We start from the raw sequence: 72,089 nt of genomic DNA on the forward strand, positions 1-72,089 counted from the left end.
ACAACTAATTATGAAAGGGCACATTTGTGTGAAGCAACCTTTCATCATTTGAGCTACTTCCCATGTGTTTGAGCTGAAGATGAGCTGGCCATAGATGCAATACATGACAATGAGTCTTAGGACAACTCCTTGTGAAAGGGCACTTCTCGGATTGGTAACTCTTCGCGAAAAGGTACGAATTCACAAAATTCGACCTAGACCATATTTGTAGTGCTCTGTGTGGTGAAGATGATGGTGCAACTCTCCAGCTGAAAAGAGATCTCTAGCTAGCACAAAAGTCCAGCTCAAGTGAGCTATGAGCTCGGGGGTCATCTGGCAACTTTGTCCCAAAATGTTCTTGAGTTGTCCCAGAGTTGTCCTAGTTAAGTTTCCATAGCTCTTGGACTCCAATGCTAGCTTTAAGTCAACCCCCATCATGTGGTCGAACATGCACCTACAAAAGAAAGCATAATATAAACTAAGTATATGAATTATTATAAAGTAATAAGAATGTGCATATTATAAAGATGTGAACTATAGGTTATAATAATAAAAGCATGCATCATATGATAATGAATGAATATTATTATTACAACTATAGATTATATGCATGAATATCAATCAATGATGCAAACCATAGGACATAATGAATGAATGCACATGTTATGATAATTCAAGCATAGTCTAATATGAAAATGTATGTTCATAATAATATATAGTGCATAAATGAGTAAATATAATATAAAAATAAGGTAAAACTCCCTTATATTGAGCTTGATGGATTTTCAATGATGTGAGTATGTCATGCAAAAACTTGGTGCTAGATAGGATCTCATCACATAACGTTCATGAGCTAGTGTGAGCTGGTAGCTAACCAAGCTACCATAATATGCCTTGTTTTGAATTTCACCTATAGGAATCAACAAACAAATAAAGTAAGCAATGTGTGAGCTCATTTAAGGTAAAATGCATGCTGCCGCAAAGTGTTTGAGTGATATGAGCTATGAATGATCATCTAGAAGCTAAGATAACATGTATAAAAGCTAGATAGAAGGCATTGGACGTTCATGAGCTTTAAGAAAACATGTATCAGCTAGAAAAGAGATGCATTCATGCAAATGAGCTAAAGAAACATGGATTTAAAGCTAGTGAGCTAATGTAAACATAACATGACATGAGTTAATGAATGAATGAATGAATAAATGTTGCCATGATATGTAAATGATATGAAAACATAATAAATGAATCTAAAATATATGTAAACATATTACAAAGTTAAGTAAAGATGTGGAAACATATGTTATGCATGAAAATCATATAGTATGCAATTGAATGATAACATATGATTATTCAAGCATAGTTTAAAGGGAAGAAGCATGCTTATAACATTAAGTGATGCATAAAGAAGATAATAAAGTAAGGAAGAACTCCCTTAGAACCAGCTTTGAATAACATCTATGGAGTGATCAAGTCATGGAGAAAATTGAGCTAGGTTGGATCGTATCATGGTGTTGATGATGAAATGGAGATGGTGGTGATGTTGTACCTCAAGCACGCCAAAGAGGAAACAATGCTAGAAAGCACAATCCCGACTTTACAAACTTGTCGGAGGGGTGGTGATAGTGTCTTTAACCCACTATATATAAATGTAGGAATTTAGGAATCAAGATGGAAGGTATGACGCCACAAGTATGTGAATTATACTTGCTTAATCGATAAAGTTCACAAAGAACTTTGAAGAGAAATTAACTCATAAGAGTTTGTTTAATATTTGAGATGAGATGAGTACAAATGAAAGAATAAAGAAATGAAATAGTAAGAAAATGAAGATACTTACAACTCAAGTTGCAATACTTACTATCTTCCTTCACAAGAAACAACAAGGTTACCTCCTTCTAGTTTGTTGTTGGGCAGATTGTAATGTGCTTCTCTTTGAGTGTACTTTGCAACTTGCTTCACTTTTCTTTGCTTTTGATTTCACCTTTTTTTCTTTTCTTTCTTTTGCACTCCCATTTTGATGTATTAGTATTTTTTTCTTTTTTGTTTTGTTTTTCTTTTTGTTGCAGTACTTTGAATGTCAATCCAACAAAGATCTGATTACCGCTTGATGTAAGGCTATTCAAACTTCTTCAATAATGGAGAAGTTGGCAACCTTGTTGTTTCCAATCTAAGAGAGACACCAAATGCTACACTTTGAATTGAAAGTAATTTGCACAAAATAAGAAGAATTGATTAAGTAACTTGATAATTAAGAAATGAAAAGGAAATGGAAATGGAAAGAATTGAGATGGATAGAAATGTTATCAATGAAATGTTGCGAAAGTGTTGTAGAAAGTATCCTTCAATGGAATTTGAAATTGGCCTCCAATGTTGTTGTTGGACGTTGCCTCAATGATGAAGGAAGGATGCTTAAATGGTGATGAATATGGTAATGGAATGATAGTATCTTATAAGACTAAGAAGGAACCAGTGCTATAAAGGAGCAAAGACCCATTTCTTATAAGTTGTTATAAAGGATGGTAGTAAGGACTTTGACCCACTATCTATAAAGAGATAGGAACCAGAAGTATCAAGGGAAAGAATGACTCCACAAACTTAAGAATTAAGCTTGCTTAATCGATATAGTTCAAAAAAGAACTTGAAGAGAGAATAATCTCACAAGGATTTGATTTATCAAAGGGTTGTGTTACAATGGAAATAGCCTAGCCTATTTGTTGTAATCCAATTCAGCATCACAAATGGACTTGCATCTCCAACCTTTCTCAATAATCTAAGGGGGGTTTTCTTTAACTTAATTTTTCTTTATACCATAGTTATGATAATAGCTTACGTACATTATATTTGTAGTTATGATGATGATATTATGAATGTACGAAGTTATTATTATGAACCACATATTTACATAATTATATCTTTAAATACTTAGCTTATATTATGCTTTCTTTTGTAGGTACATATTGAGCCACATCATTGGAGCAAGTTAAAGCTAGAATTGGAGTCATTGAGCTAAGGAAACTTGACTAGGACAACTCCGAGACAGCTCAAGGACATTTTGAGACAAAGTTGTCAGCTGATCTTCGAGCTCATAGCTCACTTGAGCTGGACTTTTGAGCTAGCTAGAGACCTCATTTCAGCTGGAGAGTTGCACCATCATCTTCACCACACAGAGCACTACAAATATGGTTTAGGTCAAATTTTGTGAATTCGTACCTTTTCACGAAGAGTTACCAATCCGAGAAGTGCCCTTTCACAAGGAGCTGTCCTAAGGCTCATCTTCATGTATTTCATCTATGGCTAGCTCATCTTCAGCTCAATCACATGGGAAGTAGCTCAAATGATGAAAGGATGCTTCACACAAATGTGCCCTTTCATAATTAGTTGCTGCCCCATTGATGCCATGTCACCAAGATACAAGATGGAAGCCAAGTCACACCTAGTTGCTGCTCAATTTCACACCAAGTAGAAGCCACACCATAAGCACCTATGCCGCCTATGTGAGTGTCTCATGACCAGCCCACACATGTGCTATGCATGTGGATGAAATGAGTGACAAAATAAAAAGGGTTCTCTCCATTCGGCCAAACCATCATCTTGCTTTAAGTTGGTGCCAAGATGAAGAGACAAGGGAACCATTCATCCAAAGACATCTCCCCTCATCCAAAAAAAATCTATTTTCATTTTAAGACATGTATCTAGCCGAGTAGACACCTAATTATTCGGCCAAACCTATGCAAGCCTATAAATAGGCTTTGGCATTTCATTTGTAACTTAACCTTTTTGATAAATTAAAAACTCTTGTGAGATTAATCTCTCTTCAAGTTCTTTTTAGAGCTATATCGATTAAGCAAGCTTTCATAGTTTGTGGCATCAAACCTCTTCCATTGATACTTCTGGTTCCTAGTTTATATAAGTCCTTTCATACCATCCCTTATAAGACATATAAGAAACGGGTCTTTGCTCCTTTATAGCATTGGTTCCTTCTTAGTTTTATAAGATACTACCTAAACATCACCATCTTCCATCACCATTTTCACGCCTATAACATCACCATCTTCCATTACCATTGCACGCCTATATCATTACCTTCTTCTATCACCATTTCATGCCTATATAACCACCAATCCCTTACCATATATTCATCATTCAATCATCCTTCAACATCATCAAGGCATTTGTCCATCAACATTTTTTGGAGGCCAAATTCATCAATTCTTGTAGGATTCTTCTACAATACTTCCACAAGCATCTTTGATAACATTTCTATCCATTTCCTTACTTATTATTTCCTTTCTTCTTCCATATTCCATTTTAATCATTTCTTTCTTTGAGTTTTTGTAGATTACTTATTAATTCAAAGTGTAGCATTGGTGTCTCTCCTAGATTGGGAAACAACAAGGTTGCCAACTTCTCCATTATTGAAGAAGCCTGGTTAGCCTTACATCAAGCGGTAATTAGAGCTTTGGTGGATTGACAATCAAGTGCTGCAACAAAAGCAACAAAAAGAGAAAAAGAAAGAAGAAAAACAAAAAGAAAATAAAAAGACTCCTACATCAAATTTGGAGTACAAAAGAAAGAAAAGAAAAGAAGAAAATTCAAAGCAAAAGAAAAAGTGAAGCAAGTTGCAAATTACATTCAAAGAGAAGCATATTATAATCTACCCAACATCAAACTTGAAGGAGGTACCCTTGTTGTTTCTTGTAAAGGAAGATTGTAAGTGTTGCAACTTGAGTTGCAACTTATCTTCATTTTCTTACTATTTCATTTATTTTTCTTTCATATTTTCTTATTTCATTTCCTTATCCATTTCTTAACCTTTTCTATCCTAACCCTATCATAACCATTTCTATCCTACCCCTATCATAACCATTTGTAGACCCTAACCATTTCTTTTTAAGCCGACGCACAAACTAAAGAAACTTGCTCAATCTTGAGTTAATTCTTAAAAAGGACCCATAAGAGAGAATCGAGCGGAAAAAGGCATAAGAGAGGGTGAGATCAGAAAAAGCCAAGACATATATCCCCGAGTGCAAACACGAGTGTGAGTGGAGTGCAATCTGAAATTTTCTTTTGAGTGATCAAGTGAGGTTTTGCGAGTGTTCTGGTAAGGTTTTTAATTTATTTTACTAACCATGTCTCAAAGCCCCAGAGAAAATACAGGAACACCAAACTTACAAATACAGTCACTCATTGGTGAAATGATGAGAATGTTTCGTGAAGAGTTTGACGCTCTTCATGAAAAGATATATTAACGCCAGGATCTACCACCAGGACGTAATAATGGAGCCCATAGAAGATAACAACAACCACCACCTCCAGAAGAAGATGTTCAAGAAAATTTAGATGATGGAGAACAAGCAGCATTCCAAGGCCCTAGGCGTGCCATTGTTGATGACAACTTGAGCAATATTAAGATCAAAATACCTCAATTCCAAGGAAAGACTGATCCTGAAGCCTACCTTGAATGGGAAAGCAAAGTTGAACACATTTTTAGTTACCACAACTATTCCGAAATAAAGAAAGTAAGATTGACAGCCATGGAGTTCATAGACTATGCTTTAATATGGTGGGATCAACTTACCCTTAATCGAAAAAGGAATGGAGAAAGATCGGTCTGAACTGGGCTTGAAATGAAAGATATTATGCGGAAACAATTCATTACTGTTCACTATCACCGTGACTTGTTTCAAAAGTTACAGAATCTTAAACAAGGCAATAGGAGTGTGGAGGACTATTACAAAGAGATGGAAGTGGCAATGATCCGAGTCAACATTGAGGAGGATCGTTAAGTAACTATGGCGAGATTCCTTGTCGGACTTAATCCCGAAATTGCCAATACCTTGGAATTGTATCATTACATCGAAATGGATGAGATGGTGCAAATGGCAATGAAAATTGAAAGGCAACTAAAGAGGAGACATACATATCGCAATATTGCACCCACATCATCCAAATGGAGTCCAAACAACATCAAGAAGCCAATTCCTCCTCCTGCCAAAGAACAAGTCGAATCTTCAATGAATCAACAAGTAAACAAAGACTTCAACCGAGGAAAGCAAACTACTGAACGTTCAAGAGACATTAAATGCTTTAAATATCTTGGGAGGGGTCACGTATCTACACAATGCCCTAACCGGAACACCATGCTTTTACTTCGAAATGGTGAAATAGAATCTGAATCAGAAGAAGAACAAGAGGCACCTATTGAAGTTAATGAAGAAATCACTCTTACAGATCCCGTTGATCAAGGAGAAGCTTTGGTAATTAAAAGAAGTTTGAATGTTCAAGTCTCGGAAGATAATGCACAGTGAGAGAACATTTTTCATACCCGATGCCATGTGAATGAAAAGGTATGTTTTGTTATTATAGATGGTGGAAGTTGTACTAACGTGGCCAATACAATAATGGTGGAAAACCTTGGTTTAAAAACAATGAAGCACCCGAAGCCATATAAGTTGCAGTGGCTAAATGAACGAGGAGAACTCAATGTTAGCAAATAGGTGTTAGTTCCTTTTTCCATTGGAAAATACAAAGATGAGGTTATGTGTGATGTTGTCCCTATACACGCTAGCCATCTACTTCTTGGAAGGTCATGTCAATACGATAAAAGGACTATTCATGATTGCTTTACCAATCAATACTCGTTCAACCATAAAGGGAAGAGGATTATCCTTACTTCTTTAACGCCTAAACAAGTCCAGAATGATCAAGCAAAGTTTTGAGGCTATAAGGAAAGGAAAAACAACAACCATGGAGGAAACTGATCCAAGAACTAGTGCTTATTCTTCAAAGTGCTTAATTTGAGAATGTCTATTGACAGAATGCAAGATTAAAGATGATTATTCTAACTTTGAACATGCATAATTTTTCTTTGACTTGCAGGATGTACCAAGAGACGCCATTTACCAAAAGGAAGGGTTAGAAGATGTAACCTTTGGAAATCCAAAAGACATATCCATTGAGCAGGAAAAGGACACAATTTTTCATTTAAAGAACGTGTCTTTGGAAGAACAATTGGACGTGAACCATGAGGATTCAATGATCATGCCTATTGGAGTATTAAGAGACATTACTTTTGGGAAATCAAGGGACCTAAACGTTCAAAGAAAAATTACATGGACATATCTCACTCAAGAACGTATTGAAGGGATCCCAATTTCTGACAAAACATCAACTATGGAATGGAGAAACATTGAAAAGAAACCACCCTTCGATTTGAGGACAAATCGCTTTAAAGAAGGGGGATGATGTGATCCAATTCAGCATCACAAATGGACTTGCATCTCCAACCTTTCTCAATAATCTAAGGGGGATTTTCTTTAACTTAATCTTTCTTTATACCATAGTTATGATAATAGCTTACATACATTATATTTATAGTTATGATGATGATATTATGAATGTATGAAGTTATTATTATGAACCACATATTTACATAATTATATCTTTAAATACTTAGCTTATATTATGCTTTCTTTTGTAGGTACATGTTCGGTCAAATTTTGTGAATTCGTACCTTTTCGCGAAGAGTTACCAATCCGAGAAGTGCCCTTTCACAAGGAGCTGTCCTAAGGCTCATATTCATGTATTTCATCTATGGCCAGCTCATCTTCAGCTCAAACACATGGGAAGTAGCTCAAATGATGAAAGGATGCTTCACACAAATGTGCCCTTTCATAATTAGTTAGTTGCTGCCCCATTGATGCCATGTCACCAAGATACAAGATGGAAGCCAAGTCACACTTAGTTACTGCTCAACTTCACGTCAAGTAGAAGCCACACCATAAGCACCCTATGCCGCCCATGTGAGTGTCTCATGACCAACCCACACATGTGCTATGCATGTGGATGAAATGGGTGCCAAAATGAAGAGGGTTCTCTCCATTAAGGCAAACCATCATCTTGCTTCAATTTAGCGCCAAAATGAAGAGACAAGGGAACCATTCAGCCAAAGACATCTCCCCTCATCCAAGCAACATCTATTTTCGTTTTAAGACGTGTATCTAGCCAAATAGACAACTAATTATTCGGCCAAACCTATGCAAGCCTATAAATAGGCTTTGGCATTTCATTTGTAACTTAACCTTTTTGATAAATTAAAAACTCTTGTGACATTATTCTCTCTTCAAGTTCTTTTTAGAACTATATCGATTAAGCAAGCTTTCATAGTTAGTGGCATCAAACCCCTTACATTGATACTTCTGGTTCCTAGTTTATATAACTAGTGGGTCAAAGTCCTTTCATACCATCCCTTATAAGACTTATAAGAAAAGGGTCTTTGCTCCTTTATAGCATTGGTTCCTTCTTAGTTTTATAAGATACTACCTAAACATCACCATCTTCCATCACCATTTTCACGCCTATAACATCACCATATTCCATTACCATTGAATGCCTATATCATTACCATCTTCTATCACCATTTTACACCTATATAACCACCAATCCCTTACCATCTATTCATCATTCAATCATCCTTCAACCATCATCAAGGCATTCGTTCATCAACATTATTTGGAGGCCGAATTCATCAATTCTTGAAGAATTATTCTACAATACTTCCACAGCCATCTTCGATAACATTTTTATCCAGTTCCTTACTTATCATTTCCTTTCTTCTTCCATATTCCATTTTAATCATTTCTTTCTTTGAATTTTTGCAGATTACTTATTAATTCAAAGTGTAGCATTTGGTGTCTCTCCTAGATCAAGAAATAACAAGGTTGCCAACTTCTCCATTATTAAAGAAGCCTGGTTAGCCTTACATCACTATTTATAGTTTTCAAAGGGTTTAGGCAGAATAGACACATGATAGTTCGGCTAAGATTGAAACCCCTTTGAAAATACATGATTTTTAATGAAAATACATGATTTTAATGAAGATACATGCTCTTGGCCGAATGGTTATGTGTTGGTTCGGCCCTAAGTATGTTTTGAATGCATTTGGAGGTTATTTGGAGCCAAAAAGGAAGAGGAATGAGTCTTTGGCCGAATAGGAAGTATCGTTTGGTGTTTTGGTGCCTATTTGATGTTACATGGAGTGCACATGCTTGAATGATGCACATGGCAGCCTACTTAAATGCACACGGGTATTCTTGTAATACTTTGATGAGGTTGCAACCATAGGATGATGTCTTGAAGTCCTTGGGCACCCTAGAGATGAACTAGCTTCAATGGTAAGCTAGGTGAGTGTCTTGGTAGCTAACTTGGTTAGCTATAGCTTGATGAACTCAAGCTAGTTAGCTTTGGTCTTCTCAACTCCTCAGCTACTTCCAGCTACCTTTAGTCCACTTTTCAACAATTTGGTCCAAAGCTCTCCTCCAGCTAAGTTCAGCTATTGCTAGCTCCTCCAGCTAAGTTGAAGCTCCTTAAGTGATGAAATGAGCCGCCATAACGTTCATGAGATAGTGTGAGCTGCTATGCTTGACCTTTTGGCTAACCAAGCTACCATAATATGCCTTGTTTTGAGTTTCACCTATAGAAATCAACAAACAAATAAAGTAAGGAATGTGTGAGCTCATTTAAGGTAAAATGCATGCTTCCGTGAAGTGTTTGAATGATATTAGCTATGAATGATCATCTAGAAGCTAAGATAACATGTATAAAAGCTAGATAGAAGGCATTGGACGTTCATGAGCTTTAAGAAAACATGTATCAGCCAGAAAAGAGATGCATACATGAAAATGAGCTAAAGAAACATGGATTTAAAGCTAGGGAGCTAATGTAAACATAACATGAGCTAGAATAACATGACATGAGTTAATGAATGAATGAATGAATACATGTTGCCATGATATGTAAATGATATGCAAACATAAAAAATGAATCTAAAACATATGTAAACATATTACAAAGCTAAGTAAAGATGTGGAAACATATGTTATGCTTGAAAATCATATAGTATGCAATTGAATGATAACATATGATTATTCAAGCATAGTTTAAGGGAAAAAAACATGCTTATAACATTAAGTGATGCATATAGAAGATAATAAAGTAAGGAATAACTCCCTTAGAACCAGCTTTGAATAATATCGATGGTGTGATCAAGTCATGGAGAAAATTGGAGCTAGTTTAGATCGTATCATCCTCTCCTTCTAGGTGATTTGTCCTCAAATCGAGAGGTGACTTCTCCTTAGTGTCCTCCCATCCAATAGATATAACAGGGATCTTTATGATAAGATTCTTTTCATAAGTCATGTCCTTTGAATAAGTGCTTTGAATGTACATGACCTAAAAAGAAATATAACTCTCATAAGTAAAAAACATGATTAAATTCAAATAAATGAAAATTGTACTTCCTGTTGCTGTTTGACGGTTTGTTAAAAATCATGTTTCTTGAAGACGTGTTGCTTCTTGGCATCCAAAAAGTCATGTCCATTGGATCATGAAAATTCACAATTTTATGCTCTTGAAAGGTCACATCCGTTAAGCCTTTATGAGTCACGTCTCTTGGTTCTTTCCTTTGACAAATTGTGTCCTTTTGATACAGTTCAACCTAGCCTCACTTGGATGGATGGTGAAGTCAAGGTTGTACCTTTGATTGTTTCGGTCTAGGAGAGCAACAAGTATCCTGCACAAACAAGAAAGCTAAAAAAATAGTTAAATGGAAGTAATGAAATGGAAAGATAAATATGGCAGCGGAAAATATATATAAGTTGGTGATATGTTTAAAGGAAATGATGAAGTATGGTAATGGAAGTAGAATGAAGGTGATGGAGATGAATATGAATATGAAAAGTAGTATCTCAAAGAAGACTCAAAGAAGAACCAATGTTAAAGAACAAAGACCAAGACTTTATATTGCTTCTTTAAGGGATGGTAAACAAGGACGTTGACCCACTATCTATAAAGAGATAGGAACCAGAAGTATCAGGGTGACATAGATAGGGGTGACGCCACAAGCATAAGCTTGATAAGTCGATAAAGTTCACTTAAGAACTAAAGAGAGAAACTCTCACAAATATTTGATTAAACAAAGTGAATTGGGTTTTACAAATGAAATGGAAAGCTATTTATAGGCCTAAGAGATGTCTAGGATGCACATACAAGATTTAATGATTGAACATTCATGGATGAATGTTCATCCTTAAGTAGATACAATGTACGTCCCCTATGCAAGTTCATGGACTAATAAAATAAATGAATGTTCATCCATTTAAGTGAATACATCTTCATAGCTGAATTCATCCTCTCTTGATGTGAACATGTTGGTTCATTTCCTTGCATGAATTTGGAGGAATGTTTCATTGTATGTTCGGGCCCCTTTGGAATGCATGCACCAAGTGTGAACGTGACTCATAGGCTCCCTTCATGCACTTGGATTTGATGAATGAGTTTGAAAATAATGCATCCATCTCCCTTGAATGTGAACAAGTCCTTTAGCCTCATTGTATAATTGTACACGCCATAAATGGATTCATGAAGGTGGAAATGCATCAGGTGTGAACATGGCTCTTCATTTGGTTGTATATCCCGTACTTATTTCCAGCCTGCACTGTCTTAATTAATCTGGGTATATCTTGGGCTCCCAATATCAGATTGATTCGATTCAAAGTGCGTTGGAAAGATAAGAGATAGGGGATTAAATGTTAATAAGACTTCATCACCCAAAGAATCTTGGAACATGTTCAAAAATGACGATCCATATGACTGACGTGAACTGTCCATCCAACTCTTCAATTGCCTTTAGTCTACTTAGCATCCAATGTACCTACACAAAGTATGTAAACAAATAATTAGATAGGAATTGAGCTATTATAAATATGAGTGCATTCTGCCACCTATGTTAGAATGCACATATGTTAGAATGCAAATGAGCTAAACTATGAATGCATATGCATTGAATGAGTTATATAAAGATGTGAATTAATAAGTCATACATGAATATCATATATTATACATATAAATGACAGCATATAATATTCAAGAAAAAATTAAGAATAAGATAAACATATTCACGTGACATGTAATGCATAAATGAGTAAATAAATAATAAAATAAGGTAAGACTCCCTTAGAATCAATAAGGCAGAACGTCCATGAAGTGATCATGTGTTGAAGAAGTTTGGTCCTTGGCATGATCGCATCATCCCCCCTTCTTTAGAGCGATTTGTCCTCAAATCGAAAGCTTTTGTCATTGATTGATCCATTGGTGTAAGAAAGGATAAATGAAGATCATTATGCTTATTAGGGTATGCATGAATTTCTTTGAATCCTTCAAGTAGGTAAGGCTTGCCAACTTTAGTCTTTGTACCCTTCCACATTATGAATCTTGAATAGTTGGATAATGCTCGTTTCTTTTCCTTGAATTGATGATCACAAGCAAGAACACTTCCATGTAAATGATTCAATGTACTGCAAAATAGAAATAAGATAGAACATGAAACATCATTAACAATGTGAATGAACATACAAGATTCATTAAAGTTCATGAATGGAATTTGGTTCGTTGAAACTTCCCTTTCATAAGGTTGTTTGACCTTTGAATGTAGAATGAACGTACTTCGAATGTCAAAGAGCACATGCTTTGGAATACCAAATGTTACAACCTTTGGAACTTCAATGGACAAATGTGATTCATCAATTTGCAATGGTATGGCCTTTGGAATAATCTGCAAATCAAATGAAAGAATAAGAAGAAAAGATTGATTATTATAAAGTAAAACTTCCTTCTCCTCACATTCTTTTCTCTCATGCTCATGTTTGTTTTGAATTCTCTCTTCAATCTCACTCTCATGTTTTACAACACACTCATCTTCACTCTCAATGCTATTACTCTCATTTTCAATTTCTCCAATGGATTTCTCACTCAAAATCACACTCTCATTTTCAACTCCAAATGTCTTGGTTTTCTCACGATGTTCTTCTTTGATTTGTGCATGTTCAACTCTCTCCACTCTTATTTGTTTTTCATGTAAAACTTCTCTTTCAACTTTCTTCATGGCTTTAGTTTTCTCCCATTCCTCTATACGTGACTTAAGGGTCTCTTGGCATTCATGGACTTGATTTGGGCACATTGGAACCAACGTGATCTTTCTCCCTTGGTGTTTGAATGAATACTTATTGGAGAACCCATTATACAATGCTTGTTTATCAAACTGCCAAGGTCGACCGAAAAGAAGATGGCTTGAATTAATGGAGGCAACATCACAAAAGATTTCATCTTCATATCTCCCAATTGAAAAGGGCACAAGAACTTGCTCTATGATTTCGAACTCTTCATCTTCATTTAATCCTTGCAAAACGTATGGGCTGGGATGTTTGAATGTTGTAAGTCCCAACTTCTTGACCATGTATGTGCTTGCAATGTTTGTACAACTTCCACTATCAATGGCTACAAGACATACTTTGCCACCTTTACCGTTTACATGGCAACGAGTATAAAATGCATTCTCTCTTTGTTGAATGTTCTCCATTGCTTGGGAAGAGGAATGATCAAATAAAATTGTTAGTAAAAATTTGAAATGTGAAAATTAGGACCTTACCAAATTTCACACAACAAAATCTCACGGTCACTCCAAAAAAAACATTGTGATGTCACTCCACTCAAGCACTCGTGTTTCACTCGGGATTATGTCTTTGGCTTTTGTAATTCCCCTTCTAATCTCACACAGTCGATTAGCCTTTTTCCACTCGTTCCTCTCTTGTATAGTTCTTAAAAGAACTAACTCGAGACCTTTCAAGTGCTATGGGCATCGACTGAAAAATTTGTTAGTGTAGAGGAAAAAATAGAAAGGTAGAAAGATTAAATAATGAGGGTGGTCTTATAAAAGAAAGAAAAAGAAAGAAAGGTTCACTTACTATGCAAAGATACTCACCACCTTCCTAGAAGAAACAATCAAAGGTCTTGAAGACTTCTTTAGGACCGGTTGGAATGATGATGTTGCTTTGTCACCTTTGGCACCTCTTTACATTTTGCTTTCTTTGTGTCCTTTCTTTAGTTTTTCTTCACTTGGAATCCCTTGTTGATTTGGGATTAACTTGCTGATTTTTTTTGCACTTCTCCTTTTGATTTTCTTTTTTATTAAATGGTAGGATGTTGCTTTTGCTTGTTCTTGTTGCAATCCACCTTCGCTCTGATTACCATATGATACAGTTCAACCTAGCCTCACTTGGATGGATGGTGAAGTCAAGGTTGTACCTTTGATTGTTTCGATCTAGGAGAGCAACAAGTATCCTGTACAAACAAGAAAGCTCAAAAAAATAGTTAAATGGAAGTAATGAAATGGAAAGATAAATATGGCAGCGGAAAATATATATAAGTTGGTGATATGTTTAAAGGAAATGATGAAGTATGGTAATGGAAGTATAATGAAGGTGATGGAGATGAATATGAAAAGTAGTATCTCAAAGAAGACCCAAAGAAGAACCAATGTTAAAGAACAAAGACCCAGACTTTATATTGCTTCTTTAAGGGATGGTAAACAAGGACTTTGACCCACTATCTATAAAGAGATAGGAACTAGAAGTATCAGGGTGACATAGATAGGGGTGACGCCACAAGCATAAGCTTGATAAGTCGATAAAGTTCACTTAAGAACTAAAGTGATGTGAGTACACCAACGCCACCTTCAAAGGATATGGAAGTAATGCCACAAGGACCAATAACTCGATCAAGAGCCAAACTTTTCAGGGAAGCTCTTACTACCAAATGCATTAAAACCTTTGAATCATTTAGAAATGCATCCCCAAACAATAGATTATATAATATGTTTTATGTTGACATATAATATAATCTATGAACCACATATTTATATCTTATATTACTTAGCTTATAAATGCTTTCTTTTGTAGGTACATGTTCGGCCACATCATGGGAGCTGATTTAAAGCTAGAATTGGAATCAATAAGCTAGGAAATCTTGCATAGGATGACTCAGGAGATCATGAAGAACAAATGGTGAAAAGTTGCTAGCTGACCCCCGAGCTCATAGCTCACTTGAGCTGGACTTTTGAGCTAGCTAGAGACTTCATTTCAGTTCGAGAGTTGCACCATCATCTTCACCACATAGAGCACTACAAATATGGTGATGTAAGGCGAATCTACACACTTTGGTGAGAAGAGTAGATAGCCTTATTGTGTCATGATCTAGGATTGACAAGTACTGATGTCCTCGAATTTATAAGTTTGGGCTGCAAAATAAGATAAGAAAATATGTTTAATAATGGACTTAATAAAGGGTAATAATATAAGTAATGAAAATAAATAATAAGAATGAAATGAAATAAATAAAAAGATAGAGATGGCTGCGGAATTGATGGAAGCGATGGATGATGTTGATGATGAAATGGCAATGGTGGTGATGTTGTATCTTAAACACGCCAAAGATGAAATAGTGCTAATAAGCACAATCCCAGTCTTCACAAACTTGCTTGAGGGGTGGTGATAGTGTCTTCAACCCACTAGATAACAATCTAGGAATTTAGGAATCAAAATAGAAGGAATGACGCCACAAGTATAGGAACTACACTTGTTTAATCGATAAAGTTCACAAAGAACTTTGAAGAGAAATAACTCACAAGAGTAACTTTATATATGAGATGAGATCCTTACAAATGAAATGCACTAGCCTATTTATAGTTTTTCAAAGGGTTTAGGCCGAATAGATACATGATGGTTCGGCTATGGATGAAACCCCTTTGAAAATACATGATTTTTAAATGAAAATACAAGATTTTAATGAAGATACATGCTCTTGGCCGAATGGTAAGGTGTTGGTTCGGCCTAAGGATGCTTTGAATGCCTTTGGAAGTTATTTGGGCGCCAAAATGAAGAGGAAAGAGTCTTTGGCCGAATAGGAAGCAACCCTTGGTGTTTTGGCGCCAATTTGATGTCATATGGAGTGCACATGCTTGAATGATGCACATGGCGGCCTATTTGAACGCACATGGATCTTCTTACAAGGCTTTGTTGAGGTTGCAACCAAAGGATGATGTCTTGAAGTCCATGGAATGAAGATGGCGGCAACTAGGCGTGACTTGGCTTCCAACATGCATCTAGGTGTCATGGTCTTCAACGGTCAGCAACTTGTTATGAAAGGTCACATTTGTGGAAGGTAACATTTCATCATTTGAGCTACTTCCCATGTGTATGAGCTGAAGATGAGCTGGTCATAGGTGAATTACATGAAGATGAGTATTTGGCCAGCTCCTTGTGAAAAGGCACCTCTTGGAATGGCAACTCTTCGCGAAAAGGTACGAATCCACAAAAATTGACTTAGACCATATTTGAAGTACTCTTTGTGGTGGTGATGATGGTGCAACTCTCCAGCTGAAATGAGGTCTCTAGCTAGCTCAAAAGTCCAGCTCAAGTGAGGTATGAGCTCAGGGGTCAGCTGACAACTTTTCATCATTTGTTCTTCATGATCTCCCGAGTCATCCTATGAAAGTTTTCCTAGCTCCTTATCATTAGTTAAGCTCAAATGTAGCTCCCAAGTGTTGGCCGAATATGCCTACATGCATAACATAAAGAAATAAACTAAGTATATAAACTATATAATGCATATAATATAATGATGTGCATATTATAAAGATGTGAACTATAGGTTATAATAATAATTCATGCATCATATGATAATGAATGAATATTAATATTATAACTATAGATTATATACATGAATATCAATCAATGATGCAAACCATAGGATATAATGAATGAATGCACATACTATGATAATTCAAGTATAGTCTAATATGCAAATGTCTGCTCATAATAATATATATAGTGCATAAATAAGTAAATATAATATAAAGTATGGTAGAACTCCCTTATATTGAGTTTGATGGTTCTTCAATGATGTGAGTATGTCATGTAGAAAGTTGGTGCTAAACAGGATCACATCATCCTCCCCTTTTTTTGGGCGATTTGTCCTCAAATCGAAAGATGACTTCTCCAAATTGTATGCCCATTCAATCGTTGCTGGTTTTCTTCCATAGATCATCTTTATGAAAGGATTCTTATCAAGAGTCATAACCCTTGAATAGGTTCCTTGAATGTCCATGACCTGAAAAGATAAGAAACTTTCATAAGTAAGAGAATTGTTAATTATGAACAAGTGAAAATTGTACTCCCTGTTCTCATATTTTGAATAGCCAAAAGTTATGTCATTTGAATCACAAGACATGTTGTTTTGAACGATCACTTCTTTTCGCACTCTAAAAGACATATTATTTGGTTTCCCAAAGATCACGCCCTTTAAATGAAAAGTCATATCTTCTAGTACTTGAGTAGATAATTCTCTTAAGCTTCCAAGGATCACGCCTTTTGGTTCCTCCATTTGACAAATTGAATCATTTGGAATATCTCCTTGATCCGACACATCATATTCGTTAAAACGAATATGTATATCTTCATCTCCACTCTTTGAATCATCATGATGGTTTGTGCAGAGTCTTAACCTTTGAAACTTCTTGAAATGCTTGAGTTCAATGCACCAATCAAGCTTATAACGACAAATGATCTTGTCATTAACGTTTGGTAAGATAATACCATGTACATAACTCAAATTCCTGCAAAGTAAATCAAAGTTAAAATATAAGAAATTATTAACAAGATGAATGGAAACATCAAACCAAGGTGGATGTTTAATAGGAGTTGGTTGCTGAATTCTTTTCACGATTGGCAATGCACTTGGAATGTCAACAAACACAACTCTTGGCACTTCAAATGATGTTTCTTTTGGAACTTCAAATGGCATCATCTTTGAAACATCAAGAGATATGTTTTGTGGATCAAAAGTAACAACTATATGTTCTTCAAAAGTCACATCTTTTAGTCCTCCAAAAGACATGATTCTTGAATCATCTCCTTGAAAAGATATGTCTCTTGAATTGTCCTACAAAACAAAAGGAAGAATAGGAGAAAAAGTAATGTTAGATAAAATTTGTTCTTTACTCTCCTCTTTGGATCCAATTTCACTCCTCTCATTTTGAACTCCAACGTCTTTTTCAAGTTGCTTGACTTTAATTTGCTCTTTCATTGCTTCAATGTTTTTTCTCAAGGTGTTTTGATCTTCATTCACTCGGCTAGGAGATAATGGAGTCCATATGACTTTTCGTTCATTGTGGATGAATGAATATTGATTTGTGAATCCATCATGGATAACCCGCTTGTCAAATTGCCATGGCCTCCCTAAGAGTAAATGACTCGTATTCATAGGCACCACGTCACATAGAATCTCGTCTTTGTAACTTCCAAGTGAGAATGGCACAAGTACTTGTTCAGTGACCCTTAACTCTTCCTCGTCGTCCAACCATTGCAAGTCATATGGGCTGGAATGTTTAATTTTCGTAAGCCCCAATTTGTTCACCATGTATGTGCTTGCAATATTTGTACAACTCCCTCCATCAATAGCTACAAGACACACTTTACCATTTACATGGCAACGAGTGTGAAATGTATTTGTTCTTTGCTGTTCGTCCTCCAAGGTTTGGAAAGATGAAAAATCACAAGACATTTGTTAGTTAAAAAAATTTAAATAAAATTAAAACCTTACCAGCACACTCACAAAGTCTCACAAGTTCACTCCAAAGAAATGATAAGATCACTCCACTCAACACTCGTGTTTACTCTCGGGAATATATCTTGGCTTTTTCAATTCCCCTTCTGATTTCACTCTCTCAATTAGCCTTTTTCCACTCCAATTTCTCTTGTTAAGTCCTTTGAAGAACTTACTCAAGATTAGAACAAGTTAATTCTTTCCTTGTGTGCGTTGGCTGCAAATAGGTTAGGGTAGAAAGAATAGAAGAAATGTAAAGGTAGAAGAAAGGATTTAAAGGTATTAAAAGATAAAAATGGTTGAAGACAAGGAAAATGAAAGGATAGAAAAGGAAGAGGTGACTTACAATTCAAGAAACAACACTTACTGCAACCTTTCTCAAGAAACAATAAGGTTATCTTCTCTTAGTGTAGATAGGCCTCTTTGATGTACTTTGCAATGGTAGAGCACTTTCCTTGGCTTTCTTTATCTTTTTGAACTTCTCTTTTTCTTCTTTTCTTCTTTTCTGATTTTTCTCTTTTTTTTGCACTCCAATTTGTTGAAGGAGTCTTTTTCTCTTTTGAATTTTTTTTTGCTTTGCACGCCAATGACACTTTTGTTGTCAATCCAACTATGCTCTGATTACCGCTTGATGTAAGGCGAATCTACACACTTTGGTGAGAAGAGTAGATAGCCTTATTGTGTCCCGATCTAGGATTGACAAGTACTGATGTCCTCGAATTTATAAGTTTGGGCTACAAAATAAGATAAGAAAATATGTTTAATAATGGACTTAATAAAGGGTAATAATATAAGTAATGAAAATAAATAATAAGAATGAAATGAAATAAATAAAAAGATAGAGATGGCTGCGGAATTGATGGAAGCGATGGATGATGTTGATGATGAAATGGCAATGGTGGTGATGTTGTATCTCAAACACGCCAAAGATGAAATAGTGCTAAGGAGCACAATCCCGGTCTTCACAAACTTGCTTGAGGGGTGGTGATAGTGTCTTCAACCCACTAGATAACAATCCAGGAATTTAGGAATCAAAATGGAAGGAATGATGCCACAAGTATAGGAACTACACTTGTTTAATCGATAAAGTTCACAAAGAACTTTGAAGAGAAATAACTCACAAGAGTAATTTTATATATGAGATGAGATCCTTACAAATGAAATGCACTAGCCTATTTATAGTTTTTCAAAGGGTTTAGGCCGAATAGATACATGATGGTTCGGCTATGGATGAAACCCCTTTGAAAATACATGATTTTTAAATGAAAATACATGATTTTAATGAAGATACATGCTCTTGGCCGAATGGTAAGGTGTTGGTTCGGCCTAAGGATGCTTTGAATGCCTTTGGAAGTTATTTGGGCGCCAAAATGAAGAGGAAAGAGTCTTTGGCCGAATAGGAAGCAACCCTTGGTGTTTTGGTGCCAATTTGATGTCATATGGAGTGCACATGCTTGAATGATGCACATGACGGCCTATTTGAACGCACATGGATCTTCTTACAAGGATTTGTTGAGGTTGCAACCAAAGGATGATGTCTTGAAGTCCATGGAATGAAGATGGCGGCAACTAGGCGTGACTTGGCTTCCAACATGCATCTAGGTGTCATGGTCTTCAACGGGCAGCAACTTGTTATGAAAGGTCACATTTGTGGAAGGTAACATTTCATCATTTGAGCTACTTCCCATGTGTATGAGCTGAAGATGAGCTGGTCATAGGTGAATTACATGAAGATGAGTATTTGGCCAGCTCTTTGTGAAAAGGCACCTCTTGGAAGGGCAACTCTTCGCGAAAAGGTACGAATCTACAAAAATTGACTTAGACCATATTTGAAGTAATCTTTGTGGTGGTGATGATGGTACAACTCTCCAGCTGAAATGAGGTCTCTAGCTAGCTCAAAAGTCCAGCTCAAGTGAGGTATAAGCTCGGGGGTCAGCTGACAACTTTTCATCATTTGTTCTTCATGATCTCCCGAGTCATCCTATGAAAGTTTTCCTAGCTCCTTATCATTAGTTAAGCTCAAATGTAGCTCCCAAGTGTTGGCCGAATATGCCTACATGCATAACATAAAGAAATAAACAAAGTATATAAACTATATAATGCATATAATATAATGATGTGCATATTATAAAGATGTGAACTATAGGTTATAATAATAATTCATGCATCATATGATAATGAATGAATATTAATATTTTAACTATAGATTATATACATGAATATCAATCAATGATGCAAACCATAGGATATAATGAATGAATGCACATACTATGATAATTCAAGTATAGTCTAATATGCAAATGTCTGCTCATAATAATATATATAGTGCATAAATAAGTAAATATAATATAAAGTATGGTAGAACTCCCTTATATTGAGTTTGATGGTTCTTCAATGATGTGAGTATGCCATGTAGAAAGTTGGTGCTAAACAGGATCACATCATATGGTCTAGGTCGAATTTTATGAATTCGTACCTTTCCGCGAAGAGTTTCCATTCCAAGAAGTGCCTTTTCACAAGGAGCTGTCCTATGACTTGTACACATGTCCTTCATCTATGGCCAGCTCAACTTCAGCTTAAACTCATGGGAAGTAGCTCAAATGATGAAAGGTTGTTTCACACAAATGTGACCTTTCATAATTAGTTGCTGCCCCATTGATGCCATGTCACCTAGACACATGTTTGATACCAAGTCACGCCTAAGTTGCTGTTCATCTTCACGCCATGGAGGAGTCCACGCCTTAAGCATTCTACACCATCCATGTGAGTGCCACATGACCAGCCACCCATGTGCTTTGCATGTGAATGAAATAGGCGCCAAAATGAAGAGGCTTCTCTCTATTCGACCTAAACATCATCATGCTTCAAGTTGATACTTCCGGTTCCTAGTGTAAATAACTAGTGGCGTTATTCCTTCACCTTGATACTTCCGGTTCCTAGTGTAAATAACTAGTGGGTCAAAGTCCTTTCATACCATCCCTTATAAAACTTATAAGAAACGGGTCTTTGCTCCTTTAATAGCATTGGTTCCTTCTTAGTTTTATAAGATACAATCTGTCCATCACCATTATCACGCCTATATCATCACCATAGTCCATCACCATTATCATGCCTATATCATCACCATATTCCATCACCATATCACGCCTATTTTATCACCAACTTATAAATTTCCATTTCTTCATCTTTGAATTATCCTTCATCCTCAACAAGGCATTCGTCCATCACCACCATTGGAGACCGAATCTATCATCACTTGAAGGATCATTCTATAACAAATATTTGATTAAACAAAGTGAATTGGTTTTTACAAATGAAATGGAAAGCTATTTATAGGCCTAAGAGATGTCTAGGATGCACATACAAGATTTAATGATTGAACATTCATGGATGAATGTTCATCCTTAAGTAGATACAATGTACGTCCCCTATGCAAGTTCATGGACTAATAAAATAAATGAATGTTCATCCATTTAAGTGAATACATCTTCATAGCCAAATTCATCCTCTCTTAATGTGAACATGTTGGTTCATTTCCTTGCATGAATTTGGAGGAATGTTTCATTGTATGTTCGGCCCCCTTTGGAATGCATGCACCAAGTGTGAACGTGACTCATAGGCTCCCTTCATGCACTTGGATTTGATGAATGAGTTTGAAAATAATGCATCCATCTCCCTTGAATGTGAACAAGTACTTTAGCCTCATTGTATGATTTTACACGCCATAAATGGATTCATGAAGGTGGAAATGCATTAGGTGTGAACATGGCTCTTCATTTGGTTGTAAATCCCGTACTTATTTCCAGCCTGCATTGTCTTAATTAATCTGGGCATATCTTGGGCTCCCAATATCAGATTGATACGATTCAAAGTGCGTTGGAAAGATAAGAGATAGGGTATTAAATGTTAAGAGACTTCATCACCCAAAGATTCATGGAACATGTTCCAAAATGACGATCAATATGACTAACGTGAACTGTCCATCCAACTCTTCAATTGCCTTTAGTCTACTTAGCATCCAATGTACCTAGACAAAGTATGTAAACAAATAATTAGATAGGAATTGAGCTATTATAAATATGAGTGCATTCTGCCACCTATGTTAGAATGCAAATAAGCTAAACTATGAATGCATATGCATTGAATGAGTTATGTAAAGATGTGAATTAATAAGTCATACATGAATATCATATATTATACATATAAATGATAGCATATAATATTCAAGAAAAAATTAAGAATAAGATAAACATATTCACGTGACATGTAATGCATAAATGAGTAAATAAATAATAAAATAAGGTAAGACTCCCTTAGAATCAACAAGGCAGAACGTCCATGAAGTGATCATGTGTTGAAGAAGTTTGGTCCTTGGCATGATCGCATCACCTTTGAATTGTCCTTGCCATCACAAATTGATAAGGTAATTCCATAGACATGAATCCCAACTTGCTCTATTATTGTGGTAGAATGAATACCGATTTGAATTGTATCATGGTGTTGATGATGAAATCGAGATGGTGGTGATGTTGTATCTCAAGCACGCCAAAGAGGAAACAATGCTAGAAAGCACAATCCTGACTTTACAAACTTGCCTGAGGGGTGGTTATAGTGTCTTCAGCCCACTATATATAAATGTAGGAATTTAGGATCAAGATGGAAGGTATGACGCCACAAGTATATGAATTATACTTGCTTAATCGATAAAGTTCACAAAGAACTTTGAAGAGAAATTAACTCACAAGAGTTTGTTTAATATTTGAGATGAGATGAGTACAAATGAAAGAATAAGGAATTGAAATAGTAAGAAAATGAAGATACTTACAACTCAAGTTGCAACACTTACTATCTTCCTTCACAAGAAACAACAAGGTTACCTCCTTCTAGTTTGTTGCTGGGCAGATTGTAATGTGCTTCTCTTTGAGTGTACTTTGCATCTTGCTTCACTTTTCTTTGCTTTTGATTTCATCTTTTTTTCTTTTCTTTCTTTTCTTTCTTTTGCACTCCCATTTTGATGTATTAGTACTTTTTTCTTTTTCTTTTTATTGCAGTACTTTGAATGTCAATCCAACAAAGCTCTGATTACCGCTTGATGTAAGGCTATTCAAGCTTCTTCAATAATGGAGAAGTTGGCAGCCTTGTTGTTTCCAATCTAGGAGAGACACCAAATGCTACACTTTGAATTGAAAGTAATTTGCACAAAATAAGAAGAATTGATTAAGTAACTTGATAATTAAGAAAGGAAAAGGAAATGGAAATGGAAAGAATTGAGATGGATAGAAATGTTATCAATGAAATGCTACGAAAGTGTTGTAGAAAGTATCCTTCAATGGAATTTGAAATTGGCCTCCAATGTTGTTGTTGGACGTTGCCTCAATGATGAAGGAAGGATGCTTAAATGGTGATGAATATGGTAATCGAATGATAGTATCTTATAAGACTAAGAAGGAACCAGTGCTATAAAGGAGCAAAGACCCATTTCTTATAAGTTGTTATAAGGGATGGTAGTAAGGACTTTGACCCACTATATATAAAGAGATAGGAACCAGAAATATCAAGGGAATGAATGACTCCACAAACTTAAGAATTAGGCTTGCTTAATCGATATAGTTCTAAAAAGAACTTGAAGAGAGAATAATCTCACAAGGATTTGATTTATCAAAGGGTTGTGTTACAATGGAAATAACCTAGCCTATTTGATGTGATCCAATTCAGCATCACAAATGGACTTGCATCTCCAACCTTTCTCAATAATCTAAGGTGGATTTTCTTTAACTTAATCTTTCTTTATAGCATAGTTATGATAATAGCTTACGCACATTATATTTATAGTTATGATGATGATATTATGAATGTACAAAGTTATTATTATGAACCACATATTTACATAATTATATCTTTAAATACTTAGCTTATATTATGCTTTCTTTTGTAGGTACATATTGAGCAACATCATTGGAGCAAGTTTAAGCTAGAATTGGAGTCATTGAGCTAAGGAAACTTGACTAGGACAACTTCGAGACAGCTCAAGGACATTTTGAGACAAAGTTGTCAACTGACCTCCGAGCTCATAGTTCACTTGAGTTGAACTTTTGAGCTAGCTAGAGACCTCATTTCAGCTGGAGAATTTCACCATCATCTTCATCACACAGAGCACTACAAATATGGTTTAGGTCGAATTTTGTGAATTCGTACCTTTTTGCGAAGAGTTACCAATCCGAGAAGTGTCCTTTCACAATGAGCTGTCCTAAGGCTCATCTTCATGTATTTCATCTTTAGCCAGCTCATCTTCAGCTCAAACACATGGGAAGTAGCTCAAATGATGAAAGGATGCTTCACACAAATGTGCCCTTTCATAATTAGTTGCTTCCCCATTGATGCCATGTCACCAAGATACAAGATGGAAGCCAAGTCACACCTAGTTGCTGGTCAACTTCATGCCAAGTAGAAGCCACACCATAAGCACCCTATGTCGCCCATGTGAGTGTCTCATGACCAGCCCACACATGTGCTATGCATGTGGATGAAATGAGTGCCAAAATGAAGAGGGTTCTCTCGATTCAGCCAAACTATCATCTTGCTTTAAGTTGGTGCCAAGATGAAGAGACAAGGGAACCATTCGACCAAAGACATTTCCCCTCATCCAAGAAACATCTATTTTCATTTTAAGACATGTATCTAGCCGAATAGACACCTAATTATTCGGCCAAACCTATGCAAGCCTATAAATAGGCTTTAGCATTTCATTTGTAACTTAACCTTTTTAATAAATTAAAAACTCTTGTGAGATTATTCTCTCTTTAAGTTCTTTTTAGAACTATATTGATTAAGCAAGCTTTCATAGTTTGTGGCATCAAACCTCTTCCATTGATATTTCTGGTTCCTAGTTTATATAACTAGTGGGTCAAAGTCCTTTCATACCATCCCTTATAAGACTTATAAGAAACGGGTCTTTGCTCCTTTATAGCATTGGTTCCTTCTTAGTTTTATAATATACTACCTAAACATCACCATCTTCCATCACCATTTTCACGCCTATAACATCACCATCTTCCATTACCATTGCACGCCTATATCATTACCATATTCTATCACCATTTCATGCCTATATAACCACCACTCCCTTACCATCTATTCATCATTCAATCATCATTCAACCATCATCAAGGCATTTGTCCATCAACATTATTTGGAGGCCAAATTCATCAATTCTTAAAGGATTCTTCTACAATACTTCCGCAACCATCTTTGATAACATTTCTATCTATTTCCTTACTTATCATTTCCTTTCTTCTTCCATATTCCATTTTAATCATTTATTTCTTTGAATTTTTGCAAATTACTTATTAATTCAAAGTGTAGCATTTGGTGTGATGTGATCATGTCTAGCACCAACTTTCTTCATGACACACTCACATTATTGAAGATTCACCATGCTCAATATAAGGGAGTTATACCTTACTTTATATTATATTTACTCATTTATGCACTATATATTATTATGACCATACTTTTGCATCTTAAACTATGCTTGAATAATCATATGTTATCATTCACTTGTAACTATATGATTTTCATGCATAACATATGTTTTCACATCTTTACTCATTTATGCACTATATATTATTATGAGCATACTTTTGCATCTTAAACTATGCTTGAATAATCATATGTTATCATTCACTTGCAACTATATGATTTTCATGCATAACATATGTTTTCACATCTTTACTTAGCTTTATATTATGTTTACATATGTTTTAGATTCATTTATTATATTTGCATATCATCTAGATATCGTGCAGCAAGTATTCATTCATTCATTAACTCATGTCATTTATTCTAGCTCATGTTATGTTTACATTAGCTCACTAGCTTTAAATCCATGTTTTTAGCTCATTTGTAGGCATGCATCTATTTTCTAGCTCATATATGTTTTCTTAAAGCTCATGAACGTCCTATGCCTTTTATCTAGCTTATATACATGTTATCTTAGCTTCTAGAAGATCATTCATAGCTCATATCACTCAAACACCTCACGACAACATGCATTTTACCTTAAATGAGCTCACACATTGCTTACTTGGTTTGTTTGTTAATTCCTATAGGTGAAACAAAAAGCAAGGCATATTATGGTAGCTTGGTTAGCTAAAAGGATAAGCATAGCAGCTCACACTAGCTCATGAACGTTATGGCAGCTCATTTCATCACTTAAAGAGCTTCAACTTAGCTGGAGGAGCTAGCATGTAGCTGAACCTAGTTGGAGGAGAGCTTTGGACTAAATTGTTGAAAAGTGGACTAAAGGTAGTTGGGAGTAGCTGAGGAGCTGAGAAGACCAAAGCTAACTAGCTTGAGTTCATCAAGCTATAACTCACCTAGTTAGCTACCAAGACACTCACCTAGCTTACCTTGAAGGTAGTTCATCTCTAGGCTGCCCATAGACTTCAAGACATCATCCTATGGTTGGAACCTCACCAAAGCCTTGCAAGAAGACCCATGTACGTTCAAGTAGGCTGCCATGTGCATCATTCAAGTGTGTGCACTCCATGTGACATCAAATAGGCACCAAAACACCAAGGGATACTTCCTATTCGGCCAAAGACTCCTTCCTCTCCATTTTGGCGCCCAAATAACTTCCAAATGCATTCAAATCATCCTTAGGACCGAACCAACACATAACCATTCGGCCAAGAGCATGTATCTTAATTAAAATCATGTATTTTCATCAAAAATCATGTATTTTCAAAGGGGTTTCAAACTTGGCCGAACCATCATGTGTCTATTCAGCCTAAACCCTTTGAAAAACTATAAATAGGCTAGTGCATTTCATTTGTAATCATCTCATCTCTTATATAAAATATACTCTTGTGAGTTATTTCTCTTCAAAGTTCTTTATGAACTTTATCGATTAAACAAGTATAGTTCCTATACTTGTGGCGTCATTCCTTCCATTTTGATTCCAAAATTCCTATATTGATATCTAGTGGGTTGAAGACACTATCACCAACCCTCTAGCAAGTTTGTGAAGACCGGGATTGTGCTTCATAGCATAGTTTCATCTTTGGCGTGTTTGAGATACAACATCACCACCATTGCCATTTCATCAACAACATCATCCATCTCTTCCATCAATTCCACAACCATCTCTATCATTTCTTTATTTTATTTCATTCTTATTATTTATTTTCATTACTTATATTATTATTCCCTTTATTAAGTCCATTATTAATCATATTTCTTATCTTATTTTGTAGCCCAAACTTATAAATTCAAGGACATCAGTACTTGTCAATCCTAGATTAGGACACAATAAGGCTATCTACTATTCTCACCAAAGTGTGTAGATTCGCCTTACATCAAGTGGTATCAGAGCTTAGTTGGATTGGCAACAAAAGTGTCATTGGCGTGCAAAGTAAAAGAAAAACAGAAGAAAATACTCCTTCATCAGAATTGGAGTGCAAAAAGAAAGAAAAAGATAAAAGAAGAGAAAAATTAGAAAAGAAGAAAAGAAAAGAAAAAGAGAAGTTCAAAAAGAGAAAGCAAGCCAAGGAAAGTGCTCTTTCATTGCAAAGTACATCAAAGAGGCCATCTACACTAAGAGAAAATAACCTTATTGTTCTTGAGAAAGGTTGCAGTAAGTGTTGTTTCTTGAATTGTAAGTCACCTCTTCATTTTCTATCCTTTCATTTTCCTTGTCTTCAACCATTTCCTTCTTTTAATACTTTTGAATCCTTTCTTCTACCTTTCCATTTTTTTCTACTCTTTCTACCCTAACCTATTTGCAGCTGACGCACACAAGGAAGGAATTAACTTGTTATAAACTTGAGTAAGTTCCTCAAAGGACTTAGCAAGAGAAATTTGAGTGGAAAAAGGCTATTGAGAGAGTGAGATCAGAAGGTGAATTGTTAAAAGCCAAATTATGTTCCCGAGAGTAAACACTAGTGTTGAGTGGAGTGATCCTATCTTTTCTTTGGAGTGAAGATTTTGAGGCTTTGAGAGTGTGCTGGTAAGGTTTTAATTTTCTTTATTTTATACTAACAATGTCTTGTGATCTTCCATCTTTCCAAACATTGGAGGACGAACAACAAAGGACAAACACCTTTCACACTCGTTGCCATGTAGATGGTAAAGTGTGTCTTGTAGCTATTGATGGAGGAAGTTGTACAAATCTTGCAAGCACATACATGGTCACGAAGTTGGGACTTACAACATTCAAACATCCCAGCCCATATGTTTTGCAAGGATTAAATGAAGATGAAGAGTTAGAAGTCACAAAGCAAGTTGTCATCCCGTTTTCAATTGGCAAATACCAAGATGAATTTCTTTGTGATGTTGTACCAATGGATGTCAGACATATACTTTTGGGAAGGCCGTGGCAATTCGACAAACGAGCAATCAATGACGGGTTTACAAACAGATATGCTATAACCCATAATGGCAAGAAATTCACTTTGATGCCACTTTCTCCTAGTCAAGTGAATGAAGACCAGCACCATTTGAAGAAAAGAATGGAATCATTCAAAAACGTTGAAAATGATGAGAATCAAAGAGTGGATGAAGAAGACGTTATAGTTGAAAATGAGAGAGTTGAAAGTGATGAATTTGTAAAGAGGAGAATGAAGAACATATTTTAACTAACCTTACTCTTTCATCTATTCTTCATATTGTTTTGCAGGTTAATCTAAAAGACATATCACTTCGAGTTGATGATTCAAGAAACATGTCTTTTGAAGAACCAATAGGTGTGACCTTCGGTGTTCCACAAGACATGTCCTTTGACGTTCCAACAGATATACCACTTGAAGTTCAAAAAGATATGTCACTTGAAGTGCAAAAAGTTATGATCATTGAAGCTCCAAGTTCATTACATATATGGAAGAGAATTCAGCAACCGATGGAGTTTTCCATCATTAAGAAACCAATGCCCATTAAACATCCACCCTGGTTTGATATTTCTATTCATCTTGACAATAGTTTTTCCTTTACATGTTTTGATTTATTTTGCAGCAATTCAATTCATGTATATGGTATTATCTTATCAATTTGTTATGACATGGTCATTCAAGAATGCCTATGGAAGTGACGAAAGATCAAGGATGATTCCAACCATGAAACTGCAAAATTTTTCTTTAATTTACAGAACAATCTAAAAGGCACAATTTGTCCAATGGAGGAACCAAGAGACATGATCCATGGAAGTTTAAAAGACTTATATTTTCAGTTGCCAAAGGATGTGACTCTTCAATCAAAGGACATGACCTTTGGAGTACAAAAGAATGTGTCTTTTGGAGTGCCAAAAGTTATGATCGTTCAAAGCAACATATCTTGTGATTCAAAAGACATAACTCTTGGTCATCCAAAAGATATGAAAAGGGAGTATATCTTTAACTTACTAATGATTAATACTTCCCTTACTTATGAAAGTCTTCTTTCTTTTCAGGACAAGGAGGTTCAAAGTACTTATTCAAGATTCATGACCTTTCATGAGAAACCTTTCATAGATCGTTTCAAAAGGAAATGTCTTGAACAATTTGCTATTGAATGGATACATTTTGAAGTCAAATCAGCAACGTTTGAATGGAAAGACACTAAGGAGAAGTTACCTTACGATTTGAGGACAAATCTCCTAAAAGAATGGGATGATGATGTGATCATGTCTAGCACCAACTTTCTTCATGACACACTCACATCATTGAAGATTCATCATACTCAATATAAGGTAGTTATACCTTACTTTATATTATATTTACTCATTTATGCACTATATATTATTATGAGCATACTTTTGTATCTTAAACTATGCTTGAATAATCATATGTTATCATTCACTTGCAACTATATAATTTTCATGAATAACATATGTTTTCACATCTTTACTTAGCTTTATATTATGTTTACATATGTTTTAGATTCATTTATTATGTTTGCATATCATTTAGATATCATGGCAGCATGTATTCATTCATTCATTAACTCATGTCATTTATTCTAGCTCATGTTATGTTTACATTAGCTCACTAGCTTTAAATCCATGTTTCTTTAGCTCATTTGTAGGCATGTATCTATTTTCTATCTCATATATGTTTTCTTAAAGCTCATGAACATCCTATGCCTTTTATCTAGCTTATATACATGTTATCTTAGCTTCTAGATGATCATTCATAGCTCATATCACTCAAACACCTCACGACAGCATGCATTTTACCTTAAATGAGCTCACACATTGCTTACTTGGTTTGTTTGTTAATTCCTATAGGTGAAACAAAAAGCAAGGCATATTATGGTAGCTTGGTTAGCTAAAAGGATAAGCATAGCAGCTCACACTAGCTCATGAACGTTATGGCAGCTCATTTCATCACTTAAAGAGCTTCAACTTAGTTGGAGGAGCTAGCATCTAGCTGAACCTAGTTGGAGGAGAGCTTTGGACTAAATTGTTGAAAAGTGGACTAAAGGTAATTGGGAGTAGCTGAGGAGCTGAGAAGACCAAAGCTAACTAGCTTGAGTTCATCAAGCTATAACTCACCTAGTTAGCTACCAAGACACTCACCTAGCTTACCTTGAAGCTAGTTCATCTCTAGGCTGCCCATAGACTTCAAGATATCATCCTATGGTTGCAACCTCACCAAAGCCTTGCAAGAAGACCCATGTATGTTCAAGTAGGCTGCCATGTGCATCATTCAAGCATGTGCACTCCATGTGACATCAAATAGGCGCCAAAACACCAAGGGATGCTTCCTATTCGGCCAAAGACTCCTTCCTCTCCATTTTGGCGCCCAAATAACTTCCAAATGCATTCAAATCATCCTTAGGGCCGAACCAACACATAACCATTCGGCCAAGAGCATGTATCTTCATTAAAATCATGTATTTTCATAAAAAATCATGTATTTTCAAAGGGGTTTCAACCTTGGCTGAACCATCATGTGTCTATTCGGCCTAAACCCTTTGAAAAACTATAAACAGGCTAGTGCATTTCATTTATAATCATCTCATCTCTTATATAAAACATACTCTTGTGAGTTATTTCTCTTCAAAGTTCTTTATGAACTTTATCGATTAAACAAGTATAGTTCCTATACTTGTGGTGTCATTCCTTCCATTTTGATTCTAAAATTCCTAGATTGATATCTAATGGGTTGAAGACACTATCACCACCCCTCAAGCAAGTTTGTGAAGACCGGGATTGTGCTTCATAGCATAATTTCTTCTTTGGCGTGTTTGAGATACAACATCACCACCATTGCCATTTCATCAACAACATCATTCATCTCTTCCATCAATTCCGCGGCCATCTCTATCCTTTCTTTATTTTATTTCATTCTTATTATTTATTTTCATTACTTATATTATTATTCCCTTTATTAAGTCCATTATTAATCATATTTCTTATCTTATTTTACAGCCCAAACTTATAAATTCAAGGACATCAGTACTTGTCAATCCTAGATCGGGACACAATAAGGCTATCTACTCTTCTCACCAAAGTGTGTAGATTCGCCTTACATCATGGTGTCTCTCCTAGATCGGGAAACAATAAGGTTGCCAACTTTTCCATTTTAACTTAGGACATATTTAAAGTGTCCTGAGTGGTGATGATGATGGTGCAGCTCCCCAGCTAAATTGAAGTCATCTTGCAGCTCAAATCTTCAGCTCAATCCAGCTATGAGCTCACGGGTCTCTTGACAACTTTTCACAAATGGTTCCTTATGATCTCCTAAATGTCTCCATGTAAGTTTCCTTACTGTTGCATGCTCTATTTAGCTCCAATATAGCTCCCAAGTTATGGATCTAGGAAGGAAAAAATATTATGAAAGGGTGGCTTAGAAAAATAGAAAAAAAAAAGGGTTACTTACACAAGTCACTTTACAACCTTCTATCACCACAATCAATTTAAACGGCTTACTTGAATTGCTTGGTGTTGGTTGATGAGTGCTTCAACTTCTTTCTTTTCTTTTCTTTGCTTTTTCTTCTTTTGAGTGCTGGATTTTCTTTCTTTCTTTTGGAGTGTTTCAATTTCTTTTCTGATTTTCTTTTTCTTTGACTTTGCACTTCACTTGCACTTCTTTTTGTATTTTCCTTTTTGTTGTTGTTGCACGTTGCTTCTTCCACCAAAGCTCTGATTATCGATTGATGTAAGGCTCTGATACCACTTGATGTAAGGCTCATCTGATGCCTTAACAAATGATTATGGATCTAGGAAAGAAGTAAAACAACCTACAAAATGAATGGCTAAAAACAGAATGGTTAAGGGTAGTAGACGTATGGTGAATAGGTGGGCTGTTTAAAATGAGAGATGGAAGCGGAAGATGGTTGATATGACTATGGTTATGGTTTATGAAACAAAAAAGATGGTTGTGAGGATAGTATCTTAAAGAAGACTTAAAAAAGAACCAATGCTATATAGAGCAAAGACACAGACTTTATATTGCTTCTTTAAGGGGTGGTATGAAGTACTTTGACTCACTAGTTATAAAGAACTAGGAACCAGAAGTATCAAGGTGAAAATAGAAGGGGTTGACGCCAGAAGTATAAATTATACTTGATAAGTCGATAAAAGTCACAAGGACTTAAGGAATAGAATAATCTCTCTTTTAATTGAACAAAAGGTCTGATTACAAATGAAATAGGAAAGCCTATTTATAGTTTTTGAAGGGACTTGGCCGAATAGGTACATGTTGGTTCGACCAGCCCTTTTACCTTCCTAAAATGACATGATTTTTAATGAAAAAACAAGACTTTAATGAAAATACATGCTCTTGGCCGAATGGTTATGTGTTGGTTCGACCCTAAGGATGCTTTGAATGCATTTGGAAGTTATTTGGGCACCAAAATGAATAGAAAAGAGTCTTTGGACGAATAGGAAGCATCCCTTGGTGTTTTGGCGCCAATTTGATGTCACATGGAGTGCACATGCTTGAATGATGCACATGGTAGCCTACATGAATGCACATGGGTCTTCTTGCTATGCTTTGATGAGGTTGCAACCATAGGATGATGTCTTGAATTCCATGGAATGAAGATAGGCAACAACTAGGCGTGAATTAGCTTCCAACGTGTATCTAGATGACATGGCATCCATTGGGCAGCCTAGAGATGAACTAGGTTCAAGGTAAGCTAGATGAGTGTCTTGGTAGCTAACTAGGTGAGTTATAGCTTGATAAACTCAAGCTAGTTAGCTTTGGTCTTCTCAGCTCCTCAACTACTCTCCCAGCTACTTCCAGCTACCTTTAGTCCACTATTCAACACTTTGGTCCAAAACTCTCCTCCAGCTAAGTTCAGCTACATGCTAGCTCCTCCAGCTAAGTTGAGCTTTCCTTACTGTTCCACGAGCTTCCATGATATTTGTGAGCTGCATATGACGTCCAAATACTCTACCAAGCTGCCTCATCGTGCATCACACTCCAATGTACCTATATGTGCAAGGAAACAAGGTAAGTCCATGATATTAAGCTGTTATGAGCTAAATACCTTGCTGCCATGTATGATTATGGTGATGTGAGCTATGTTTGAAGGTCATGAGCTAATTATATCATCTCAAAATATGTGTAAGATAATGCATGAAGCTTAAGAGCTAATATGAATGCATATGAACTAATGAAATGATTTATAATGATGCTGTCTTGATGTATATATGATAATCATGCTTAATATGATTATAAGACTATCCTAATATGCTTATAACATTGTGTATCAATCATAAAGATATGGGTATATGTTGTATGCATGAATATTATATAACATGGTATTCATAAATGATAAATGGAAACATGTAATAATAATATCCTAAGAAATGATATGTAATCATAGAATATATTTGAATAATATGAAAAACATGATCAAATAAGCATAAGATGGAAATAATAATATGATAATTTATACTAACATGTTAATGCATGCTTATGATAGAATAAAATGTATAAATGATATAATATAAGATAGGGTAATGAGGAACTCCCTTAGAAAAATCTTTGAAGAACATCCATGGTGTGTTCAAGTCATGGAGAAAGTTGGAGCTAGTTTGGATCGTATCATCCCCCCCTTCTTTTAGGCGATTTGTCCTCAAATCAAAGTAGTTTCTCATTGAAGACCGTCTTGATGTAGGAAGGATTGAATCCTTGAGTTTTCCTCCAATAGATGAATCACACAAATGTTCAACCTCTTGGCTTTAAATCTGGTAACTTCAAGTCCTTTGATGGGAGGAAACAATGTTTGGGAACCATCACATGTCCTTTGAACAGGAGAGACAAATCCCTTCACGAACTAACTCGATCCTTTTTCTTTATTCTTTGAATCATCATAATGCTTGGAAAGGACCTCTATATCTTCATTTTCTCCTTTTAATTCACCATGCTTGTTGGTGAAAAGGTTTGTGTCTTGGTTGGAGTCATCACGTCGCTTGGTGAAGATAAGTGTTCTTCGAATGACTCCTTGGGGCTGATTTAAATCATCATGTCCTTTCACCATTGTGCCTCTCCGAATGTGATGTAATCCGATTCAGCATCAAAAATGGACTTGCATCTATCAACCTTTCTCAATGTTCAAAGGGGGATTTTCTTTAACTTAATCTTTCTTTATACCATAGTTATGATAATGGCTTACATACATTATATTTATAGTTATGATGATGATATTATGAATGTATGAAGTTATTATTATGAACCACATATTTATATCTTATATTACTTAGCTTATAAATGCTTTCTTTTGTAGGTACATGTTCGGCCACATCATGGGAGCTGATTTAAAGCTAGAATTGAAGTCAATAAGCTAGGAAACCTTACATAGGATGACTTGGGAGATCATGAAGAACAAATGGTGAAAAGTTGTCAGCTGACCCCCGAGCTCATAGCTCACTTGAGCTAGACTTTTGAGCTAGCTAGAGACTTCATTTCAGCTGGAGAGTTGCACCATCATCTTCACCACACAGAGCACTACAAATATGGTCTAGGTCAAATTTTGTGAATTCGTACCTTTTCGCGAAGAGTTGCCAATCTGAGAAGTGACCTTTCACAAGGAGCTGTCCTATGACTCATCTTCATGCAATTCATCTATGGCCAGCTCATCTTCAGCTCAAACTCATGGGAAGTAGCTCAAATGATGAAAGGTTGTTTCACACAAATGTGACCTTTCATAATTAGTTGCTGCCCCATTGATGCCAAGTCACCTAGACACATGTTTGATGCCAAGTCACGCCTAAGTTGCTGTTCATCTACACACCATGGAAGAGTCCACGCCTTAAGCATTCAACACCAACCATGTGAGTGCCACATGACCAGCCACCCATGTGCTTTGCATGTGAATGAATTAGGCGCCAAGATGAAAAGGCTTCTCTCTATTCGGCCTAAACATCATCATGCTTCAAATTGGCGCCAAGATGAAGAGTTATGGGAACCATTCGGCCAAAGACATCTCCCCTCATCCAAGCATCATTTATTTTCGTTTTAAGACATGTACTTTGCCGAAAAGGCATCTATTTATTCGGCCAAGCCTTTACAAAACTATAAATAGGCTTTGGCATTCATTTGTAAAGACAACCCTTTGATAATTAAAATCCTTTTGTGAGATTATTCTCTCTTCAAGTTCTTTTTAGAACTATATCGATTAAGCAAGCCTTTCTAAAGCTTGTGGCGTCATTCCTATCCCTTGATACTTCTGGTTCCTAGTTCTTATAACTAGAGGGTCAAAGTCCTTACTACCATCCCTTATAAGACTTATAAGAAACGGGTCTTTGTTCTTTACAACATTGGTTCCTTCTTAGTTTTATAAGATACTATTTCCATCTCCATATCCCATCACCTTCACGCCAAATCTATCTCCATTTCAATACCATCTTCACCACCAATTAAAACATCCTTCATTCATCATTAAGGCATATGACCAGCAACATCATTGGTGGCCGAATTCTCTTGCATTGAAGGATAAATCAACATTACTTCCGCAGCCCATCTTTGATAACATTCCTTTTCCATTTCAATTCTTTCCATTTCCATTTACTTTTCATTTCTTAATTATCATATTACTTAATCAATTCTTCTTCTTTTGTGCAGATTACTTTCAATCCAAGGTGTAGCATTTGGTGTCTCTCCTAGATCGGGAAACAACAAGGTTGCTAACTTCTCCATTATTGAAGAAGCCTGGTTAGCCTCACGTCAGAATGATTGCCTTGAAGGTTGGTATGATTTCTTCATCATAAGAATGAAACAAGTTGCTGCAAAATAAATCAAAGTTAGTAAATGAGAAACTATTAACAAGATGAATGGAAATAGCAAACCAAGGTGGATGTTTATTGGGCATTGGTTGCTTAATGATGAAAAACTCCATTGGTTGATGAATTCCCTTCAATATGTGCAATGTACTTGGAGTCTGAATGATCACAACTCTTGGTACTTCAATTGGCTCATCCTTTTGAATTTCAAGAGGTACATCATTTGAAATGTCAAAGGATATATCTTGTGGATCACCAAAAGTCACGTCTATTGATTCTTCAAAAGACATGTTTCTTGAATCTTCAACTTGAAGTGACACGTCTATTGGATTGTCCTGCATGTCAAAAGAAAGAATAGGAGTAGGATTAGATAAAATATGTTCTTCACCCTCATTTTTCTTTTCCTCTTTCAATCCTTTCATTTTGTTCATTTTCAAATCTCTCCACTCTTTTCTCATGCAAAAATTCTCTTTCAACTTTCTTCATGGCTTTAGCTTTCTTTTCTTTCTCCCATTCTTCTATGCGTGACTTGAGGGTTACTTGACATTCATGAACTTGGCTTGGAAGCATTGGTGCTAATATGATTTTCCTCCCTCTTATCATGTTACTAAGGACGCCCGAGTATAAGGTGGCTTGCACTCATGGGCACCACGTCACAAAGGACTTCATCTTGGTATCTTCCAATTGAAAAAGGTACAACAACTTGTTTTGTTACCTTGGTTTCACCCACATCATTGAGCCATTGAAGTTTGTAAGGATGAGGATGCTTGGAAGTCTGGAGACCCAACTTTTCCACCATGTGAGTACTTGCTACGTTTGTACAACTTCCTCCATCAATGATCACAACGCAAATTTTATCTCCCATGTGACATTTGGTATGGAAGATGTTCTCTCTTTGTTCATCCTCTTGACTTTGAATGTTCAAAGTCCTTTTGACTACAAAGATGTTGGATGGAAGAGACATGTTAGCAAATAAGGAAAAACGAAATGTGTGTAGGACCTTACCAGAATATACTCTCACAAAGTCTCACGAGTCACTCCAAGGAAACTTGAATGTCACTCAATCTGCTCGTATTTGCAACTCTAGGACTTAATGGCTTTTACTTGTCCTCTTCTGATCTCACACACTATCCAGCCTTTTTCCTCTCGATTCTCTTGTCTCAAGTTCTAGAGAACTTTACTCAAGACTATATCAAGTAAATTTTACTTGTTTGGCGTCAGCTACAAAAGGGTTAGTAGGAATGGAAAGCAAAATATAATGAAAGGGTGGCTTAGAAAAATAGGAAAAAAAGAACAAAAAAAGGGTTACTTACACAAGTCACTCTACAACCTTCTATCACCACAATCAATTTAAATGGCTTACTTGAATTGCTTGGTGTTGGTTGATGAGTGCTTCAACTTCTTTCTTTTCTTTTCTTTCTTTTTCTTCTTTCTTTCTTTTGGAGTGCTTCAATTTCTTTTATGATTTTATTTTTCTTTGACTTTGCACTTCACTTGCACTTCTTTTTGTATTTTCCTTTTTGTTGTTGTTGCATGTTGCTTCTTCCACCAAAGCTCTATTTACCGCTTGATGTAAGGCTTTGATACCACTTGATGTAAGGCTCTTCTGATGCCTTAACAAATGATTCTAGATCTAGGAAGAAAGCAAAACAACATGCAAAGTGAATGCCTCAAAACAGAATGGTTAAGGGTGGTAGACATATGGTGAATAGGTAGGCTATTTAAAATGAGAGATGGAAGCGAAAGATGGTTGATATGGCTATGGTTATGGTTTATGAAACAAAAAGGATGGTTGTGAGGATAGTATCTTAAAGAAGACTCAAAGAAGAACCAATGCTATATAGAGCAAAGACCCAGACTTTATATTGCTTCTTTAAGGGGTGGTATGAAGTACTTTGACCCACTAGTTATAAAGAACTAGGAACCATAAGTATCAAGGTGAAAATAGAAGGGGTTGACTCCACAAGTATAAATTATACTTGATAAGTCGATAAAAGTCACCAGGACTTAAGGAAGAGAATAATCTCACTTTTAATTAAACAAAAGGTCTGATTACAAATGAAATAGGAAAGCCTATTTATAGTTTTTGAAGGGACTTGGCCGAATAGGTACATGTTGGTTCGACCAGCCCTTGTACCTTCCTAAAATGACATGATTTTTAATGAAAAAACAAGACTTTAATGAAAATACATGCTCTTGGCCGATTGGTTATGTGTTGGTTCGACCCTAAGGATGATTTGAATGCATTTGGAAGTTATTTGGGCACCAAAATGAAGAGAAAAGAGTCTTTGGACGAATAGGAAGCATCCCTTGGTGTTTTGGCGCCAATTTGATGTCACATGGAGTGCACATGCTTGAATGATGCACATGGCAGCCTACATGAATGCACATGGGTCTTCTTGCTATGCTTTGATGAGGTTGCAACCATAGGATGATGTCTTGAAGTCCATGGAATGAAGATAGGCAACAACTAGGCGTGAATTAGCTTCCAACGTGTATCTAGATGACATGGCATCCATTGGGCAGCCTAGAGTTGAACTAGCTTCAAGGTTAGCTAGATGAGTGTCTTGGTAGCTAACTAGGTGAGTTATAGCTTGATAAACTCAAGCTAGTTAGTTTTGGTCTTCTCAACTCCTCAACTACTCTCCCAGCTACTTCCAGCTACCTTTAGTCCACTTTTCAGCACTTTGGTCCAAAACTCTCCTCCAGCTAAGTTCAGCTACATGCTAGCTCCTCCAGCTAAGTTGAGCTTTCCTTAGTGTTCCACGAGCTGCCATGATATTTGTGAGCTATTTGTGAGCTGCATATGACGTCCAAATACTCTACCAAGCTGCCTCATCGTGTATCACACTCCAATGTACCTATATGTGCAAGGAAACAAGGTAAGTCCATGATATTGAGCTGTTATGAGCTAAATACCTTGCTGCCATGTATGATTATGGTGATGTGAGATATATTTGAAGGTCATGAGCTAATTATATCATCACAAAATATGTGAAAGATAATGCATGAAGCTTAAGAGCTAATATGAATACATATGAACTAATGGAATGATTTATAATGATGCTGCCTTGATGTATATATGATAATCATGCTTAATATGATTATAAGACTATCCTAACATGCTTATAACATTGTGTATCAGTCATAAAGATATGGGTATATGTTGTATGCATGAATATTATATAACATGGTATTCATAAATGATAAATGGAAACATGTAATAATAATATCCTAAGAAATGATATGTAATCATAGAATATATTTGAATAATATGAAAAACATGATCAAATAAGCATAGGATGGAAATAATAATATGATAATTTATACTAACATGTGAATGCATGCTTATGATAGAATAAAATGTATAAATGATATAGTATAAGATAGGGTAATGAAGAACTCCCTTAGAAAAAGCTTTGAAGAACATCCATGGTGTGATCAAGTCATGGAGAAAGTTGGAGCTAGTTTGGATCGTATCAAAATGATTAATTGGAAATAAGAAATGAAAGAAATGGAAATTGATAAGAAATGAAATGGAAAGAAATGATATCAAGGTAGGTTGCGGAAGTGTTTTATAAGTATCCTTCAAGTGATGATGAATTCGGCCTCCAAATGATGTTGTTGGGCATATGCCTCATTGATAAATGAAGTATAATTCAATGATGAAGATATGGGAATGGAATGGTGTTGATTTAGGCATAAATGGTGATGGAAGGTGGTGATGGTTAAATAGTATCTCATAGGACTAAGAATGAACCAATGCTATAGATGAGAAAAGACCCGATTCTTATAAGTTATTATAAGGGATGGTAGCAAGGACTTGAACCCACTAGTTATAGGAACTAGGAACTCGGAGTATCTATGGAATAGGTTGACGCCACAAACTTTAGAAGCTCGCTTAATCGATATAGTTCTAAAAGAACTATAGAAAGAATAATCTCAAAAAGATTTATATTATCAAAAGGGTTGAGTTTACAAATAAATGCCAAAGCCTATTTATAGGCTTGCAAAGATTTGGTCGAATAGATACATGCCTTTTTGACAAAACACATGACTAAATTTGAAAATAAATGATGCTTTGATGAAGGGAGATGTCTTTGGATGAATGGTCTTCTTGTGGTTCATCTTGGCGCCAATTTTGAAACAACACCTTGCTTTGCCCGAATAAGGAGAAGCCCCTTCACTTTGGCGCCCTATTGTTCCACACGCATGGCACATGGGTTGGCTGGTCATGAGGCACTCACATGGGTGGCACAAGATGCTTATGATGTGGCTCCTCCATGGCATGAAGATAGCCAGCATGTTAGGTGTGACTTGGCATCCAATATGTGTCTAAATGACATGTCATCAATGGGGAAACAACTTGTTATGAAAGGTCACATTTGTGGAAGGTAACCTTTCACCATTTGAGCTACTTTCCATGTGTTTGAGCTGAAGATGAGCTGGTCATAGATGAAGGACATGTAGGTGAGTCTTAGGACAACTCCTTATGAAAAGACACCTCTTGGAATGGCAACTCTTCGTGAAAAGGTATGAATCCACAAAAATTGACATAGACCATATTTTAAGTGCTCTGTGTGGTGGTGATGATGGTGTAACTCTTTAGCTGAAATGAGGTCTTTAGCTAGCTCAAGTCAGCTATGAGCTCGGGGGTCAGCTGGCAACTTTGTCCAAAAATGTTCTTGAGCTGTCCCAGAGTTGTCCTAGTCAAGTTTCCATAACTCATGGACTCTAATGCTAGCTTTAATTCAGCTCCCATCATGTGGCCCAATATGCATCTACAAAAAAAGCATATTATTGGCTAAGTAATATAAGATATAAATGTATAAATATGTGGTTTATAATAATAACTTCATACATTACATAATACTATCATCATAACTATAAATGTAATGTATGTAAACTATTATTATGACTATGGTATAAAGAAATAATAAGTTAAAGAAAATCCCCCTTTAATTATTGCGAAAGGTTGGAGATACAAGGTCATTTATGTTGCTGATTTGGATCACATCAAATTGTATTATTATATTAGCCATGGAATCATGTGTTACATTAGAATGTTACTTATTACTTATTCATGAACTTAAGCATTGTAACTTATATACATTTTTTATTTAGTGCAAGGTACATTCAAGGCAATCCAATGGACAGTTCACATCAATATGATATCGGGAGCTCGAGATATGCTCAGATTACTGAAGACAGTGCAGGCTGGAAATTAATACGGGATTTGCAACCATTCATATCCTTCAAAGGACTTATGCATGGGAGGTATTAATTGAGACTTGCATGGATATGAAAAGAATGTTCAAATGAATCAACACATTTGTGAGAAGGTGTAAGATTTCATCAAAGGCTTTTAAGTTCATCCATTCATGCATTTTCATGCAAGAAGCCGAATGGTCTTGTTCACACTAGGGGGAAGAATTTCAGCCAAGATACATTCATGAACATTCATCCAAAGAAGACAAATCAACATATTCACACATGGGAGGAAGAATTTGGCCATGAAGATACATTCATGAAGATTTATTCATTTAATTCATTATACATTCACCATTGACCATACATTGTATTTCCCTACGGGATGAACATTCATCCATGAATGTTCACTCATTAAATCTTGTATGTGCATCCTAGACAAACTTAGGCCTATAAATAGTTTAGCTTGCATTTTGTAATGAAATGAATTAACTTTGTTTTAATAAAAAATTGTGAGATTTTCTTTCTTTCTAGTTCTTTGAGAACTATATCAACTTATCAAGTGCTCTTGTGCTTGTGGCATCGCCTATCTTCTATCCATCCTGCTACTTTTGGTTCTTTTGGTTTAATATACCAAAGAGTCAAAGTCTTTAAACACCATCCCTAAAGTTTCTATAAGGTCTAGGGTTAAGCTTTAATATAGCTTAGTTTGATTCCTTTGTTTCTTGAGATACTATCTTCATTCTTCACTACCATTTCCATATTTCTTTCTTCCATCACTATAACATTGTTCCATATACAAATACTTCTTTAAATCCTTTCAAACATATCATCATCTTCATCTATTCCGTTGTCATTTCTATTTTACCATGTTACTCATTCATATTTAATCATTTTCTTTAAAGCCTTCTTATTTCAGGAACACTTGCTGCCTTCCTAGGTCCTACAATCAAAGTGCAAGTCTTACCTCACCAAGTGGAATAGAGCATGCTTGTATCATATGGTATCGGATCTAAGGAGGACGCAAGCAAGTTGTGAAGTGTTGTTTAAACAAATCAAGCAAAATCAAAAAGAAAAAGGATTGTTATTCAAAAGTCATTGAAGAAACGTGCAAAAAGAAAGAAAGTAAAAGAAAAGACAAAACAAAAGAAAGAAAGAAAAGAGAAGCAAAGTTAAAACCAAAGGTTGTTTCATACATCAACAAGTTCCAACAAGCCTAATGCCATTTTCAACACTTTGTTGTGGCTAAGGAAGGTTGTCAGTGTCTTGTAGTAAGAAATTCCCTTTCCTTCTATCAAATTTTTTTCTTCTTTCCTTTCTTTGTTTTGTCATCTATTTGTTCTTTTTTTCTACTTAACAAACTTTTACAGCAAAACGCCTACGCATTTCATTTGAAGGTTTTGAGTTAGTTCTTTTAGAACTTAACAAGAATGAAACGAGTGGAAAAAGACATAAAGAGCGTGTGAGATCAGAAGGGGAATTGCAAAAGCCAAAAACACATTCCCGAATACAAACATGAGTGTTTAAGTGGAGTGACATCAATTTTGTTTGAATGATCGTGAGGTTTTATTGTGTGAAATTTGGTAAGGTCTTATTTTTACATTTCAATTTCTTTAATCGCTAACAATGTTGTTTGATGTTTTATCTTCTAAATCAATGGAGTATGAGCAACAAAGGAAAAAGAATTTCACACTAGATGCCATGTAGATTGTAAAGTTTGTCATGTAATCATTGACGGCGGAAGTTGCACCAACCTTGCAAGTACACTCATAGTGCACAAATTGGGCTTAAAGACAATGCAACATCCGGATCCATATGAAGCGCAATGGCTTAATGATGATGAAATTACCATTATTCAACAAGTGTTACTCCCGTTTTCCATTGGCAAGTATGAGGACAAAGTTCTTTGTGATATAATCCCAATGAGCACAACACATTTACTGCTTGGAAGACCATGACAATTTGACAAAAGGGCAACTCATGATGGATTCTTAAATCATTATTCATTCAACCATGGGAGAAGGCAAATCACATTGACTCCTTTATCATCACACCAAGTGCTTCAAGATGAACACCATTTATAGAAAAGCTTTGATGCTATTCAAGAAGAATGTTATGAGAAAACCAAGAAATTTGGAATTGAAAATGAGAATTTGTGTGAGAAAATCATTGAAGTGATTGAAATAAAAATGAGGGCATTGAAAAGATTGAGAGTAAAAAATAAGAGAGTGAAGAGAAAATTCAGGAAGAATGTGAGGAGAAGAAAGTTTTGCTTTCTACTAATCAATTTTTTTCTTCTATTTGTTCTTTTAGTTTGGAGGTTATTCCAAGGGACATACAAGACAATTCAAGAACCATTTCTTTTGAAATTCCAAAAGATGTGTCACTTGATATTACAAAGAACATATTCATTAACCTTTAAAGTACATTCACATCATACTCAAGATCGAATGAACCTGATGTGATCCAATTCAGCAACATAAATGGACTTGCATCTCCAACCTTTCATAATAGTCTAAGGGGGATTTTCTTTAACTTAATCTTTCCTTATACCATAGTTATAATAATAGTTTACATACATTATATTTATAGCTATGATGATGATATTATGAATGTATGAAGTTATTACTATGAACCACATATTTACATAATTATATCTTATATTACTTAGCTTATAAATGTTTTCTTTTGTAGGTACATGTTCGGCCACATGATGTGAGCTAACTTAAAGCTAGCATTGGTGTCCAAGAGCTATGGAAACTTGACTAGGACAACTCCGGGATAGCTCAAGATCATTTTGGGACAAAGTTGTCAGCTGACCCCCGAGCTCATAGCTGACTTGAGCTGGACTTTTGAGCTAGCTAAAGACCTCATTTCAGATGGAGAGTTACACCATCATCTTTACCACTCAGGGCACTACAAATATGGTATAGGTCAAATATTATGGATTTGTACCTTTTCGCAAAGAGTTGCCATTCTGAGAAGTACCTTTTCACAAGGAGTTGTCCTAAGACTTATACACATGTCCTTCATCTATGGCCAGCTCAACTTCAGCTCAAACCCATGGTAAGTAGCTCAAATGATGAAAGGTTTCCTCACTCAAATGTGACCTTTCATAGAAAGCTGCTTCCCTATTGATGCCATGTCACCTAGAAGCAAGATGGATGCCATGTCACACCTAGTTGCTGCTCATCTTCACGCCAAGGAGAAGCCACACCATAAGCACTCTATGCCGCCCATGTGTGTGCCTCATGACCAGCCCACACATGTTGATACGATCCAAACTAGCTCCAACTCTCTCCATGACTTGAACACACCATGGATGTTCTTCAAAGCTGTTTCTAAGGGAGTTCTTCATTACCCTATCTTATACTATATCATTTATACATTCTATTCTATCATAAGCATGCATTCACATGTTAGTATAAATTATCATATTATTATTTCCGTCCTATGCTTATTTGATCATGTTTTTCATACTATTCAAATATATGCTATGATTACATATCATTTCTTAGGATATTATTATTACATGTTTCCATTTATCATTTATGAATACCATGTTATATGATATTCAAGCATACAACATATACCCATATCTTTATGATTGATACATAATGTTATAAGCATGTTAGGATAGTCTTATAATCATATTAATCATGATTATCATATATACATCAAGGCAGCATCATTATAAATCATTTCATTAGTTCATATGCATTCATATTTGCTCTTAAGCTTCATGCATTATCTTACACATAATTTGAGATTATATAATTAGCTCATGACCTTCAAACATAGCTCACATCACCATAATCATACATGGCAGCAAGGTATTTAGCTCATAACAGCTCAATATCATGGACTTACCTTGTTTCCTTGCACATATAGATACATTGTAGTGTGATGCACGATGAGGCAGCTTGGTAGAGTATTTGGACGTCATATGCAGCTCACAAACAACTCACAAATATCATGGCAGCTCGTGGAACACTAAGGAAAGCTCAACTTAGCTAGAGGAGCTAGCATGTAGCTGAACTTAGCTGGAGGAGAGTTTTGGACCAAAGTGCTGAAAAATGGACTAAAGGTACCAATATGCTGAAAAATGGACTAAAGGTAGCTGGAAGTAGCTCGGAGAGTAGCTGAGGAGCTGAGAAGACCAAAGCTAACTAGCTTGAGTTTATCAAGCTATAACTCACCTAGTTAGCTACCAAGACACTCATCTAGCTTACCTTGAAGCTAGTTCATCTCTAGGCTGCCCAATGGATGCCATGTCATCTAGATACACGTTGGAAACTAATTCACGTCTAGTTGTTGCCTATCTTCATTCCATGGAATTCAAGACATCATCCTATGGTTGCAACCTCATCAAAGCATAGCAAGAAGACCCATGTGCATCATTCAAGCATGTGCACGTCATACGACATCAAATTGGTGCCAAAACACCAAGGGATGCTTCCTATTCGGCCAAAGACTCTTTCCTCTTCATTTTGGCGCCCAAATAACTTCCAAATGCATTCAAATCATCCTTAGGGACGAACCAACACATAACCATTCAGCCAAGAGCATGTATTCTCATTAAAGTCTTGTTTTTTCATTAAAAATCATGTTATTTTAGGAAGATACAAGGGCTGGCCGAACCAACTTGTACCTATTCGGCCAAGTCCCTTCAAAAACTATAAATAAGCCATTATATTTCATTTGTAATAAGACCTTTTGTTTAATTAAAGTGAGATTATTCTCTTCCTTAAGTTCTGGTGACTTTTATCGACTTATCAAGTATAATTTATACTTGTGGCATCAACCCCTTCTATTTTCACCTTGATACTTCTGGTTCCTAGTTCTTTATAACTAGTGGGTCAAAGTACTTCATACCACCCCTTAAAGAAGCAATATAAAGTATGGGTCTTTGCTCTATATAGCATTGGTTCTTCTTTGAGTCTTCTTTAAGATACTATCCTCACAACCATCCTTTTTGTTTCATAAACCATAACCATAGCCATATCAACCATCTTCCACTTCCATCTCTCATTTCAAACAGCCCTCCTATTTCACCCATACGTTTACTACCTTAACCCTCTCTTTTGAGCCATTCACTTGTACAGGTTGTTTGCTTCCTTCCTAGATCCATAATCAATTGTTAAGGCATCAGAAGAAAATCAGAAAAGAAATTGAAGCACTCCAAAAGAAAGAAAGAAATTCAGCATTCAAAAAGAAGAAAAGAAAAGAAAGAAAGTTGAAGCACTCATCAACAATTCTCATCACCAAGCAAGTCAAGTAAGCCATTTAAATTGATTGTGGTGATAGAATGTTGTAAAGTGACTTGTGTAAGTAACCCCTTTTGTTGTTTTCTTTCTATTTCTAAGCCACCCTTTCATTATATTTTGCTTTCCATTCTTACTAACCCTTTTGCAGCCGACGCTAAACAAGTAAAATTTACTTGATATAGTCTTTAGTAAAGTTATCTAGAATTTGAGACAAGAGAATCGAGATGAAAAAGGCTGGAGAGTGTGTGAGATCAGAAGAGGACAAGTAAAAGCCATTAAGTCCTAGAGTTGCAAACACGAGTGGATTGAGTGACATTCAAGTTTTCTTTGGAGTGACTCGTGAGGCTTTGTGAGAGTATATTCTGGAAAGGACCTACACACATTTCGTTTTCCTTATTTGCTAACATGTCTCTTCCATCCAACATATTTGTAGTCAAAAGGACTTTGAACATTCAAAGTCAAGAAGATGAACAAAGAGAGAATATCTTCCATACAAGATGTCACGTGGGAGATAAAGTTTGTGTGGTGATCATTGATGGAGGAAGTTGTACAAACGTAGCAAGTACTCATATGGTGGAAAAGTTGGGTCTCAAGACTTCCAAGCATCCTCATCCATACAAACTTCAGTGGCTCAACGATGTGGGTGAAGCCAAGGTAAATAAACAAGTTGTTGTACCTTTCTCAATTGGAAGATACAATGATGAAGTCCTTTGTGATGTGGTGCCCATGAGTGCAAGCCACCTTATACTAGGACGTCCTTGGCAATTTGACAAGAAGGCTACTCACGATGGATTTTCTAATAAGTATTCATTCCAACACCAAGGGAGGAAAATCATATTAGCACCGATGCTTCCAAGCCAAGTCCATGAATGCCAAGTGACCCTTAAGTCACGCATAGAAGAATGGGAGAAAACAAAGGCCATGAAGAAAAGTATTTAAGATATGAGGAGAAATGAGCAAATCAAAGAAAATACCATTGAAGAAGAATATTTTGAGGAGACAAGAAGGATTGGAAATGAATCTGTTGAAGTTGAAAAGGATGATTTGCAAGTAGTGGAGCAAATTGAAAATGACATATTTGAAAAGGATGAGTGTAGAGAAGAGAGCATAGTGAAGTACAAATTTTATCTAACAAATCTTCTTCTACTATTTCTTTTTCCTTGCAGGATATTCCAAGACATATTTTTTCAAGCTGGAAATTCAAGAAACATGTCTTTTTAAGAATCAATAGATGTGACTTTTAGTGATCCACAAGACATGTCCTTTGACATTTCAAAGGATGTACCTCTTGAAATTCAAAAGAAAGTGCCACAAGTTGTGATCATTGAGGCTCCAAGTACAATACAACTATTGAAGATATTTCAGCAACCAATGAAATTTTTCATCATCAAGCAACCAACACCCATTAAACATCCTCCATGGTTTGCTATTTCCATTCATATTGTTAATAGTTTTTCATTTACTAACTTTGATTTGTTTTGCAGCAACTTGTTTCATCCTTATGGTAAAATAGTATCAACCTTAAAGGCAATCATTCGGAGAGGCACAAAGGTGAAAGGACATGATAATTTAATCAGCACCAAGGAGTCATTCAAAGAACAATTATTTTCACCAAGATACGTGATGACTCCAACCAGGAGACAAACCTTTTCACCAACAAGCATGGTGAATTAAAATGAGGAATTGAAGAGATAGAGGTCTTTTCCAAGCATTGTGATTATTTAAAGAATAAAATAAAAGGATCAAGTTGGTTCGTGAAGGGATATGTCTTTTCCATTCAAAGGACATGTGATGGTTCCCAAACATTGTGTCCTCCCATCAAAGGACGTGAAGTTACCAAATTTAAAGCCAAGAGGTTGAACATTTCGTGTGATTCATCTATTGGAGGAAAACACAAGGATTCAATCCTTCCTACATCAAGACGGTCTTCAATGAGAAACTACATCGATATGAGGACAAATCGCCTAAAAGAAGGGGAGGATGATACGATCCAAACTAGCTCCAACTTTCTCCATGACTTGAACACTCCATGGATGTTCTTCAAAGCTGTTTCTAAGGGAGTTATTCATTACCCTATCTTATACTATATCTTTTATACATTTTATTCTATCATAAGCATGCATTCACATGTTAGTATAAATTATCATATTATTATTTCCATCCTATGCTTATTTGATCATGTTTTTCATACTATTCAAATATATGCTATGATTACATATCATTTCTTAGGATATTATTATTACATGTTTCCATTTATCATTTATGAATACCATGTTATATGATATTCAAGCATACAACATATACCCATATCTTTATGATTGATACATAATGTTATAAGCATGTTAGGATAGTCTTATAATCATATTAATCATGATTATCATATATACATCAAGGCAACATCATTATAAATCATTTCATTAGTTCATATGCATTCATATTTGCTCTTAAGCTTAATGCATTATCTTACACATAATTTGAGATGATATAATTAGCTCATGACCTTCAAACATAGCTCACATCACCATAATCATACATGACAGCAAGGTATTTAGCTCATAACAACTCAATATCATGGACTTACCTTGTTTCCTTGCACATATAGATACATTGGAGTGTGATGCACGATGAGGCAGCTTGGTAGAGTATTTGGACGTCATATGCAGCTCACAAACAGCTCACAAATATCATGGCAGCTCGTGGAACACTAAGGAAAGCTCAACTTAGCTAGAGGAGCTAGCATGTAGCTGAACTTAGCTGGAGGAGAGTTTTGGACCAAAGTACTGAAAAGTGGACTAAAGGTAGCTGGAAGTAGCTGGGAGAGTAGCTGAAGAGAGGTAGCTGGGAGAGTAGCTGGGGAGCTAACTAGCTTGAGTTTATCAAGCTATAACTCACCTAGTTAGCTACCAAGACACTCATCTAGCTTACCTTGAAGCTAGTTCATCTCTAGGCTGCCCAATGGATGCCATGTCATCTAGATACACGTTGAAAGCTAATTCATGCCTAGTTGTTGCCTATCTTCATTCCATGGACTTCAAGACATCATCCTATGGTTTCAACCTCATCAAAGTATAGCAAGAAGACCCATGTGCATCATTCAAGCATGTGCACTTCATGTGACATCAAATTGGCACCAAAACACCAAGGGATGCTTCCTATTCGGCCAAAGACTCTTTTCTCTTCACTTTGGCGCCCAAATAACTTCCAAATACATTCAAATCATCCTTAGGGTCGAACCAACACATAACCATTCGGGCAAGAGCATGTATTTTCATTAAAGTCTTGTTTTTTCATTAAAAATCATGTCATTTTAGGAAGGTACAAGGGCTGGCCGAACCAACATATACCTATTCGGCCAAGTCCCTTCAAAAACTATAAATAGGCCATTATATTTCATTTGTAATAAGACCTTTTGTTTAATTAAAGTGAGATTATTCTCTTCCTTAAGTCCTGGTGACTTTTATCGACTTATCAAGTATAATTTATACTTGTGGCGTCAACCCCTTCTATTTTCACCTTGATACTTCTGGTTCCTAGTTCTTTATAACTAGTGGGTCAAAGTACTTCATACCACCCCTTAAAGAAGCAATATAAAGTATAGGTCTTTGCTCTATATAGCATTGGTTCTTCTTTGAGTCTTCTTTAAGATACTATCCTCACAACCATCCTTTTTGTTTCATAAACCATAACCATAGCCATATCAACTATCTTCCTCTTCCATCTCTTATTTCAAATAGCCCTCCTATTTCACCCATACGATTACTACCTTAACCCTCTCTTTTGAGCATTCACATGTGCAGGTTGTTTGCTTCCTTACTAGATCCACAATCAATTATTAAGGCATCAGAAGAGCCTTACATCACATGTGCCATGAGTATGGACGAAATCGGCCAAAGCATTATCTTGTTTCAAAGTTGGCACCAAGATGAAGACCAAGGAGACTATTCGGCTAAGGACTTCTCCATTCATTAAAACAACATGTATTTACATTTAAAAGTCATGTATCTAGCCGAATTGACACCTATATATTTGACCAAACCTATGCAAGCGTATATATAAGGCTTTGGCATTTCATTTGTACAGAACCCTTTTGATAAATTAAACTCTTGTGAGATTATTCTCTCTTTAAGTTCTTTTTAGATCTATATCGATTAAGCAACCTTAATTCTTAAGTTTGTGGCATCATTCCTTTCCCTTGATACTTCTGTTTCCTAGTTCTTATAATTAGTGGGTCAAAGTCCTTTCATACCATCCCTTATAAGACTTATAAGAAATGGGTCTTTGCTCCTTTATAGCATTGGTTCCTTCTTAGTTTTATAAGATACTATCTAAACCACCACCATATTCCATTACTTCACGCCTACAACATCTTCACTGCCATCACCATAAAACCATTCATCAATTATCAACAAGGCAAACGTCCAACAACATCATTGGTGGCCGAATTCTCTTACATTTGAAGAATAATTCAACATCACTTCCGCAGCCCATCTTTGATAACATTTCTTTCCATTTCAATTCTTTCCATTTCTATTATCCATTTAATTAACCAATTCTTCTTATTTCATGCAGATTACTTTCAATGCAACGTGTAGCATTTGGTGTCTCTCCTAGATCGGGAAACAACAAGGCTTCTTACTTCTCCATTATTAAAGAAGCCTGAATAGCCTTACATCAAGCGGTAATCAGAGCTTTGTTGGATTAACAAGCAAGTGCTACAACAAAAAAAACAACAAGAAAGAAGAAAAACAAAAAGAAAAGAAAAAGACTCCTACATCAAAATTTGGAGTGCAAAAGAAAGAAAAGAAAAAGAAAAAGTAAAGAAAGTTGCAAAGTAAAGAGAAGCATAATACAATCTGCCCAACAACAAACTAGAAGGAGGTATCCTTGTTTTTTCTTGTGAAGGAAGATAGTAAGTGTTGCAACTTGAGTTGTAAGTTATCTTCATTTTTCTTACTATTTCATTTTCTTATTCTTTCATCTTTTCTTATTTTCAATACTTTATCCTTTTTCTTAACCTTTTGTATTCTACCCCTATCATAACAATTTCTATAACCTAACCATTTCTTTCTAAATCGACGCATAAACTAAGAAACTTGCTCAATCTTGAGATAGTTCTGAAAAGGACCCACAAGAGAGAATCGAGCGGAAAAAGGCAAACGAGTTTGTGAGATCAGAAGGGGGATAAAAAAATCTAAGAATATATCCCCAAGTGCAAACACGAGTGTGAATGGAGTGCAATCTAAAATTTCTTTGGAGTGATCAAGTGAGGTTCTTGTGAGTATGTTGGTAAGGTTTTAATTTATTTTATTGCACTAACCATGTCTCAAAGCACCAGAGAAAATACAGGAATACCAAACTTACAAATGCATGCACTTATTGGTGAAATGATGAGAATGTTTCGTGAAGAGTTTGATTCTCTTCATGAAAAGATAGATCAACTTCAAGATCTACCACCAACCCATAATAATAGAGCCCCTAGAAGATAACAACAACCACCATCTCCAAAAGAAGATGTTCAAGAAAATTTTAACGATGGAGAACAAGGAACATTCCAAGGCCCTAGACGTGCCATTGTTGATGAAAATTTAAGCAATATCAAGATCAAAATTCCTCAATTCCAAGGAAAGAATGATCCTGAAGCCTATCTTGAATGCGAAAGCAAAGTGGAACACGTTTTTACTTGCCACAACTATTCCGAGATGAAGAAAGTGAGATTAGCAGCCATGGAGTTCATAGACTATGCTTTAATATGCTGGGATCAACTTACCTTTAACCGAAGAAGGAATGGAGAAAGTCCAGTCTCAACTTGGCATGAAATGAAAGGTATTATGCGAAAACTATTCATTCCTATTCACTATCACCGGGATTTGTTTCAAAAGTTACATAATCTTAAACAAAGCCAGAGGAGTGTGAAGGACTACTACAAAGAAATGGAAGTGGAAATGATCAGAGTCAATATTGAGGAGGATCGTGAAGCAACTATGGCGAGATTCCTTGCTAGACTTAATCTCTAAATTGCCAACAACTTGGAGTTGTATTATTACATCAAAATAGATGAGATGGTGCAAATGGCAATGAAAATTGAAAGGCAACTAAAGAGGAGGCATATATCTCGCAATATTGTGCCCACATCATCCAAATGGAGTCCAAACAACATTAAGAAGCCAACTCCTCCTCCTATCAAAGATCAAGCCGTATTTTCAAAGACTCAGCAAGTAAAGACCCCAACCGAGGAAAGCAAACTACTGAACGTTCAAGAGACATTAGGTGCTTTAAATGTCTTGGGAGGGGTCACATATCTACACAGTGTCCTAACAGGAATACCATGCTCTTACTTGTAAATGGTGAAATAGAATCTGAATCTGAAGAAGAATAAGAGGCACCCACTAAAGTCAATGAAGAAATAACTCTTACAGATCCTGTTGATCAAGGAGAAGCCTTGGTAATTAGAAGAAGTTTAAATCTTCAAGTCACGGAAGACAATGCACAACGAGAAAACATTTTCCATACCCGATGCCATGTAAATAAAAGGTATGTTTTGTTATTATAGACGGTGGAAGTTGTACTAATGTGGCTAGTACAATAATGGTGGAAAATCTTAGTTTGAAAACAATGAAGCACCCGAATCCATATAAGTTGCAGTGGCTCAATGAACGAGGAGAACTCAACGTTAGCAAATAGGTTATAGTTCCTTTTTCCATTGGCAAATACAAAGATGAGGTTATGTGTGATGTTGTCCCTATGCACGCTAGCCATTTACTTCTTGGAAGGCCATGGCAATACGACAAAAGAACTATTCATGATTGTTTTACCAATTAATATTCGTTCAGCCATAAAGGGAAGAAGATTATCCTTACTTCTTTAATGCCTAAACAAGTCCAGAATGATCAAGCCAAAATGAAGCAAAGTGTTGAGGCTATAAGGAAAGGAAAAGCAACAACCATGGAGGAAACTGATCCGAGAACAAGTTCTTATTCTTCAAAGTGCTTGATTCGAGAATGCCTATTGACAAAATGCAAGGTTGAAGATGATTATTCTAACTTTGAACATGCAGATTTTTTCTTTGACTTGTAGGATGTACCAAGAGACACCATTTGCCAAAAGGAAGGTTTAGGAGACGTGACCTTTGGGAATCCTAAAGATGTGTCCAATAAACAGCAAAAGGACACCATTTTTCATTCAAAGAAAGTGTCTTTGGAAGAACCAATGGATGTGACTTATGAGGACTCAATGATCATGCCTATTGTCGTATTAAGAAACACCACTTTTGGGGTATCAAGGGATCTAAACATTCAAAGACAAATTACATGGGCATATCTCACGTAAGTGCCTATTAAAGGGATCCCTACTTTTGACAAAACAACAACTATGGAATGGAGGAACGTTGAAAAGAAATCAGCCTTCGATTTGAGGATAAATCGCTTTAAAGAAGGGGGGATGATGTGATCCAATTCAACAACATAAATGGACTTGCATCTCCAACCTTTCACAATAGTCAAAGGGGGATTTTCTTTAACTGAATCTTTCTTTATACCATAGTTATAATAATAGTTTATATACATTATATTTATAGCTATGATGATGATATTATGAATGTATGAAGTTATTATTATGAACCACATATTTACATAATTATATCTTATATTACTTAGCTTATAAATGTTTTCTTTTGTATGTACATGTTCGGCTACATGATGGGTGCTAACTTAAAGCTAGCATTGGAGTCCAAGAGCTATGGAAACTTGACTAGCAAAACTTCGGGACAACTCAAGATCATTTTGGGACAAAGTTTCCAGCTAACCGCCGAGCTCATAGCTGACTTGAGCTGGACTTTTGAGCTAGCTAGAGAACTCATTTTAGCTGGAGAGTTGCACCATCATCTTCACCACACAGAGAACTATAATATGGTCTAGGTCAAATTTTGTGGATTCGTTCCTTTTCGCGAAGAATTTCCATTCCGAGAAGTGCCTTTTCACAAGGAGTTGTCCTAAGACTTATACACATGTCCTTCATCTATGGCCAGCTCAACTTCTTCTCAAACCCATGGGAAGTAGCTCAAATGATGAAAGGTTGCCTCACTCAAATGTGACCTTTCATAGAAAGTTGCTGCCCCATTGATGTCATGTCACCTAGAAGCAAGATGGATGCCAAGTCACACCTAGTTGCTGCTCATCTTCACACCAAGGAGAAGCCACACCATAAGCACCCTATGCCGCCCATGTGTGTGCCTCATGACCAGCCCACACATGTACCATGCGTTTGGATGAAATGGGCACCAAAATGAAGAGGTTTCTTTCTATTCGGCCAAAGCATTATCTTGTTTCAAAGTTAGCGCCAAGATGAAGACCAAGGAGACCATTTGGCCAAGGACATCTCTATTCATTAAAACATGTTTTTGCATTTAAAAGTCATGTATCTAGCCGAATGGACACCTATTTATTCTACCAAACCTATGCAAGCCTATAAATAAGGCTTTGGCATTTCATTTGTACAGAACCCTTTTGATAAATTAAACTCTTGTGAGATTATTCTCTCTTTAAGTTCTTTTTAGATCTATATCGATTAAGCAAGCTTAATTCTTAAGTTTGTGGCATTATTCCTTTCCCTTGATACTTCTGGTTCCTAGTTCTTATAACTAGTGGGTCAAAATCCTTTCATACCATCCCTTATAAGACTTATAAAAAATGAGTCTTTGCTCCTTTATAGCATTGGTTCCTTCTTAGTTTTATAAGATACTATCTAAACCACCACCATATTCCATTACTTTACGCCTACAACATCTTCACTACCATCACCATTCCATCACCATAAAACCATCCTTCAATTATCAACTAGGCAAACGTCCAACAACATCATTGGTGGCTGAATTCTCTTACATTTGAAGGATAATTCAACATCACTTCCGCAACCCATCTTTGATAACATTTCTTTCCATTTCCATTTCCTTTTCTTAATTATCCATTTAATTAACCAATTCTTCTTATTTCATGCAGATTACTTTCAATTCAATGTGTAGCATTTTATGTCTCTCCTAGATTGGGAAACAACAAGGCTTCCTACTTCTCTATTATTGAAGAAGCCTGAATAGCCTTACTTCAATTGATGTTGAATGGAAGATGATGGTGATGTTATATCTCAAACACGCCAAAGAGGAAACTATGCTAGGAAGCAGAATCCCGATCTTCACAAACTTGCTTGAGGGTTGGTGATAGTGTCTTCAACCCACTACTTATGAAATCTAGGAATTTAGGTATCAAGGTGAAAGGAATGACTCCACAAGTATAAGAAATTATACTTGCTTAATCGGTAAAGTTCACAAAGAACTTTGAAGAGAGATTTAACTCACAAAGGTTTCTTTATAATATGAGATGAGATGACTACAAATGAAGGCAAGCCTCTCAATTTATAGGAAATGAAAGGGCTTGGCCGAATAGCCACATAATGTTTCTGCTAGGTACATGTCTATAATGAAAGTACATAATGCTATAAAATGAAAGGAGAAGTCCCTTGGCTTGGTGATGGTTCGGCTACCTCTTCAAAGGGATCATGATGTTTCAGCAAGGATGAGGATACATCTCCCTTGGCCGAATGGTACATGCTTGTTCATCTTCACACTAAAGACAACTCCCTTGGCCGAATGATGATGTGCTAGTTCATTTTGGCGCCCAAGCTCTCATGTACAAGGCATGTGGATGGTGGTCGAATAGGCATGATGCTTTGGCTCATGTCCCTTCATGATTTAGGCCCCCAATGGATGTAAACTCTTCATGAACATGTACCTTGATGAAAGGGCACCTTCATGGGCATCATCATTCATGAAAGGTCACAATTGTTGGAAGGTAACCTTTCATGTTTGAGTTAGTTTTAGGGTGAATGAGCTGGAGGTGAGCTGGTCATAGTTGAGTTGTAACATGATGAACATTATGGTAGCTCCTTGTGAAAAGGTACCTCTTAAGGTGGCAACTATTCGAGAAAAGGTACGATTTCACAAAATTTGACTTAGGACATATTGGAAGTGTCTTAAGTGGTGATGATGATGGGGCAACTCACTAGCTGAATTAAAGTTATCTTTTATCTCAAATATTCAGCTCAATCTAGCTATGAGCTCACAGGTCTCCAGACAACTTTTCACTAAATGTTCCTTATGCTCTCCTAAACGTCCCCATATAAGTTTCCTTGCCTTTGCTTTCTCCATTTAGCTCCAAGATAGCTCCCATGTTGTGGCCGAATGTACCTACACACATAACATAAAGAATAAGTTAAATATATGAACTATATTAATGTGTATAAGATAAAGATGTGTACTATTGTATATAATAATAACTTATGCCTTACAAAGTAATGAATAAGTTATTATCATTATAGTTATAGATGTAATATATGTATATGAATATAACTATGTTATAACATATGAAATAGGCATCATTATTTATAAAGATAGAAAGTTTCTTCCCTTGAAAGGTTGGAATAGAATGTTAAACATGATGCTGAATTGGATCACATTATTGTTGTAGCCAAATGAAGCTTAATTTACGAGGAGACATGAGGTAGCCCTTACCACCATTCAGCCAAACCCTTAGCACACGCCTATCACATGCCCAAGGCTTAGCGCCAAAGTGAATAATGACCAAATCATTCAGCCAAGGGAGATGTATCTTCAATCCCAATCGAATGGTCATGCTCTTACATGAAGAAGTAATCGAACCAACACCAAGGCTAAGGGACATCTTCATTCATCCAAACATCATGCACTTTTAATTAAGTTATGTACTTAATCGAATAGGCATTAGTTATTCGGCCAGCCCTTCCAAATCCTATAAATAGGAAGGCTTATTTCATTTGTACACAACCTTTTTGATAATATAAAAACTCTTTGTGAGAATTCTCTCTTTCAAGTTCTTTAAGAACTTTATCGAGTAAGCAAACTTTTCTAAGTTTGTGGCGTCATTCCTTCCTTGATACTTTGAGTTCCTAGTTTCCATAACTGGAGGGTTCAAGTCCTAACATACCACCCCTTACTTAAGTTTATAGAGAACGAGGATAAGATTTCATAGCTTTTCTTCTTCTTTGGCTTATTTAAGATATTATCCTCAACCATTCCATTATCCATCTTCTTCACGCCAACACCATCACCATTTCCATAAACTTTACATCACCATTGAAGCATTCCTTCATTCATCATTAAGGCAACGTCCAGCAACATCAATGGAGGCCAAATTCATGTTCCATTGAAGCATACTTCTACATCACTTCCGTAGTATACTTTAATAACATTTCTATACTGATGTGATCCAAATCAGCAACATAAATGAATTTGCATCTCCAGCCTTTCACAATAATCAAAGGGGGTTTTCTTTATCTTATTCTTTCTTTATACCATAGTTATAATAATAGTTTACATACATTACATTTATAGTTATGATGATGGTATTATGTAATGTATGAAGTTACTATTAAAAACCATATATTTATACATTTATATCTTACATTACTTAGCTAATAATATGCTTTCTTTTATAGGTGCATATTCGGCCACATGATGGGATCTAACTTAAAGTTAGCATTGGAGTCCATGAGCTATGGAAACTTGGCTAGGACAACTCCGGGATAACTCAAGAACATTTTGGGACAAAGTTACCAGCTGACCCCCGAGCTCATAGCTGACTTGAGCCGGACTTTTGAGCTAGCTAAAGACCTCATTTCAGCTGGAGAGTTACACCATCATCACCACCACACAGAGCACTTCAAATATGGTCTAGGTCGATTTTTATGGATTCGTACCTTTTCACGAAGAGTTGCCATTCCAAGAGGTACATTTTCACAAGGAGCTGTCCTAAGACTCACCTATATGTCCTTCATCTATGGCCAGCTCATCTTCAGATCAAACACATGGAAATTAGCTAAATGGTGAAATGTTACCTTCCACAAACGTGACCTTTCATAACAAGTTGCTGCCCCATAGATGACATGTCATTTAAACACATGTTGGATGCCAAGTCACGCCTAACTTGCTGCTTATCTTCACGCCATGGAGGAGCCACACCATAAGCATCCTATGCCACCCATGTGAGTGCCTCATGACCAGCAACCCATGTGCCATGCGTGTGGAACAATAAGGTGCCAAAGTGAAGGGGCTTCTTCCTATTCGGCTAAAGCAAGGTATTACTTCAAAATTGGCGCCAAGATGAACCACAAGGAGACCATTCGACCAAAGACATTTCCCTTCATCAAAGCATCATTTATTTTCAAATTAAGTCATGTATTTTGCCGAAAAGGCTTGTATCTATTCGGCCAAATCTTTGCAAGCCTATAAATAGGCTTTGACATTACCCTTTTGATAATAAAAATCTTTGTAAGATTATTCTCTCTTCAAGTTCTTTTTAGAACTATATCGATTAAGCAAGCTTCTAAAGTTTGTGGTGTCAACCTCTTCCATAGATACTTCGAGTTCCTAGTTCCTATAACTAGTGGGTTCAAGTCCTTGCTACCATCCCTTATAACGACTTATAAGAATCAGATCTTTGCTCATCTATAGCATCGGTTCATTCTTAGTCTTATAAGATACTATTTAACCATTACCATCTTCAATCACCATTCACGCCTAAATCAACACCATTCCATTCCCATATCTTCATCATTGAATTATCCATCATTCATCAACGAGGCATACATCCAATGATGTAAGGCTAACCAGGCTTCTTCAATAATGGAGAGGTTGGCAACCTTGTTGTTTCCCGATCTAGGAGAGACACCAAATGCTACACCTTGGATTGAAAGTAATCTGCACAAAAGAAGAAGAATTGATTAAGTAATATGATAATTAAGAAATGGAAAGTAAATGGAAATGGAAAGAATTGAAATGGATAGAATAGTTATCAAAGAAGGGCTGTGGAAGTGTTGTAGAATGTTCCTTCAAGTGATGATAGATTCGGTCTCCAATGGTGGTGATGGATGAATGCCTTGTTGAGGATGAAGGATAATTCAAAGATGAAGAAATGGAAATTTATAAGTTGGTGATAAAATAGGCGTGATATGGTGATGGAATATGGTGATGATATAGGCGTGATAATGGTGATGGACTATGGTGATGATATAGGCGTGATAATGGTGATGGACAGATTGTATCTTATAAAACTAAGAAGGAACCAATGCTATTAAAGGAGAAAAGACCCGTTTCTTATAAGTTTTATAAGGGATGGTATGAAAGGACTTTGACCCACTAGTTATTTAAACTAGGAACCAGAAGTATCAAGGTGAAGGAATGACGCCACAAGCTTTAGAAAGGCTTGCTTAATCGATATAGTTCTAAAAGAACTTGAAGAGAGAATAATCTCACAAAGGATTTTTAATATCAAAGGGTTGAGTTTACAAATGAATGTCAAAGCCTATTTATAGATTTGTAAAGGCTTGGCCGAATAAATACATGCCTTTTCGGTAAAGTACATGTCTTAAAACGAAAATAAATGATGCTTGGATGAGGGGAGATGTCTTTGGCCGAATGGTTCCCATATCTCTTCATCTTGGCGCCAACTTGAAGCATGATGATGTTTAGGCCGAATAGAGAGAAGCCTCTTCATTTTGGCGCCTATTTCATTAACATGCAAAGCACATGGGTGGCTGGTCATGTGGCACTCACATGGATGGTGTAGAATGCTTAAGGCGTGGACTCCTCCATGGCGTGAAGATGAACAACAACTTAGGCGTGACTTGGCAGCAAACATGTGTCTAGGTGACATGGCATCAATGGGGCAGCAACTAATTATGAAAGGTCACATTTGTGTGAAACAACCTTTCACCATTTGAGCTACTTCCCATGAGTTTGAGCTGAAGTTGAGCTGGCCATAGATGAAGGACATGTGTACAAGTCATAGGACAGCTCCTTGTGAAAAGGCACTTCTCGGAATGGCAACTCTTCGCGGAAAGGTATAAATTCATAAAATTTGACCTAGACCATATTTGTAGTGCTCCATGTGGTGAAGATGATGGTGCAACTCTCCAGCTGAAATGAAGTCTCTAGCTAGCTCAAAAGTCCAGCTCAAGTGAGCTATGAGCTCGGGGGTCAGCTAGCAACTTTTCACCATTTGTTCTTCATGATCTCCCGAGTCATCCTATGTAAGATTTCCTAGTTTATTGATTCCAATTCTAGCTTTAAATCAGCTCCCATGATGTGACCGAACATGTACCTACAAAAGAAAGCATTTATAAGCTAAGTAATATAAGATATAAATATATGGTTCATAACAATAACTTCATACATTCATAATATCATCATCATAACTATAATTATAATGTATATAAGCTATTATCATAACTATGGTATAAAGAAAGATTAAGTTAAGAAAAATCCCCCTTTGAATATTGAGAAAGGTTGGAGATGCAAGTCCATTTGTGACGTTGAATCGGATCACATCATCCCCCCTTCTTTAAAGCAATTTTTCCTCAAATTGAAGGGTGGTTTCTTTTCAACGTTCCTCCATTCCATAGTTGCTGTTTCGTCAGAAATTGGGATCCCTTCTTTAGGCTCTTGAGTGAGATATGCCCATGTAAATTTGCTCTGAATATTTAGGTCCCTTGATATCCCAAAAGTGGTGTTTCTTAATACTCCAATAGACATGATCATTGAATTCTCATAGGTCACGTCCATTGGTTCTTCTAAAGACACATTCTTTGAATGAAAATTGATGTCCTTTTGCTTTTCAATGGTCACATCTTTTGGATTCCCAAAGGTCACGTCTCCTAAATCTTCCTTTTGGAAAATGGTGCCTCTTGGTAAATCCTGCAAGTCAAAGAAAAAATCTGCATGTTCAAAGTTAGAATAATCATCTTTAACCTTGCATTTTGTCAATAGGCATTCTCGAATCAAACACTTTGAAGAATAAGCACTTGTTTTTGGATCAGTTTCTTCCACGGTTGTTGCTTTTCCTTTCCTCATAGCCTCAATACTCTGTTTCATTCTGACTTGATCATTCTGAACTTGTTTAGGCGTTAAAAGAGTTAGGATAATCTTCTTTCCTTTATGGCTGAACGAGTATTGATTGGTAAAACAATCATGAATAGTCCTTTTGTCGTATTGCCATGGCCTTCCAAGAAGTAGGTGGCTAGCGTGCATAGGGACAACATCACACATAACCTTATCTTTGTATTTGCCAATGGAAAAAGGAATTATCACCTGTTTGCTAACATTGAGTTCTCCTCGTTCATTGAGCCACTACAACTTATATGGATTTGGGTGCTTCATTGTTTTCAAACCAAGCTTTTCCACCATTATTGTACTGACCACATTAGTACAACTTCCACCGTCTATAATAACAAAACATATCTTTTTATTCACATGGCATCGGGTATGGAATATGTTTTCTCGCTGTGCATTATCTTCCGTAACTTGAAGATTCAAACTTCTTCTAATTACCAAGGCTTCTCCTTGATCAACGGGATTTGCAAGAGTTATTTCTTCATTGACTTCAAGGGGTGCCTCTTCTTCTTCTTCAGGTTCTGATTCTATTTCACCATTTCCAAGTAAGAGCATGGTATTCCGGTTAGGACATTGTGTAGCTATATGGCCCCTCCTAAGACATTTAAAGCACCTAATGTCTCTTGAACGTTCAGTAGTTTGCTTTCCTCGATTGGGGTCTTTACTTACTTGTTGAGTCTTCGAAGATTCGGCTTGTTCTTTAACAGGAGGAGGAGTAGGTTTCTTTATGTTTGGATTCCATCTTGATGGTGTAGGCGCAACATTGCGAGATGTATGTCTCCTCTTCAGTTGTCTTTCAATCTTCATTGCCATTTGCATCATCTCATCTAGTTCGATGTAATGATACAACTCTAAGGTATTGGCAATTTCAGGATTAAGACCAGCAAGGAATCTTGCCATAGTTGCTTCACGATCCTCCTCAATGTTGACTCGGATCATGGCCACTTCCATCTCTTTGTAGTAGTCCTCCACACTCTTATGGCCTTGTTTAAGATTATGTAAGTTTTGAAACAAGTCACGGTGATAGTCGACAGGAATGAATCGTTTTCTCATAATACCTTTCATTTTAAGCCAAGTTGAGACCGGTTGTTCTCCATTCCTCCTTCGGTTAAGGGTAAGTTGATCCCACCATATTAAGGCATAGTCTATGAACTCTATGGCTGCCAATCTCACTTTCTTCATCTCAGAATAGTTGTGGCAACTAAAAACATGTTCCACTTTGCTTTCCCATTCAAGATAGGCTTCAGGATCAGTCTTTCCTTGGAATTGAGGAATTTTGATCTTAATGTTGCTCAAATTGTCATCAACAATGGCACGTCTAGGGCCTTGGAATGCAGCTTGTTCACCCTCGTCAAAATTTTCTTGAACAACTTCTTCTGAAGGGGGTGGTTGTTGTTTTCTTCTATTGGCTCCATTATTACGAGTTGGTGGTAGATCATGGTGTTGATCTATCTTTTCATGAAGAGCATCGAACTCTTCACGAAACATTATCATCATTTTACCAATGAGTGCATGCATTTGTAAGTTTTCTGTTCCTACATTTCCTCGGGGACTTTGAGACATGGTTAGTGAAATAAAGTAATTTAAAACCTTACCAGCACACTCACAAAAACCTCACGTGATCTCTCCAAGAAAATTCAGATTGTACTCCACTCACTCTCGTGTTTGCACTCGAGGATATGATCCTTGGCTTTTTTCTGATCCCCCTTCTGATCTCACCCTCTCGTTTGCCTTTTACCGCTCGATTCTCTCTTATGGGTCCTTTTTAAGAACTAACTCAAGATTGAACAAGTTTCTTTAGTTTGTGCGTCGGTTTAGAAATGGTTAGGGTATATGATAAAGGATAGGCTAGGAAAGGTTAAGAAATATGATAAGGTAATGGAATAAGAAAAGATGAAAGAAAAGGAAATGAAATAGTAAATAAGTGAAAATAACTTACAACTCAAGTTGCAACACTTACTATCTTCCTTTACAAGAAACAAAAAGGATACCTCCTTCAAGTTTGATGTTGGGCAGATTGTATGGTGCTTCTCTTTGAGTATACTTTGCAACTTGCTTCACTTTTCTTTTGCTTTTGATTTTCTTCTTTTTCTTTTCTTTCTTTTGTTTTCTTCTTTCTTGTTGCTTTTTTTTTGTAGCACTTTGAATGTCAATCCACCAAAGCTCTGATTACCGCTTGATGTAAGGCTAACCAGGCTTCTTCAATAATGGAGAAGTTGGCAACCTTGTTGTTTCCCGATCTAGGAGAGATACCAAATGCTACACCTTGGATTGAAAGTAATCTGCACAAAAGAAGAAGAATTGATTAAGTAATATGATAATTAAGAAATGAAAAGTAAATGGAAATGGAAAGAATTGAAATGGATAGAATAGTTATCAAAGAAGGGCTGCGGAAGTGTTGTAGAATGATCCTTCAAGTGATGATAGATTCGGTCTCCAATGGTGGTGAAGGACGAATGCCTTGTTGAGGATGAAGGATAATTCAAAGATGAAGAAATGGAAATTTATAAGTTGGTGATAAAATAGGCGTGATATGGTGATGGAATATGGTGATGATATAGGCGTGATAATGGTGATGGACTATGGTGATGATATAGGCGTGATAATGGTGATGGACAGATTGTATCTTATAAAACTAAGAAGGAACCAATGCTATTAAAGGAGCAAAGACCCGTTTCTTATAAGTTTTATAAGGGATGGTATGAAAGGACTTTGACCCACTAGTTATTTAAACTAGGAACCAGAAGTATCAAGGTGAAGGAATGACGCCACAAGCTTTAGAAAGGCTTGCGTAATCGATATAGTTCTAAAAGAACTTGAAGAGAGAATAATCTCACAAAGGATTTTTAATATCAAAGGGTTGAGTTTACAATTGAATACCAAAGCCTATTCATAGATTTGTAAAGGCTTGGCCAAATAAATACATGCCTTTTCGGCAAAGTACATGTCTTAAAACGAAAATAAATGATGCTTGGATGAGGGGAGATGTCTTTGGCCGAATGGTTCCCATATCTCTTCATCTTGGCGCCAACTTGAAGCATGATGATGTTTAGGCCGAATAGAGAGAAGCCTCTTCATTTTGGCGCCTATTTCATTCACATGCAAAGCACATGGGTGGCTGGTCATGTGGCACTCACATGGATGGTGTAGAATGCTTAAGGCGTGGACTCCTCCATGGCGTGAAGATGAACAGCAACTTAGGCGTGACTTGGCATCAAACATGTGTCTAGGTGACATGGCATCAATGGGGCAACAACTAATTATGAAAGGTCACATTTGTGTGAAACAACCTTTCATCATTTGAGCTACTTCCCATGAGTTTGAGCTGAAGTTGAGCTGGCCATAGATGAAGGACATGTGTACAAGTCATAGGACAACTCCTTGTGAAAAGGCACTTCTCGGAATGGCAACTCTTCACGGAAAATGTACGAATTCATAAAATTCGACCTAGACCATATTTGTAGTGCTCTATGTGGTGAAGATGATGGTGTAACTCTCCAGCTGAAATGAAGTCTCTAGCTAGCTCAAAAGTCCAGCTCAAGAGAGCTATGAGCTCGGGGGTCAGCTAGCAACTTTTCACCATTTGTTCTTCATGATCTCCCGAGTCATCCTATGTAAGATTTCCTAGCTTATTGATTCCAATTCTAGCTTTAAATCAGCTTCCATGATGTGGCCGAACATGTACCTACAAAAGAAAGCATTTATAAGCTAAGTAATATAAGATATAAATATGTGGTTCATAACAATAACTTCATACATTCATAATATCATCATCATAACTATAATTATAATGTATATAAGCTATTATCATAACTATGGTATACAGAAAGATTAAGTTAAGAAAAATCCCGCTTTGAATATTGAGAAAGGTTGGAGATGCAAGTCCATTTGTGACGCTGAATCGGATCACATCAATGGATGTTCTTCAAAGTTGTTTCTAAGGGAGTTCTTCATTACCCTATCTTATACTATATCATTTATACATTCTATTCTATCATAAGCATGCATTCACATGTTAGTATAAATTATCATATTATGATTTCCATCCTATGCTTATTTGATCATGTTTTTCATATTATTCAAATATATGCTATGATTACATATCATTTCTTAGGATATTATTATTACATGTTTCCATTTATCATTTATGATTACCATGTTATATGATATTCATGCATTAAACATATACCCATATCTTTATGATTGATACACAATGTTATAAGCATGTTAGGATAGTCTTATAATCATATTAAGCATGATTATCATATATACATCAAGGTAGCATCATTATAAATCGTTTCATTAGTTCATATACATTCATATTAGCTCTTAAGCTTCATGCATTATCTTACACATATTTTGAGATGATATAATTAGCTTATGACCTTCAAACATAGCTCACATCACCATAATCATACATGGCAGCAAGGTATTTAGCTTATAACAGCTCAATATCATGGACTTACCTTGTTTCCTTGCACATATAGGTACATTGGAGTGTGATGCATGATGAGGCAGCTTGGTAGAGTATTTGGACGTCATATGCAGCTCACAAACAACTCACAAATATAATGGCAGCTCGTGAAACACTAAGGAAAACTCAACTTAGCTAGAGGAGCTAGCATGTAGCTGAACTTAGCTGGAGGAGAGCTTTGGACCAAAGTGCTGAAAAGTGCACTAAAGGTAGCTGGAAGTAGCTGGAAGAATAGCTGAGGAGCTGAGAAGACTAAAGCTAACTAGCTTGAGTTTATCAATGATGTGAGTACACCAACTCCACCTTCAAAGGAAATGGAAGTAATGTCGCAACGACCAATAACTCGATCAAGAGCCAAACTTTTCAGGGAAGCTCTTACTACCAAATGCATTAAAACCTTTGAATCATTTAGAAATACATCCCCAAACAATAGATTATATAATATGTTTTATGTTGACATATAATATAATCTATGAACCACATATTTATATCTTATATTACTTAGCTTATAAATGTTTTCTTTTGTAGGTACATGTTCGGCTACATCATGGGATCTGACTTAAAGCTAGAATTGGAGTCAATAAGCTAGGAAATCTTACATAGGATGACTCGGGAGATCATGAAGAACAAATGGTGAAAAGTTGCTAGCTGACCCCCGAGCTCATAGCTCACTTGAGCTGGACTTTTGAGCTAGCTAGAGACTTCATTTCAGCTGGAGAGTTGCACCATCATCTTCACCACACAGAGCACTACAAATATGGTCTAGGTCAATTTTTGTGGATTCGTACCTTTCCGCGAAGAGTTGCCATTCCGAGAAGTGCCTTTTCACAAGGAGCTGTCCTATGACTTGTACACATGTCCTTCATCTATGCCCAGCTCAACTTCAGCTCAAACTCATGGGAAGTAGCTCAAATGATGAAAGGTTGTTTCACACAAATGTGACCTTTCATAATTAGTTGATGCCCCATTGATTCCATGTCACCTAGACACATGTTTGATGCCAAGTCACGCCTAAGTTGTTGTTCATCTTCACGCCATGGAGGAGTCCACGCCTTAAGCATTCTACACCATCCATGTGAGTGCCACATGACCAGCCACCCATGTGCTTTGCATGTGAATGAAATAGGCACAAAAATGAAGAGGCTTCTCTCTATTAGGCCTAAACATCATCATGCTTCAAGTTGGCGCCAAGATGAAGATATATGGGAACCATTCGGCCAAAGACATCTCCCCTCATCCAAGCATCATTTATTTTCGTTTTAAGACATGTACTTTGCCGAAAAGTCATGTATTTATTTGGCCAAGCCTTTACAAATCTATAAATAGGCTTTGGCATTCATTTGTAAACCACACCCTTTGATATTAAAAATCCTTTGTGAGATTATTCTCTCTTCAAGTTCTTTTTAGAACTATATCGATTAAGCAAGCCTTTCTAAAGCTTGTGGCGTCATTCCTATCCCTTGATACTTCTGGTTCCTAGTTCTTATAACTAGAGGGTTAAAGTCCTTTCTTACCATCCCTTGTAAGACTTATAAGAAACGGGTCTTTGCTCTTTATAGCATTGGTTCTTTTTTAGTTTTATAAGATACTATTTCCATCACCATAATCCATCTTCCATTATCACACCTATATCATCACCATAGTCCATCACCATATCACACCTATATCATCCTCAAATTCTCAAATTTCCAATTCTTCATCTTTGAATTATCCTTCATCATCAACAAGGCATTCGTCCATCATCACCATTAGAGGCCGAATCCATCATCACTTGAAGAATCATTCTACAACACTTTCGTAGCCCTTCTTTGATAACTATTCTATCCATTTCAATTCTTTCCATTTCTATTTCCTTTCTTTATTATTCATTTATTTAACCAATAATTCTTCTTTTGTGCAGATTATTTTTCAATTCAAGGTGTAGCATTTGGTGTCTTTCCTAGATCAGGAAACAACAAGGTTGCCAACTTCTCCATAATTGAAGAAGCCTGGTTAACCATACATCAAGCGGTAATCAGAGCTTTGGTGGATTGACATTCAAAGTGCTACAAAAAAAGCAACAAGAAAGAAGAAAACAAAAGAGAAAAGAAAAAAACTCCTACATCAAATTTAGAGTGCAAAAGAAAGAAAAGAAAAAGAAGAAAATCAAAAGCAAAAGAAAAGTGAAGCAAGTTGCAAAGTACACTGAAAGATAAGCACCATACAATCTGCCCAACATCAAACTTGAAGGAGGTATCCTTGTTGTTTCTTGTAAAGGAAGATAGTAAGTGTTGCAACTTGAGTTGTAAGTTATCTTCACTTATTTACTATTTCATTTCCTTTTCTTTCATCATTTCTTATTCCATTACCTTATCATATTTCTTAACCTTTTCTAGCCTATCCTTTATCATATACCCTAACCATTTCTAAACTGACACACAAACTAAAGAAACTTGCTCAATCTTGAGTTAATTCTTAAAAAGGACCCACAAGAGAGAATCGAGCGGTAAAAGACAAACGAGAGGGTGAGATCAGAAGGGGGATCCGAAAAAGCCAAGGATCATATCCTCGAGTGCAAACACGAGAGTGAGTGGAGTGCAATCTGAATTTTCTTGGAGAGATCACGTGAGGTTTTTGTGAGTGTGCTGGTAAGGTTTTAATTTATTCTTTTATTTTACTAATCATGTCACAAGAATTGTTTGATTTCCATTCAGTTTCGAGACAAGCTTTTGTCATCAAAAAGGCTTTAAGCACTCAAATCATAGAAGATGACCAAAGAGAAAAAATCTTCCATACTCGTTGTCATGTAAACAACAAAGTTTGTTTTATGATCATCGATGGAGGAAGTTGTACGAATGTTGCAAGCACTCTTATGGTGGAAAAACTTGGCTTGAAGACTTCTAAGCATCCAAATCCATATAAACTTCAATGGTTAAATGATGGTGGGGAAGTAAGAATCACAAAGCAAGTTGTCATTCCATTCTCAATTGGCAAATATCAAGATGAAGTCCTTTGTGATGTTGTACCAATGGATGCTGGACATATACTTTTGGGAAGACCATGGCAATTCGACCGACGAGCAATCCATGATGGGTTTACCAACAGATATACTATCATTCATAATGATAAGAAATTCACTTTGATGCCACTATCTCCTAGTCAAGTGAATGAAGGTCAAATTCATTTGAAGAAAAGCATGGAGTCAATAAAAAATAATGAAAAAGAAACGACTAAAGCATTGAACATATATGCTGGAAGAAAGGAGATTCGGAAACATTTGCTGTCACATAAGTCTTTAATTGTACTAATGTACAAGGAAAGTCTACTTTTAACTAATCTCCAAGAAGGTTTGCCTTCTTCTGTTGTTTCTCTTTTACAGGAATTTGAAGCCATGTTTCCAGAAATATACCAAGAGGACTTCCACCTCTTCGAGGAATTGAACATCAAATCTATTTCATTCCTGGTGCCACCATACCAAACAAACCAGCCTATAGAAGTAATCCGGAGGAAACAAAGGAACTTCAAAAACAAGTTGGTGAGTTAATGGAAAAGGGGTACATTCGAGAAAGCCTACGTCCATGTGCTGTTCCTGTTTTGCTTGTACCAAAGAAGGATGGTTCATGGAGAATGTGTGTAGATTGTCGAGCAGTTAATCAGATCATTATCAAATACCGACATACAATTCCAAGGCTTGACGATATGCTGGATGAACTAAGTGGTGCCACCATCTTCTCCAAAATTGATCTTAAAAGTGGATATCATCATATTAGGATGCGAGAAGGAGATGAATGGAAAACCGCTTTCAAAACAAAGCAAGGATTGTACGAATGGTTGGTTATGCCCTTTGGACTAACCAATGCACCTAGTACTTTCATGAGGTTAATGAACCATGTACTTCGGGCTTTTATTGGTAAGTTTTGTGTGGTATATTTCGATGATATTTTGATTTATAGCCATACTTTGGATGATCATGTGCAACATTTGAGGTCAGTACTTGAAACTCTCCAAAAAGAGAAACTTTATGCTAACCTTCAAAAATATTCTTTTTGCACTAACAAGCTTACATTCTTAGGATTTATTGGAAGTTCACAGGGACTTGAAGTAGATCCAGAAAAGATTAAAGCAATTCAGGACTGGCCAAGACCTACATCAATAAGCCAAGTCAGAAGTTTTCATGGACTTGCAAGTTTTTACCGGAGATTTATGCCCAATTTTAGTTCTATTGCCTCTCCCTTAACTGGGGTAATTAAAAAGAATTCTACCTTTGAATGGGGCAAAGAACAAGAAGAAGCATTCACGGCCATCAAGGAATGCTTGACTAAAGCACCGCTTCTGGTACTTCCTAATTTTGATAAAACTTTTGAAATAGAATGTGATGCTTCTGGAATTGGTATAGGTGTCATTTTGACTCAAGAGGGATGGCCAGTTGCATACTTTAGTGAAAGGTTAAGTGGTGCTTCACTAAACTATCCTATTTATGACAAAGAGATGTATTCTCTTATAAGGGCATTAGAGACGTGGCAACACTATCTATGGCCCAAGGAATTTGTCATTCATACTGATCACGAGGCATTGAAGCATATTAAAAGCCAACACAAACTCAACAAATGACATGCCAAGTGGATAGAATTTCTTGAGTCCTTCCCATACGTCATTCACTACAAGAAAGGTAAAGAGAATGTTGTTGCAGATGCCCTTTCACGAAGGTATGTTCTTCTTAACACCTTAAACTCTAAGTTACTTGGTTTTTCTTTCCTTAAAGATTACTATGCTAATGATCATGATTTTGGAGAGAAATACAAGTCTTGTGAAAAGGGTGTAGTGGAGAAATTCTATAGACATGATGGGTACCTATTCAAGGAGGAAAGGCTATGTATTCCACAAGGTTCCTTTCGAGAAGTATTGGTACGAGAAGCATATGAAGGAGGGCTCATGGGACATTTTGGAATCGGTAAGACATTGGAAATCTTGAAAGAACATCTCTATTGGCCTAAGATGAAAAGGGATGTTGAACGGGTTTGTGATAAATGCATCGTTTGCAAAAAGGCTAATTCAAAGGTCATGCCTCATGGACTTTACACACCTCTTCCCATTCCTATAGCACCATGGGTTGATATTTCCATGGATTTTGTGATGGGTCTTCCAAAAACAAGAAATGGGCGAAATTCTATATTTGTGGTGGTTGATCGGTTTTCCAAAATGGCCCATTTCATACCATGTCACAAAACCAATGATGCAACCCATGTGGCTAATCTATTCTTCAAAGAAGTTGTGAGATTGCATGGCATACCAAGGACCATTGTTTCTGACCGAGATGTCAAGTTCCTTAGCCATTTTTGGAGAACATTATGGAACAAACATGGAACTAAATTGTTGTTTTCAACAACTTGTCACCCCCAAACTGATGGGCAAACGGAGGTAGACAACAGAGTATTATCAACATTGTTGAGAGCCATCATCAAGAAAAACATAAAGACTTGGGAAGACTACCTACCACATGTTGAATTTGCT

Source organism: Hibiscus syriacus, unplaced genomic scaffold, assembly GCF_006381635.1.
Source record: "Hibiscus syriacus cultivar Baekdansim isolate YM2019G1 unplaced genomic scaffold, ASM638163v2 tig00003454_pilon, whole genome shotgun sequence".
Classification (NCBI taxonomy): Eukaryota; Viridiplantae; Streptophyta; class Magnoliopsida; order Malvales; family Malvaceae; genus Hibiscus; species Hibiscus syriacus.